The sequence below is a fragment of the Notamacropus eugenii genome, chromosome 2 (assembly GCF_028372415.1).
Source record: "Notamacropus eugenii isolate mMacEug1 chromosome 2, mMacEug1.pri_v2, whole genome shotgun sequence".
NCBI lineage: Eukaryota > Metazoa > Chordata > Mammalia > Diprotodontia > Macropodidae > Notamacropus > Notamacropus eugenii.
The window spans coordinates 447,196,809-447,268,897 of NC_092873.1; the positions used below are offsets into that span (position 1 = coordinate 447,196,809).

A 72,089-nucleotide genomic window follows, 5' to 3' on the forward strand; every position below is an offset into this window, starting at 1 on the left:
CTGAAATTGAAGATTATTAACCCCTTTAAAGCTGTCTTTTCTTCAGAAAAGCAGATCAATGAACCTGTGCTAACAGCCCACCCTGTAGGGTAGTGCCCTTGCTAATACATAACCCCAACAATGTTAATCTTACCCTGTCCATTATTCAATACATACATCCTAGAGAAATGTGTGAAAGACCCTCTCATGCTGCAAATAGCAATTCATCAATCAGTCCTGTTCATCATTTGAGACACTTGCCTATATCTTTCCACGAAGAGGCCATTGATTATGTCATCCAATATAATGAGTGCCTTTTTAACTTGATTCAGACATAAAGGAATCGAAGATAAAGAAATTATTAAATAAATACTAAACATAATGTAAGACTGTGCTAAGATCTGAAGATATAAATATTATAAGAAAGGAGGACTGCCCCTGCTTTGGGGGAAGAAAACAACTAGGAGAGTGCAAAGCAGGAGTAGATGTGTGAAGCAGACAAGATAGCATGGTTTGGATATGGCCTCAAATGATATTGAAAATTATTTTAGGTTAAACTAAAACAAAAGCTCACTTATTTTATGGTGATGGGATGGGGTGGAACAGGATGTCAATCCATCAGCTATTTCTCCCTGCTCTGTCTCTCACTGACTTGGATCATTGTCTCATATCTAAAGCTAGAAAGAATCTCAGAAGCCACCTAGGTTAACCTCCTCATTTTACAGATATGGAAACAGAACGCTAGGAATATATTCACAGTCACACACAGAATAAGCATCAGAGCCAGGATTTAAACTCAGATTCTGGAAGTCATTATTATTTCTACAACTTTAGAAAATGTAAGAATGAAGAATATTTTAATACTTAGAACATTAATAATAATGATAATAACAATAACATTTATATAGCAGTTTAAGGTTTGCCCAGTGCTATACAAATGTCATTTCATTTGATCTTCACAATAACCCCAAGAGACAGGTGTTATTACCTCCATTTTTCAGATGGGGAAACTGAGGTAGACCAAGGTTAAATGATTTGCCCAGAGTCACACATATAGCAAATTTCTGAGGCCAGATTTATATTTAAGTCTTCCTAATTCCAGGTCCAGAGCTCTATTTACTGTGTGGCCTAGCTGACTATTTTGTTAAGATATGAGATGGTAAGATGTTGTCCTAACAGTCTTGTTAAGAAAGGCTTTATAGTCTGCCTAAAGTTAATTTTTATTAAATTTTATTTCCTCTTCTATATGGTGGAGGTCATACTGGAAGGGAGGCAACATTTTTCTATATATTGAATCACTATGGGATCAATACCTATAAATTCTTTATTTTCAGACACATTCATTTTGAGTTGCCTCACCATGTATATCCATAAGCAGTTGCCTTAAGGCAAAACTGAAATCAGTGTCAAATGAAAGATAATGTTTGAAGTTGGACCATTATATTGAGAATGATTATTAAAAGGGGGTTCTAAATTTCTTGGACTATGTACTATTGAGGTAAATATCATAAATTCAGGCCTTCAACAGTCTTACTCTATTTCATAATACTGACTAGCTATTTAATTACAATAGAGAGATACAGGTGAAGAAATATATTCTACCAATGAGTTTCATATATCTTTATCAATTTGTGGTCTTAAAGAGTATACATGAGTACTGGCGTAGACAAATGATACAGTGAATAGAGTACTGAGCCGGAAGGAGGAAGACATTTTCCTTAGTTTAAATCTGGCCTCACGCTGACCCTGAAAAGTCACTTAACCCAATTTGCCTCAGTTTCCTCATCTGGAAAATGAGATAGTGATAAATATGGCAAACTACTCCAATATCATTGCAAATAAAACTCCAGATGAGGTCACAAAGAGTCAACCTGACAAAATAATATCAAAGAACACTGAGAATTTAATTCTCTTGCCTAGGGTCACATAGACATGATCAAGGCCTGAGTTTAACCCAGGTATTCCCAGCTTTAAAGTCAAATTTTATTGTAAGGAATACAGTAGTTTCCTTGACATTACCAGTTAAATGAAGAAGTTCTAGAGAAGCACAGAAAGCCCTGACATGGAAAATGAATCACCCTATCAGAATAAGACCAGCAGTAATGGTCCAATGCCCTGTTTTACATCAGAGGGGAGTTTGAGCAATAACTAGCCTCTAATTCCACAGGAATCTTTGATCACCCTACCTGACTCCCTACTAGCATAATTAAGCACCAGTCTCTAGGTCCAGACTCCTTACTACTGGCCTAATCCCTCCACACTTGATCATGTACAAGGGCAGAGAGATATTAAAAACCAATAGAAAAAGTCAGAAATAGCTAATCTATTCTTTATAGACTATAACATAATAAAAATAGTCCTTGGTTCAGGAACCACAAACAAAAAATACAAACCAAAATGAAGATTTGAAAATGAGATCCTAAATAATTAGTGCATTAAAGAACAAATCCGAAAAACAATCAATACCAATGTAAAACAAAATGATCATGATGAAAAAACATATCAAAATTTCTGAAATGCAGCTAAAACAGTCCATGGGAGAAAAATACCTTTGCAAATATACGTTAAACAAAATAGAAAAAAACAAATAAACTAATTGGATATGTATGTTCAAAAAAATAGAAACAACAAATAAACAAATATAATTAATCACAAAGGAAGATATATTTAAGTTCAGAGGTAAAATAGACAAATTAGAAATGAAAATTCCATAGAAATGATAAGTAAAACTAAAATCTAGGTTTTTGAAAATACTAACAAAATTAATAAACCCTTACCTAATCTAAATTATTAAAAAGAGATCAGAAAAATGAATCAATGAAATAGAAAATGAACAAGGAAAAACCACAGAAAGATTTATTTCCAGAAGAAATAAAAAATAATAATCAGGAAGTTATATACAGTTATATGCTGACAAAACTAAAACCACAAAAAAATAGAGGAATACCTTCAAAAAAATATAATACCCAAACTATCAGAAGACTAATTGAAGATCTTAAATAACCCAATATCAAACTAGGAAATAAATTTAGCTGTAAAGGAACCATCAAAGAAAAAGGAATCCCTGGTGCTGCTAGATTCACAAGACCATTCTATCAAGCTTAAAAACAAACAAACAAACAAAAGAACAATATCTATACTATTATTTTCAAAAATTGAGAAGTTTTCCAAATGAATCCTTTTATGATATATATCCTTAGTCCTTTTCATGCTTCTCTTGATTCTTATCTTAGAAAGTCAAATTTTCTATACAGATCTGGTCTTTTCCTCATTATGAATGATTCAAAGTCCTCTATGTCATTGAATGACCATTTATTCCCATGAAATATTATACTCAGATTTGCTGGGTAGGTGATTTTTGATTTCAGTCCCAGTTCCTTTGACTTCTGGAATATCCCATTCCAAACCCTTTGATCCCTTAATGTTGAAGCTGTCAGATCCTGTATTATCCTGATTGTATTTCCACAATACTCAAATTGTTTCTTTCTAGCTGCTTGCAGCTATTTTCTCCTTGATCTGGGAACTCTGAAATTTGGCCACAATATTCCTAGGATTTTCTTTGTTCAGGTCTCTTTCAGGAGGTGATCAGCGAATTCTTTCAATATTTATTTTGCCTTCTGGTTCTAAAATATCAAGGAAATTTTCCTTGATAATTTATTTTTTTTTTTATTTTTTTTATTTTTTTATTATTTTTTTAATGTTTAACAATCACTGCCATACAATTGTGATTTTATCCCTCCCCACCCACCCCCCTTTACCTCCCTCCCTCCCCACGACTGCATACAATTCTGTATAGATTCTACATATACTTTCCTATTGAGTATATTTTCACTATAGTCATGCTATGTAGTCAGACTAAGATAAATGAAAGAATCCGTATAACAAATCAGAACATGATACACAAACAGGTACACATACACAAACATGATCTGCTACATTATGTGAGTGACTTCCATATTTCTCTCTCTGAGTGTGGAAGGCATTTTGCCTTGAGGTCCACCATTGGGATTTTTTTTTTTTTCAGAAGTTCTTGTGTTATTACAAAAATCTAAGTCTACCAGAAAAAACTCTCACACACTGTGGTTGTTGCTGTGCATAAAGTTCTCCTGGTTCTGCTCCTTTCACTCAGCATCAGGTCATATAAGTCCTTCCAGGCCTCTCTGAAGTCTTCTTGTTCATCATTTCTTATGGCACAATAGTACTCCATTACATTCATATACCATAATTTATTCAGCCATTCCCCAATTGATGGACATCCCCCTGACTTCCAGTTTTTGGCAACTACATAGAGTGCTGCTATAAATATTTTTGTACATGTGGGACCCTTTCCCATTTTTATGATCTCTTGGGGATATAGTCCTAGTAGAGATATTGCTGGGTCAAAGGGTATGCACATTTTTGTAGCTCTTTGGGCATAGTTCCAAATTGCTCTCCAGAATGGTTGGATGCGCTCACAGCTCCACCAACAATGAATTAGTGTTCCAACTCTCCCACATCCTCTCCAGCATTTATCATTTTCTTGTTCTGTCATGTTTGCCAATCTTATAGGTGTGATGTGGTACCTCAGAGTTGTTTTGATTTGCATCTCTCTAACCAATAGTGATTTAGAGCATTTTTTCATATGATTATAGATAGCTTTAATTTCTTCCTCTGAAAATTGCCTGTTCATATCCTTTGACCATTTATCAATTGGGGAATGACTTGTATGATTATACATTTGGGTCAGTTCTCTATATATTCTAGAAATGAGGCCTTTATCCCCGAGCTTAGCTGTAAAAATTTTTTCCCAATTTACTACGTCCCTCCGAATTTTGGTTGCATTGGGTTTGGTTGTGCAAAAACTTCTCAGTTTAATGTAATCAAAGTTATCCATTTTGCATTTCATAATGCATTCTATCTCTCCTTTAGTAAAGAATTCTTCCCTTCTCCATAGATCTGATAAATACACTATTCCTTGCTTCTCCAGTTTATTCATGGTATCAATCTTTATACCTAAATCACGTACCCATTTGGACTTTATTCTTGTGTACGGTGTCAGGTATGGGTCTATGCCTAATTTCCGCCACACTGTTATCCAGTTTTCCCAGCAATTTTTATCAAACAATGAGTTCTTATCCCAGAAGCTGGGGTCCTTGGGTTTATCAAACAGAAGGTTGCTATATTCCTTGCCTACTGCATCTTGAGTGCCAAGTCTATTCCACTTGTCTACCTCTCTGTTTCTTAGCCAATACCAAGTGGTTTTGATAATTGCTGCTTTATAGTACAGTTTAAGGTCTGGTAGCGCTAGGACACCTTCCCAGGCATTTCTTTTCATTAGTCCCTTTGATATTCTGGACCTTTTGTTTTTCCAAATGAATTTTGATATTATTTTATCCAGCTCTAGAAAGTAATTGTCTGATAGTTTAATAGGTATGGCACTAAATAAGTATATTAATTTGGGTAGAATTGTCATTTTTATTATATTAGCACGGCCTACCCATGAGCAACTAATGTTTTTCCACTTACTTAAATCTGACTTTATTTGTGCAAAAAGTGTCTTGTAATTGTGTTCATATAGTCCCTGGGTTTGTTTTGGCAGGTAGACTCCTAAGTATTTTATACTGTCTACCCTAACTTTAAATGGGATTTCTCTTTCTATCTCTTGCTGTTGAACTTTGTTGCTAATATATAGGAATGCAGAAGATTTGTGTGGGTTTATTTTGTACCCTGCAACTTTGCCAAAGTTTATTAATTCAAGTAATTTTTTACTTGAATCTCTGGGATTCTCTAGGTAAATCATCATATCATCTGCAAAGAGTGATAACTTAGTTTCTTCTTTGGCTATTCTAATTCCTTGAATATCTTTATCTTGTCTAATTGCTACAGCTAACATTTCAAGTACCATATTGAATAATAGTGGTGATAATGGACAACCTTGTTTCACCCCTGATCTTATTGGGAATGCATCTAGCTTATCCCCATTGCATATAATGCTTGCTGAAGGTTTTAGATAGATACTGCTTATTATTTTATGGAAAGTTCCCTTTATTCCTATGTTCTCCAATGTTTTTAGTAGGAATGGATGTTGTATTTTGTCAAAAGCTTTTTCTGCATTTATTGAGATAATCGTGTGGTTTTTGTTAGCTTTGTTGTTGATGTGATTGATAATGCTAATAGTTTTCCTAATATTGAACCAGCCCTGTAGTCCTGGTATGAATCCTACCTGATCATACTGTATTAATCTCGTGATAAGATGCTGTATTCGTTTTGCTAAAATCTTATTTAAAATTTTTGCATCTATATTCATTAGGGAAATTGGTCTATAATTTTCTTTCTCTGTTTTGTCTCTTCCTGGTTTGGGTATCAAAACCATATTTGTATCATAGAAAGAATTTGGGAGGACTCCTTCTTCCCCAATTTTCAAGAATAGTGTATGTAGTATTGGAATTAACTGTTCTTTAAATGTTTGATAGAATTCACTTGTGAATCCATCTGGCCCTGGAGATTTTTTCCTAGGGAGTTCATTGATGGCTTGTTCAATTTCTTTTTCTGAGATGGGGTAGTTTAAGTATTCAACTTCCTCTTCTGTTAATCTGGGCAATTTGTATTTTTTAAAATATTCATCCATCTCATTTAGATTGTCGAATTTGTGGGCATAAAGTTGGGCAAAGTAGTTTCTAATTATTGTTTTAATTTCCTCCTCATTGGAGGTGAGTTCACCCCTTTCATTTTTAATGTTAGTAATTTGGTTTTCTTCTTTCTTTTTTTTGATCAGATTAACCAAAGGTTTATCAATTTTATTAGTTTTTTCATAAAACCAACTATTGGTTTTATTTATCAATTCAATAGTTTTCTTTATTTCAATTTTATTAATCTCTCCTTTGGTTTTCAGTATTTCTAATTTGGTATTTACTTGGGGATTTTCAATTTGTTCTTTTTCTAGCTTTTTCAACTGCAAGCCTAAGTCATTGATCTCCTCTTTCTCTATTTTATTTATGTAAGCATTCAGAGATATAAAACTTCCCCTAATAACTGCTTTTGCAGTGTCCCATAAGTTTTGGTATGTTGTCTCACTATTGTCATTCTCTTGAATGAAGTTGTTGATTGTTTCTATGATTTCTTCTTTAACCCAATCCTTCTTTAGAATTAGATTATTTAGTTTCCAATTGATTTTTGGTTTCTCTTTCCATGGCCTTTTATTACATGTAATTTTAATGCATTATGATCTGAAAAGGATGCATTGATTATCTCTACCTTTCTGCACTGGATTGTGAGATTTTTATGTCCTAGTACATGGTCAATTTTTGTCAATGTTCCATGTACCGCTGAGAAAAAGGTATATTCCTTTCTATTCCCATTTAATTTTCTCCAAAGATCTATCATATCTACCTTATCCAGAGTTTTATTTACCTCCTTAACCTCTTTCTTGTTTATTTTGAGGTTGGATTTATCTAGTTCAGAGAGGGGAAGGTTGAGGTCCCCCACTAGTATAGTTTTGCTATCAATTTCTTCCTTCAACTCCCCCAACCTCTCCTCTAAGAATCTGGATGCTATACCACTTGGAGCATACATGTTTAGTAATGATATTGCTTCATTGTCTATGGTGCCTTTTAGTAGGATATAGTTTCCATCCTTATCCCTTTTGATTAGATCTATTTCTGCTTTTGCTTTGTCTGAGATTAGGATTGCTACTCCTGCCTATCTTACATGAGCTGAGGCACAATATATTCTGCTCCATCCTTTGACCTTTATCCTATGTGTATCCCCCCGTTTCAAATGTGTTTCTTGTAAGCAGCATATTGTTGGATTATGGCTTTTAATCCATTCTGCTATCCGTCTCCGTTTTATGGGAGAGTTCATCCCATTCACATTCACAGTTATGATTACAATCTGTGTATTTCCCTCCACCCTCTTTCCCACCATTTGTGCTTTTAACTCTCCCGTCTCCCTTCCCCTCCTCAATAGTATTCACTTTTCTCCCCCTCCTCCTGCAGCCTTCCCCTCCTTCTTTTAGCCCCCCTCCCTTTTAGTCCCCTTTACTCTTATTGCTTCTTTCCTCCCTTTTAGCCACCCTCCCCTTTCTTCCCCCTTCCCCTCCTACTACCTATAGAGCTAGTTAGGATTATCTGCTTAAGGTTATTGTTCCCTCCTTTGAACAAATCAGATGAGAGTACCTCTCAAACAATGCTCATCTCCCTCCCCTCCTTCCCTCTACTATAGTTTTGTACTTCTTCCTGTGATATAATTTGCCATTTTCTGCTTCCCCCTTTCCACACCTCCTATTACATTCCCTTCTCATACTTAAATCATATTTTTGACATGACATCATTTACTTTATGCCCATTCCCTCTACATATATCCCTTTTATCATAATAGCTGCACAGTTCTCAAGATTAACAGGTATCATCTTCCCTTATAGGGAGGTAAACAGTTTGCCCTAATTGAGTTGCAAGTTTTTGTTTTTGTTTTTTCCCCTCTGTTTACCTTTTTATGATTCTCTGGAGACCTGCATTTGAAGATCAAATTGTCTATTGAGTTCTGGTGTTTTGGTCAGGAAGCTCTGGAAATCCCTTATTTCGTTGAATGACTTTCTCCTTGCCTGAAATGTTATGCTGAACTTTGCTGGGTAGTTGATCCTTGGTTGGAGTCCCAACTCCTTTGCCTTATGAAATATTGGGTTCCAATTCTTTCGATCTTTTAATGTAGAAGCTGCAAGGTCCTGTGTGATCCTGACTGTGTGACCTTGATATTTAAATTGTTTCTTTCTGGCTGCTTGTAGTATTTTCTCCTTCACTTGATAGCTCTGGAATTTGGCAAATATATTTCTTGGGGTTTTGAGTTTGGGATCCCTTTCTGGTGGGGAACGGTGGATTCTTTCGACGACGATTTTGCCCTCTGAGTCTAGTACTTCTGGGCAGTTTTCCTTGATGATTTCCTGGAAGATATTGTCCAGACTCTTTTCTTCATCATGGGTTTCTGGCAGGCCAATAATTCTTAGATTTTCTCTCCTGGATCTATTTTCCAGGTCAGTTGTTTTTCCAATTAAATATTTTAGATTTTCTTCTATCTTTTCATTCTTTAGATTTTGTTTGACTGATTCTTGTTGCCTCATTGAGTCATTAGTTTCTACTTGCCCAATTCTAATCTTGATCGTATTGTTTTCTTCAGTTAGCTTTCGCATCTCCTTTTCCATCTGGCCAATTTTTCCCTTTAAAGAGCTATTTTCTCCATTTAATTTTTGTACTTCTTTTTCCATTCGACCAATTTTCCCAGTTAGGTTTTGGGTTTCCTTTTCCATCTGATCAATTTTCCCTATTAGGTTTTGAGTTTCCTTTTCCGTTTGATTAACTCTTCCTTTTAGGGAATTATTCTCTCCAGTTAATTTTTGAACTTCCTTTTCCATTTCTTCAATTTTCTTTTTCAGGGTGATGTTCTCATCAGTGAATTCTTTTTTTATAGTTTTAAAATCATTGGCCAGTTTTTCTTTTATATCCTTCTTCAGACGTTCCAGGTAATCTAGTTGTGCTTGCGAGAAATTCATAGTCCCATCTGAGGTTTCAGATGGAAGTACAGTCTCAGCTCTGACCTCTTTGGTGTTTGTATTTTGGTCCTTATCCCCATAGAAAGATTCTATGGTTTTTTCACTTTTCGTCTGCTTTTTCCGATTCATGATGTTGGCTGAGTGTTGTAGCTTTTGGTTCTTTCAGTCAGAAGATACAGATCTTTTAAGTTGAGTTGATGTTTGTCTAGGCTAAAAGCAGGCTTTCTTTTTGTTGTTGTTGTTGTTGTTGTTGTTTCCCAGATCAACCCTGGGGTTAGCTTGATAGGTGTGTGGGAGGTGTGGTCTGGTCTCAGGATATCTCCTCAGCTGGCCTGAGGCAAAGGCAAGGTCCAGGGATGGTGATCCCAGCTTCCCTATTGTCTTCCCTTTCCCCTGGAGGGCTGGGGCACGCCTAGAGGCTAATGCGTGTTCCCGCCCCTCCTGGGGCTCGTCTCCTGGGCTGAGGCTTGCTTGGGTCTCAGTGCGAATTTTCTCTGCCCTGGGTCGTCTGTCCCTCCAGATAGCCTCCACCACGGTGGGAAGAATCCCCCTTTGCCACTTTTCCAGCCTCTGGTGTTATGAGACCACCCGCCCCCTTCTGCTGTTCCCACTGATCCAGGATTGATCTGGGGAAGAATTTTATGGTTCCCTCACGGTCATCGGGGGGGGGGAGGGGAGAGCACTTACTGATCACTCCGGCATCCCAGCTCCTGAATGTTCAAATAGTGACCCACTGAAGTCCCGTCTTTAGGCTTAAGATTTCAAAGGCTGTTGCGCTGATATCGTTGGCTCAGCCTGGCTTATCTCCTGCTCCGCTGGTCTCGCCCGCCACTCTCGGGCCCCTCGGGTCGCCTCCGCCCTGCCGCGCCGACCACGCTGCGCTGTGCGCCGGGGTCTTATCCCCGCGGAACAGATCCCTCCCGTGGACCTTCCAGTCCAGCCTGGGCTCCGAATCTGTCAAAGTCCGTCTCCCACTGGATTCTACACCTCCAAAGTCTGGTCAGACTCTCCCCCCAGAGATATCCAAAAGAGTTTTTCCAGGAGCTTAGGTGAGTCGTTGCTTTCACTCCGCCATCTTGGCTCTGCCTCTTGATAATTTCATGAAAGATGATGTCTAGGCTCTTTTTTTGATCATGGATTTCAGGTAGTCCCATAATTTTCAAATTGTTTCTCCTAGATCTATTTTCCAGGTCAGTTGTTTTTCTAATGAAATGCTTCACATTATCTACTATTTTTTCAAACTTTTGGTTTTGTTTTCTAACTGCTTCATTTATCTTGTAGTCATTCATTTCCCTGAACTCAATTCTCTCTTTCAAAGAACTATTTTGTTCAGTGATCTCTTGAACCTTCTCCTCCATTTGGCTAGTTCTGCTTTTTAAAGCCTCCTTCTCCTCACTGGCTTTTTGGACCTCATTTCCCAATAGAGTTAACCTCTTTTTAAAGCTGTTATTTTCCTCAGCATTTTTTTGGTTCTACTTTAGTAAGCTGCTAACTTGTTTTTCAAGTTCTTCTATTGCCTGAGTTCAGTTTAAGTTCCCTTTGGAGGCCCTGGAGGCAGGGGCCTTGACTTTCTCTGACATTATGCCTTGCTCTTACTGACCAGAAAGGATGAGGGAGACACCTGTTCACCAAGAAATTAACCTTCTATGATCTTATTTTTTTCCCTTTTTTTGGCATTTTCCCAGCCAAATTACTTGACTTCTGAGTTTCCTCTCCACAACCACCTTGCCTCCAGTTCTGCCAAGCCAGCACTGAGGGCTGAGATTCAGATGTGCTGCTCAAAACCCTCAGGGACTTTAGGCAGGGGCAGGGCCACTATTCAGTGTGAGATAAAGATCAGCTGCTCAAGTGGGGTCAGGGCCACCACACAGGGCTCAGATCCCTCAAGGGCTTTACAATGAGACCTTCAACCATGGATGCAGGCTGCTGCCTGCATTGGGAGTCCCCTTCTGCTGTTGCCTCCACTACTGCCACCTGAGGAGACACGATTTCCCAGGACACCTTGCTCCCTTCTTAGCCAGCTGAAAAGACCCTCTTACTGATCTTTGGCACCTGTGAGTTGAGGGATCTGTGCTGCTTCTGGAGATTCTGTCCCTGAAGCCTACTTGGTTCTGCTCCTCCCACTGTGTGCCTGGCCAAGGCTAGGCTGGGCTCTGGTCTGAATCCTGTGCGACACACCTTTCCCGTTGGTCTTTCAGGTCACTCTAGGCTAGAAATCTCTACTCCCTTGTTCTGTGGCTTCTGCTACTCTAGAATTTGTTGAGAGTTCTTCTTTACAGGTATTTTATGGGTTGTGGGGTAAGAGCTAGAGTATGTGCATCTTTCTACTCCACGATCTTGGCTCTGCCCCTAGCTCCATAATTTATAAGCATATTAACAATGTCTTTTTGGATTGTCTTAAATTTATATGATAAAAATCTTGTTTGTCCTTAGTTGTTTTCATTTGTCACTCCTGTTAGACTGTGAGCTTCTCGAAAGCAGGCACTTTTGTCTTTCTTTTTATCTCAACACTTAGCAAAGAGTCTGAAACATAGTAAGCATTTATAAATATTTATCGTCTAATTGACCATTGCTTCTATTAAGTTAATGACAATCTAATGCCCTATAGTTCCACTCGGAATTCCTGTGATTAAATCATCGGCTACTAGAGAAATTGCTCCCTTTCTTAGCCACCACTTTCTGTTTGTTCTTCTAATCTATATCAGTTCTATCCCATAAATGTTTGTATCCCACTCAATCTTGATCTTCCATTGTATACCCAGGACAAAACACTTTGTTCTACCTAAAAAGAGATTATTTATTTATGTTTTCAATTTTATTTTTGTTAATATGTGGACAGGAGCATTTTCATTTTTGTTTTGATACCTCTCTAGAGCCTAACATAGTTCTTGGAACATGGTAGGCACTTAGTAAATACTTGTTTAGAGTTTAATGAAATTTAGTAAGTCTCTGGGATTATGCTCAAAGATATTCCTGTTTGGTAATACCTTCTGGAGCTTGCATTCCATTTTCCAGTTGCACTTATAATCAATAAAGCCATTAAAAGCATGTCCATTGAGACATCCAAGGAGGACCTTATTGGAGAACCTGAATAAAAAAAATAAAGTCAATCATTTTCCTCATGCTTTATTCTTCTATCAATCTAAAAAAAGCAGGTATGGAACTTAGAAGTATTGTCCCCTCTTCTTCATTTCTTCCATAAACTGTAAAACCACTTAATAAATTCAATGCTTTCATTTTCTTATTAAATACATGATTCCCTAACTGGAATTAAGCTTTTAATAATTCACATGGTACTGTTCTTCCTTATATTTCCTGAATCAAATAGACTGTAGAAACTTTATCATCTGACCCATAACATTTTCTGAAATATAACATTTATCTTGCAAAAGTCTGATCTTATATGCACAAATGATGTATTTCTATGGTTTAATATGTTCTAGTTACAGTGTCATTATTTTTTTCCTGCGCTTTCAATGTAAGAAAAGTTATTAATGGTGTGACAAATAGATGTCTTCTGATTGCTTAGTGCTGGTTTTTCAAGTAAGAGTGGATTCTTCAACACAGATACAGAAATTTTATGACTGACCTGTTAAAATGTTTATAGTCACTCCCATCATGGACATTCATGATCAGGCATTGGACAATTCTTTCTCCCACAGTTTTTTATTGTATTGTGTGCTATAACCTTTCAAAGGAGCCTTCATAGAGCAATTAGTATTTGGACAGAAGAATAATATTCAATTTGATCACTTGGCCATTTCTATTAAATAGTGATCTTTAAATCCAACAAGCCTACCTCCTTCCCTCATTGTTTAAGAAATATTATAACAGAGAAGGAGTAGTAGCATGTCACAATGGATAGAATGACTGACTTGGGATTTTGTTGGATTGAATTTGAATTCTGAGATACAGAACTTCTCAACTTGAATTTCCAGAGAAGGAGAAAATCTTACCCATCTCTGGGATCTGATGTTTTTGGGTAAGAGATCTTGAGCAGCCAAAATTAAAAGAAAAGATATATTAACATGCTAGAAAAGAAAAAGGAAGTAGGAGGAGAAAGAAGAGAAGGAGGAAGAAGAGGAGGAGGAAAATTGCTCAGGTTGTAGAAGTGTTAAGGTTTTAGATGTCATATTGTTTTGTTTGGGTTTTTTTTGTAAATTTTAAGGCTGAATTATAGTATACAGCTAATCAACAACATTCTATGGCAATTTACAATAAATAGTTATACCTTTCACAGGAGAAGGAGAAGAGGAAGAGGAAATCAACCAGGGATGAAAAGGAGATTATGTAGAAAACAACTGGTACAATTTATTACTGAAATTTGAAAACATGCCAGTTCAAGGGAAAGAAAAAAGATGATTAAATATCTTTACAAATGATAGAAAAATCTTTTTTGATTAAAAGAGGAGGGCCTCCTCCAAAGAGGAGGTGAGCAATGGATAGAGCAGAAGCCCTAGAGTCAAGAGAGTTTGAGTGTGAATCCTGCGTCAAACACTTATTAGCTGTATGTTCCTGGGGAAATCACTTAACCCCAATTGTCAAGAAAGAAAGGAAAGAAGGAAGGAAGGAAGGAAGGAAGGAAGGAAGGAAGGAAGGAAGGAAGGAAGAAGGGAAGAAAGGAAGAAGGGAAGGAAGGAAGGAAAGAAAGAGAGAAAAAGAAAGAAAGAAGGAAAGAAAGGATGAAAGAAAGGTGGAAAGAAAGAAAAAAAGAAACAGAAAGGAGAGAAAGAGAGAGAAACAGAAAGAAAGAGAAAGACAGAAGGAAAGAAAGGAGGAAAGAAAGAAGGAAAGAAGGAAAGAAAGAAAGAGAGAGAGAAAAAGAAGGAAAGAAAGGAGGAAAGAAGGAAGGAAGGAAGGCAGGAAGGAAAAAAATACTAGAAAACAGTCTTGAGGTAACCATTAAGAGAAAGCTACATATGTCTTTTATCTAAGAACTACAGAGTTTTTATATCCATGGAAGATTTCACTTACTCTACTTTATCCTTGTATAGTTTGCTACATTTTATTTTGATTTCAATACTTACCAACAGTGTAATCCTGACCAATTCAGTTTTTTTTTCCTCTTTTCTCCTTAATTATAAAACAGAGGTGATAATACCCATGGTACCTACATATCAGGGTTGTTGTTAGGCTCAAATTAGACAAGTAAGATTATTCTATCTAGTGGGGTGCTTATAAGGTGGGTTTTGGTTACTTAATGTTATGGAAATGAAAATTGTTATAGGGAGGGCAAAACAAATAAGCATTTTTGTAGTGTCTACTATATACCAGGCTCTACGCTAATCACTTTACAAAGATTACTTTATGTGATCCTTAAAAGAACCCTATAAAGCAGGTGGAGCCATTGCCATCATCTTACTGTTGAAGAAACTAAGACAAACAGTGTTTAAGTCTCTTGCCCAAGGTTATAAAACTAGTAAGTACATGAGTCTGGATTTAGGCCCCAAACTATAGACTGCTCCCTCATAGTCAATACAAAGATGATCTCTGGCAAGAAAACCTAGTTTCAAATGCCACCACAACATGTATTTAAGATTTGTGATCTTAGTCAAGTCTTTGAACTTCTCAGCACCCAAATTAGTGGACAACAGTTACTGATCAATATTTCTGGAAGGAATTTTCCCTTTGGGAGTTTTCTATGTCAATAAAAAAACATACGTTCAACTACCATTCTGACCTTTCCCCCAAAAAAGCCACCGTGAACTGGGGTTCCATTACTATTTAAACTTATTATTGCTGTTTTTCACTCATTTTTCAGTTGTGTCCAATTCTTTGTGACCCCATTTAGGATTTTCTTAGCAACGATACTGGAGTGGTTTGTCATTTCCTTCTCCAGTTCATTTTACAAAGGAAGAAACTGAGGCAAACAGGGATAAGTGACTTGCATATGGTCACATAGCTAATCAAGTGTCTGAGGCAAGATTTGAACTCAGAAAGATGTGACTATCTGACAAAAGACCTGGCACTCTATCCACTATGAAACCTCACTGCACTGAGGTTATTGTATGATAAAGAAAGGAAAAGAAAGAGAAAATCCTTCAGACACATATGAGTATGGGAATATTTACCTAAAAACATATTAGCCACAGGCAATCACCAAATATTGCATTTTCCTAATCCAATAAACTTTATTTTTCATATTAATATTTTGTTTTTTAGTGTTTTTAACCAATTTGCATTTGAATTCTAATAAAGATAATTCCCTATTTTACTCACTTTGTGGATTTAGCACCTAATATGCATTTTATTTCATTTATGGTTTTTATAATTTTTTTTCTTGTTATTGGGTATTTTAAGGATTTATTTAACTAATACAATATTTAAAACATTAACCTTTTTCTTAAAATTCTAACATTAAATTCTTACCTAGATCCCAAATCTGAAGCTTGAGACTATTAGAATGCAAAGTCCTTAGGGCTCAATATTTAGGTAGAATTAAAGTCTTTAGCAATCCTAGGTCATTACTAGAGAGACTTGAATTGATTAAGTGAAGCAGTAACAAAGTCTATAGTGCAAAAGCATAATTAATGTTTCTCTAGTGGGCCATTAGCTTGGAGGTGAGAATTAGTTTCTTCTGACTTGCTATTCAGACTGGCTTAAGCAACCACATGGCACAAAACCTCAAAGAGGAAAACAGCAAGAGAAGCATAGGTGAAAATGCTTAGTCTACCCCTACTCTAAAACTGAACTCCAGCCCCACCCCACCCCATGTTGATACACATACACTTCCAGAAAGAAATGTATATTTGTACTGTGTAGAAAACCTGAAGTAACTATGTTAATAGATGCACATGCTGAAGGATTTCTCAAACAGGAGGGAGATGGTCTTCTGGTAGGATTTCACTCACCAGTGGTCCAAAAGGCCAGAAATCAAATAAGGTTAGTAGCTAAACTTAAAAATTTCAAGCCAATGAACTATTGGTGGCAGTCTCCTATTTCTAGTGAACTGATTCTATTTTTATTTATTTTTAAGTTGACTTAAAGCACATAGCCGATCAACAGCATCCTGTGGCAGGTAAGTGAAACTCACCTAAACAAAATGGTGTTCAGTTCACATATTTACTGAGGTTATTCCAAGATCCTAGAGCATTTTTCATCTGGTGGTCAAAAAGATATTGGGGAAACAGTGGAACCGACCCAGTTGCTAAACTAGGATCATTTGTGGTGTATAAGTGGCCTTGTTAATTCAACAGAGTCCAAATGGAGGCTCCTGGTCACATACAAACTTTGTCCTCTTCACAGACACCAAACTTTACTTGTTGTGAGGATTTTTACCCAACTGACCATTAGGCTAGTTACTTCTTCATTTCCCACATAGCTTCGTGCTTCCAGAAATCTGCACCATGTCCCAAGAACCTCTTCACTCTGCATGATCATATCAGGCCTATCAATCCATTGTGTCCCTGAAGCCCCTCCGATTGGAAGGTGGAGAGGAGAGCTCCTCCCGGAATCTTCATAAAAGAAAGACACCAAGTTTAAACTTTCATATCATGTCCTGCCCAGATAATCCCCTTTGGACTTCTATATCATGTGCCTCAATACATTCCTCACCTCTTTTTTGTATTGTTTTTCCTATTGTAAACTCCTGGAGGACAAAGCTTGTCTATTTTATTTTTTACTTTTATCCCCAGCAATGAGTGTGGTGCAGTATCCTATAACAGAAGCTTATCTTAACGATAGTCAGTTGAATGACTTATTTTTGAAAGCATTTTGTGATCTTGTATTCTCTAATTTCATTGTTTTAAAAAATACAGTATAACAGAGTTCAATTTACTTCCATTCTATGTAGCTTAGCTCTTCACACTTATTGCTTTTTAGTCTTGCCCCCTGTTGTTTTCATTCCCTACCACTGAAACTTCACCTCAGCCTCTTGTACCCTGGGCTCTTATTAATTAACTTTTGCCTTATCTTGCATAAAAAAGGAACACTATGCCAATTCCTATACTTATTGGTCATTTCCAAATGATGCTGCCACTCACTCTTCTTTCCTCCCCTTCTAACTTCTCTTTATGTTCCATTAGTATGTGAGCTCACTAAAAGGTATGTCTTGCTTGATTGTATTTCTATTGTTATGCTTAATGACTTTATAAATGTCATTTTACTCATTCATTCATTACTCAAAATAATGGTAATGGCATTTGTACAATATTTTACATAGATCATTTCATTTAATCCTTAAAACAACACATTAAAGTGTTGAGGTGTGTATAATCGTTATCTTTACACATTACAAAACTAGGACTGAGAAAGAAAGTGATCTAAGTTTCTGAGGCAGTATTCAAACTCAGGTCTTCTTGGCCACAATTCTCACAATCTATCCACTGTGCCACTCATATGATTGAAATATAGGAGGGATCTTCAATGTCATCTATTCTAAACTCTTCACTTTATAGATGAGGAAACTGATGCCAAAGTTAACTGATTTGTCTAAAGTCACAGAGGCCTTACCTGGCATATAAAGATTCCCAATGAGAATCTTTTCCCTCAAAATCCAAAATTTGTCATAAATTGACCTGGGCAGAATTTTTCTTTGTTGTTATTGTCATTGATATTGTACAGTCATTTTTATTCAGTTATGTCCAACTCTTCATGAATCCATTTGGGGTTTTCTCAAGAAAGATTCTAGAGTGGGCTATCATTTTTTTTCTCCAGGTCATTTTACAGTTTAGGAAACTGAGGCAAACAGGGCTAGTCACTTGGCCAAGGTCACATAGCTAATAAGTTTCTCAGTCTAGATTGAAATTAAAAAAGATGAGTCTATCTACTGTTCCATCCAGCTCCTCCACAAATTTTCTTTCCATTTTAATGACTTACTGAGAAAACAAAAAATAATGAAAAATAATTAGAGAGTAAGTGCAAACCCTATATAGAATAAGAATGGAGTGAAACACTGTAGAATTTAGTAAAACAGATAATGCCAGACAAAAAAAAGTAACAAAGAAGGGATCAAGAGCAGGGGAAAAAAACAATATGAGAAAAAAAAAAACATGGTGGCAAAATGCTGACATGCAAAACCTAAAGCTTCCCATGTTTTTGCTAGAAGGACTACCTAGGATATCATTTTAATATAAGAAAATGTATAGGTCCCAAGGATATGGAGGAACAAAGAGTAGGGAAGGACACTGATGAAGGCAAGGTATTCTTTGGATTCTTATGGGTTTCAAATGTAACTCATTCTTATGTCATATACTATGTAAAAACCTCAAAACAAAACAGAAAACCTCCTGTGAATCACAATACAGTAAGAAAATCTAGTGATACCCTTATCTGAGGACTACCTGGGGGAGTCTTTTTGTGGACTTTATAATTTATTCTTTCTTTACTCAGGATAACTGGATCAGATCTATGGAGAATGGGAGAGCTGATGCCCCCCAAAAGAGATAGAGAACATTATGAAATGCAAAATGAATAATTTTGATTACATTAAAACAAAAACTTGCACAAAGTCAATATAACCAAGATTAAGAGGAAAGCAGAAAGGTAGGAAATAATTTTTGCTACCAGTTTTTCTAATACAGGTCTCACTTCTCAAAAATATAAAGAAGTGAGTCAAATTTACAAGAATACAAGTTATTCCCCAATTGATAAATGGTCAAAGGATATGAAGAGTTTTCAGATGGAGAAACTAATACTATCTGTAGTCATATAAAAATACTCTAACTCACTATCATTTAGAGAAAGGTAAGTTTAAAAAAACTCAGAAAATGTAAGTTTCAAAAAAAATGTAAGTCTAAAAAAATGGCTAATATGACAAAAAAGGAAAATTATGGGTAATTGGAGATGTGGGAAAACTGGAACACTAATACATTGTTGGTAGAATTGTGAACTGATCTAACCATTCTGGAGAGCAATTTGGAACTATACCCAAAGGGCCATAAAACTGTGGATACCCTTTGATCTAGCACTACCACTACTAAGTCTGTATCCCAAAGAGAACATAAAAAAGGGAAAAGGACACACATGTACAAAATATTTACAACAACTCCTTTTGTGGTGGCAAAGAACTGGAAATTGAGGGGAAGCCCATAAATTGGGTAAGTGGCTGAACAAGTTGTAGGATATGAATGTAATGGAATACCATTGTTCCATAAAAAGATTTCAGGGCAGAGTCAAGATGGCAGAGTAGAAAGATGCACATACACTAGCTCTTCCCCCACAGACCATAAAATACCTGTAAAGAAAGACTCTCAACAAATTCTAGAGCAACAGAAGCCACAAAACAATGGAGTAGAGGAGATTTCCAGCCCAGGGTGACCTGAAAGGCAGATGGGAAAGGTCTGTCACACTGGATGCAGAGTGGAGCCAGATCCAACCTTGGCCGTATTGCATGGTGCTGGGAGGAGGACCAGAAAAGCCCTTTGGGGCAAAATCCCCAGCAGCATTAGTGGCAGTTTGCAGATCCCTTAACCCACAGGCACCAAAGGTCAGTTAGAGGGTTTTTTCACCTGGCAAAGAAGGGAGCAGGGCCTTCCCATAGTTCCAACCTCAGGAGATAGTGGCAGAAGATGCATCTGGAAGCAACAGCTCCTACAGCAGCCTGCATCTATTATTGGATAGTAAAGCCCCTGGAGTAATTGAGCAGCTGATCTTCATCTCACACTGAATGGCTGTCCTGCACCTGCCAAAAGTTCCTGGGGGAATTGAAGAGCTTATTTGAATCTCAGCCCCCAGTGATGGCTTGGTGGAATTGTAGGCCAGGTGGTTGTGGAAAAGAAATGATACTAATCACAGATTCTGGGCAAGAAAGTTTCCGGTTGCTCCCAGACCAGTGTACACACTTGAATGTGTGACCTTGGTGGAACTGAGATCTTATATATGGCCAGAGTATACCCTATTCCTGACAAAGAATCCAAAAGTCAAGTAAGTGGTTGGGAAAATATCCAAAAAAGGGGAAAAAATAAGACTATAGAAGGTTACTTTCTGGGTGAACAGATAACTTCTTCCATCCTTTTGGATGAGGAAGAACAATGTTTACCATCAGGGAAAGACAAAAAAGTGAAGGCTTCTGTATCCCAAACATCGAAAATAAATATTCAGTGGTCTCAAGCCATGTAAGAGCTCAAAAAGGATTTTGAAAATCAAGTAAGAGAGGTGGAGGATGAATTGGGAAGAGAAATGAGAGAGATGCAAGAAAGACATGAAAAGCAAGTCAACAACTTGCTAAAGGAGACTCAAAAAAATGCTGAAGAAAATAATAGCTTTAAAAATAGTCTAACTCAACTGGCAAAAGAGGTTCAGGAAGCCAACAAGGAGAAGAAAGCTTTAAAAAGAAGAATTAGCCAAATGGAAAATGAGGTTCAAAACCTCACTGAAAAAAATAGTTCTTTAAAAATTAGAATGTAACAGGTGGAGGCTAATGACTCTATGAGAAAGCAAGAAATCACAAAACAAAACCAAAAGAATGAAAAAATGGAAGATGATGTGAAATATCCCATTGAAAAAACAACTGACCTGGAAAATAGATCCAGGAGACACAATTTAAAAATTATGGGACTATCTGAATGTTACCAAAAAAAGAGCCAAGACATCTTGAAATTATCAAGGAAAATTCCCCTGATATTCTAGAACCAGAGGACGAAATAAATATTGAAGGAACCCAGAGACCACCTCCTGAAAGAGATCCAAAAATAGAAACTCCTAGGAACATTGTAGCCAAATTCCAGAGTTACCTGGTCAAGGAGAAAATATTGCAAGCAGCTAGAAAGAAACAATTTGAGTATTGTGGAAATACAATCAGGACAACACAAGATCTAGCAGCTTCTACATTAAGGGATTGAAGGGAATGGAATAGGATATTCCAGAAGTCAAAGGAACTAGGACTAAAACCAAGAATCACCTACCCAGAAAAACTGAGTATAATACTTCAGGGGAAAAATTGGTCTTTCAATGAAATAGAGGATTTTCAAGCATTTTTGATGAAAAGACCAGAGCTGAAAAGAAAATTTGACTTTTAAACACAAGAATGAAGAGAAGCATGAAAAGGTAAACAGGAAAGATAAATCATAAGGGACTCATAAGGGACTCACTAAAGTTGAATTGTTTACATTCCTACATGGAAAGACAATACACACACCTATACATACACACATACATACATACATACATACATACATATATATATATATATATATAGAGAGAGAGAGAGAGAGAGAGAGAGAGAGACAGAGAGACAGAGAGACAGAGAGACAGAGAGACAGAGAGCACAGGGTGAATTGAATAGGAAGGGATAATACCTAAAAAAATAAAATTAGGGGGTGAGAGAGGAATATATTGGGAGGAGAAAGGGAGAAAAGGAATGGGGCAAATTATTTCTCATAGAAGCGGCAAGAAAAAGACTTTTCAATGGAGGGAAAAGGGTGGAAGTGAGAGGGAAAACGTGAGGCTTACTTTCATCACATTTGACTCAAGGAAGGAATAAAATACACACTCATTTTGGTTTGAAAACCTATCTTACAATACAGGAAAGTGGGGAAGAAGGGGGTAAGCAAGGTGGAGGGGGTGATGGAAGTGAGGGCAATGGGAAGAGGGAGCAATTAGAAATCAACACTCTTGGGGAAGGACAAGGTCAAAAGAGAGAATTCAAGAAATGGAGGGCAGGATAGGATGGAGGGAAATACAGTTAGTGTTACACAACATGACTATTATGGAAGTTATGTGCAAAACTACACATATATAGCCTATATTGAATTGCTGCCTTCCTAATGGGGATGGTTGGGGAGGAAGGAAGGAAGGAAGGAAGAGAAGTTGGAACTCAATGTTTTAGGAACAACTGCTGAGTATTATTCTTGCATACAACTGGGAAATAAGAAATACAGGTAATGGGGTATAGAAATTTATCTTGCCCTACAGGACAAAAGAGAAGATGGGGATAAGGGAAGGAAGGGATATTGGAAGGCAGGGCAGATTGGTGGTAGAGGTAATTAGAATGCTCAGAGTTTTAGAATGCTCAGCGGGCAGGGGAGAGATGGGCAGAAAATTTGGAAATGAAAATTTTGTGGAAATGATTGTTAAAAACTTAAAATCAATAAATAATAAATAAAAAGTAAATGAATAAGTAAACAAATATATATATATATAGGATTTCAGAAAAACTTGGAAAGGCTTGAATGAACTGATGCTTAGTGAATTGAGCAGAACCAGGAAAACACTGCACACAATAATAGCAACATTATGTGATGACCAACTTTGTTAGACTTAGCTCTTCTGAGAAATGCAATCCTCTAAGAAAATTCCAAAAGACTCACAATAGAAAATGGTGTCCACATGCAAAAAATGAACTGTGAAGTCTGAATACAAATTGAATCATACCAATTTCTCTTTTTTTCTTGTTCGTGCTTTTTCTTTTTGCTCTGATTCTTCTTTACTAACATGACTAATGTGGACATCTGTTTAATATTGTTGTATGTGTATAGCCATGATCAGATTGTACGTCATCTTGACGATGGGGGAGTAGAAGGAGGGAAGAAAAATTTAGAACTCAAAATTTTATAAAAGTGAATGTTGAAAACTAAAACTAAATATAAATAAATAATGTTTTAAACACAAAAAATAAGTAATAGACTTGGCCAAAAGACTTGGCTCTTCTCAGCAACACGATGATATAAAACAATTCCAAAATACTCATGATAGAAAATACCATCCACATCCAGGGAAACAACAGTGCAGTCTGAATGCAGATCAAAGTATACTATTTTACTTTTTATCTCTCATGATTTTTCCCTTTTGTTCTTATTCTTGTTTCATAACATGATTTATGTGTAAATATGATTATTATGATTATACATGTACAACCTATAACAGATTGCTTGCAGTCTTGTGGGGAAGGAAGAAACAATTTGGAACTCAAAATTTTATAAAAGTGAATGCCAAAAGCTATCCTTACTTGTAATTGGGAAAAAATAAAATACTTTTAAGTTGAAAAAGAAAAATAAAGGTCAAGGTTAAAAAAAAGAACAAATTGTTCTCATCTGCTCATTTCTGTAGGGGAAGTTTTTATGTGTTTGGGGTAAACATCCCCCTAATTCACCTAAGAGTTTGAGGCCTATTGATTACCCTCAAACCAGTTTAACTTATCTGCAGACTCAAATTAACTGGATTGTGGCTACTGTGCATGCTATATTTTCTTGGAGCCACATGTGAGAATTGGGTGACACATGGGCACCAAAGGTGGAGGACCAGCTATGAAAATAGCTCAGCATGTACTCTCATCAGAGGTGCTAAGCCTCCCTGAACACTTCATACACCCCAAATATAATTATAAACAATTCGGAAAAGAGTACATGATAAGGAAAAGAATCACAATGTGATTCTTAGTTAAAGGAATAATATTAAGCCTAAAGCACAGGAGATTAAAGAGTGATTTCAATTTTGCTTTGAATTTATGAATATTTAATGTGAAGTGAGTGATTTTTAAAAGGAATTTTTGATTGAATAGGTAGACACAATCCTGGAGCAGGTTACTCAGAAGAGTTGGAGAGCTTTGCTCAAGATCTCTGAGAGGATGCTATCTTTCTTGTATGATTTTTTTCCCAATTGTGTGCAAGAGGATTTTAAAACTTGACACTTTGTGGAATATACTTCAAGCTCTGCAATACATTCGCTGTAGCGAGTATCAGCCAGAGGTAGAATTTTGAGAATCAAGAAAATATCAAATTATACTATATAAGTATATGAAAGAATGAAGAGGTCACTATAACTTCATAGGGGATATGATGGTAGTTTGGTGGCACAGTGGCTAGAGGTCTAGGCCTAAAGTCAGGAAGACCTCACTTCAAATCAACTGGCAAACCCTTACTATGTACGAACCTAGTGCAAGTCACTTAACCTGTTTACCTCAGTTTCCTCAACCATACAATGCAGAAAATAATAGCACCTATTAGAGTTATTGGGAGGATTAAGTGAGATAATATATGTAATCACTTGGCATGTAATAGGCACCATGTGACTGCTGGGTTTTATTATTACTAATATTAGTATTAAAAGGTACCTAAGAAGAAATAATAAATAGAAGGAAAATCTTTAGGTGTGAATGATGAGAACCCATTTCATACATAGGTCATACGTTGAGCAAAGGCATAAAAACTAGAGAACAAAACAAGAATGAATGGTCAAGAAAAATCTGGTTCAGCTAAAACATAAATCAATAATAATATGCTAAAGTGTTATAGGCTTGGACATGACCCAGGCTCGATCCTATGTATTTTAGATCTTCAAACTGAATGAAATGTAACAGTTGTAATCTATGTAACACTTAACTAAAAGAAGCTAATTTCATCATAATAGGGGAAGAGCATTTAAAGTAGAGAAGTGATCTTCATCCAGGATAAAGCATTGATTCAGTTGAGTCTAGAATCCATGCACTGTTCATACTACTATCATGTAGTGACATGTTGAGTGAGAAGTTCCAGCATTTCTTGTTCTGCATATTCTATATTCCATATTAATGTCACAAACCATAGTGCTTTGAGACACTTAAATATTTAGGAGAGTTTTAATATATTTAAAGGAAAAAATAGCCTTACTTGCATGTGGAGAATGGGTTAGAATTTTGCTTTTATCACAGAAGGAGAGTACAAGATAAGGCTAGAAATGTAGATGGAAGTCGGTATGGCATGGACATTAATTACCAGGATTAGATTTGTTGTTATCCTTCATTTAGTTGATGGGTTGTTTTTTGTTTTTTGTTTGTTTGTTTGTTTTGTTTTTTTAAGCAATGGGAGCCACTGACAATTTGGGGTAGAGTAGTGGTAGGATTCACATTATTACTTGGGCAGTAGTGTGATGATTGTAGATAGAATTGTATAGAATGGAATAGGACAGAACAGAACAGAACAGAATAGAACAGAGGAAGGAATACCATCTAGAGAACTCAAGAACAAAATAGATGAGAGGTCAGGTATGCAATAATGTGGTCCAAGGAGAAACTAAAATGAGGAATGATGTGAAAGATACTGCTAAGATAGAAATAAGAGGATATTGTAGAAGAAGATTAAGTTTGGAGGAAGGGGAAAAGTCTTAAATTGCCAAAAAGGCAAGATAACTCAAGATTGAAGCCAGTATAGCTGGAAGGAGATTGTGCCATCAAAAGGAAGGCTTTTAAGGAGGTGGGAAGGTGGGAAGAATGAAGTTTGGACATGCTGAGATTTATATGTCTTTGGGATGTATTTGTGAAGAAATCCAACTGGTATTTTAGAAATTCAGGAGTGGTTATTTTACAAGAAGTGTGGGAATACGTGTGTGGGAGTGTGTGTTTGTGTGTTTGTTTTGGGCAAATGGTTGTTGTTGCAGAAGAAATATAGATTTAGAAGTTATCTGCATACAAGTTTCTGCATGCTCTTTTAGAGTAAGGTTTATTTCATTTTTGGTCTCTATATCTCTAGTACCTAAGACAGTGATTGGTACATAAAGGCACTTAAATGCTTGTTAATCGACTGAATGAGTGAATTGATTAGGTCATCACCAAGAGAAAGAGGATAAACCAAGGGAAGAGGGTCAAAGATTTACTTGGAAAACTCACATTCATGGGCAGTGGAGAAAGAGAAAGATTCACACACAGAATCAATCAATCAACAAGTATTTATAAAGCAAATATTTCATACAAGACACTGCACTTAGTATTAGAGATAGAAGTGCCTAAATAATAAACCAAACAGACAGGGTGACAGATAGATGATAAGCAAACAGGCAAATAAATAAATATATTGACACAAGTAAATAAAGCAATCTTTGTTCTTAGGGAGTTTAAATTCTGTAAGGGAGACAACATGTAAAAGTATGAGTATAGACAGAATAAACACAAAAAAATTACTATATAGTTAAATGCAGTCATGAGAAGCATAATGTTGTAAATAGAGCCCTGGTCTTGGAGTTAGAAAGGTCTAGATTCAAATCCTAACCCTATTACATATTGTCTGTGTAAGCTAAGCAAATCACTTAATCCCTCACAATGCCAGGCAGCTCTCTTAAGACTGTACACTGATGATCAGGCATGAATTGGTAGAGGAAGCTAGCAACCTAACACTTCTTACATTGATTAAATCACAATCATGTCCCTCTCTCCCCCGAAAAAGAGTTAATTCCAAGGTAGTTAGGGAGAGAGGGTACTATAAGTTGGGGGAAACCAGTATGAGGCTTCATGTAAAAGAAGGGTCTTAATCTTTTCTTATGTCATGGGCCCCCTGGCAGTCTGGGCTGTGCTTGAGACATGTCTATAGAAAGTGAGGGCTTCTGTCATGCAGATATAAGGAGCAAGTACATTCCAAGACACAGTGCAAAAACCATCTCGGAATCTGAGAGCTGTCTGAGAGTTAAGCAACTATGTAGACCAAAGCCTTCCTAAAATTAACCCTTAATATGGCATTCCTGAGAAGCAGTCATAAAGCCTCTGCCAGATAGAGGCAACCTTTATCAAGCCTCAATTCAGCTTCTCTTGAGGCAGCCCATTTCACTTTTGGACAGCCTTAACTGTCAGGTAGCTTTTTCTACCAACATCAAGTCTAAATTTCCTTCTGCGTAATTTCCATTCATTGCTCCTGGTTCTTCCCTTTGGAGGCAAATGTTATAAATACATACATATATACATACTTATGCACATATAAAGCATACACATAACATATAACTTATACATATGAAATATATAATAAACATACATCTATGAAATATATGAAATATATAACAGACTTCATGTATGTATGTATGTATGTCTACCCTGAAAATAGTCTGCCAGAGAATGAAGAACCAGAAAAAGGCAGATAAATAAGACAAGGACCTGTGTTCAAACCCTGTTTAAGACATTTACTTTTGGGAACTCTTTAACCTTTTTGAACCTCAGTTTACTCATGTGTAAAAAGAGGGATTTGAAACATATAATCTAAGGATTCTTACAGCTATGATTCTCTGAACTTTGAGAATGCTGTCAATGCTACTCTGAAAAAATCTTATTTAAGGGGTCAACTGTGTCAAATGATATGGAGAGGTAAAATCAATAAGAACAGAGGAAACCAAACAAACATAAAATAACTGCACTTATCAACTGAGAGATTACTAATGCCTTTGGAAAGAGTTGTTTGAGTCTAGTGGGAAAGCTAGCATTCAGATTGCAAGGGAGTGAATGCTATCCTCAGAAACCATTATTATTTTATACCTACTTCTATTAAAACATTTTCCCCCATTTCTTTTAGATTTGGCTGATATGGAAACTAGTGTGGAGATTAGTAATTCATTCAAAGATATCCTGGTAATAAAGTAGTCAAAAAGTGAACTAAACTTGAATTGTAACCTTGAAGCTATTGCCATAACCAACAACTAAACTGAATATGCTGATTTAAATTTCTTTGTGACAATCTAAAAACAATTCTGATTAAGAAGATAATTTATTGCATAATGGATATGAAGACTATTAAGCATTATGCACAGTATAATCAGTGCTCTGAAATACAGGGTTTAATTACCAATATTTTCCAGGTATATGTGTGTGTATGTGTATGTCTCTATATCCACACACCTGTACATATCATGCACTATAGTGATTTCTGAACATGTAATATCTCCCTAATAGACCATGATCTCCATGGAGATAGGGATCTTGTCTTGTCTAAACTTTGCACCTCACTTGGTACAAGCATTATACTTGGTACACAATAGGTATTTAATAAACTAAAATTAATTAAAGAACCAGTATTAACTCCTTTCTTTGCAGTCTTGAAAATTTACCTTTTCTTTTTAATAACCAAAACTTTTTATAACTTGAAAAATTTCAACATAATTTACATCACATTGAAACAAATATAAGTGGTATAACAATAAACAATATGTTTTGGTAGATCTTCTAAGGAGGTAGAAAGGTAAAATCATTTCCGAATGAAATCCAGGGACTGGAAGAATAAGACAATACTGAAGTCTGCTACATCAGACACTGTCTAGGTGTAGCCAAATACCGTGCAGTTTTAAAATCACTGCACAATTGGAATTATTTAGAGCGTAGCCACCTTTAAGCTGGCAAGAAAAAGAAGTGGAAGTTTCCTAAGGGACTCAAAGTCTGTAATTTTCTGCTGCTAGTCATCAAATGTCCTGCTTAATATCACTGCAGAGAAGTTATAAAACCCATTTCTTTTCTCAAGTCATCCACCAACACACCCTAAATGTTTTAGAATACGTCAAGCATCACTTCCTCATATCCCTTCACTGTTCGAACTTCTCTTGTGACAATGGGATAGAAGGGAGAAAAGGGGATTTATAAAGCCTGAAGAAATTAAGAATATACATTAGCTTAGAAGAAGGGGACCAAGACTTGGCTTTACAAATGCTATGTGTTACTATTAAAATTCAACGGTATTTGATTTTATCAGAAACCCTAGGTGTGTTTCCAGGTTTTGGCAACTTCTCTCTCTCTTTATCTGCTGTCTGTTTTTCTCTGTCTTATAGTTTTGCGGTCCCTGTGCTTGTCTTTGTCTTTCTATGTCCCTCATCTCTCATTTTCTCTTTTTGGTACTGTCATGAGTGTTAAAGAATTTATTTTATAATAAATGCATGCCAACATTTTTAAGTTTGGTCTATATTAAAAGTAATAAAACAACTGATAAAGCAGTAAATGTATATGTTCAAGGCAGTACCTGTAAGTGAGTGCTACATGATGCTACCATTATTTTTATGTTTCCTAAATTCCAAACCAGGATGTAACAGAGAAAATGATTACCATATGGTCTTTTGTAATGGTCTACTAATTTCCAGTTCAATGTCACCAATCTAGGCTAGGCCTTTAATACTTCATATTTTATTTCCATCATCCCTGTCTCCAGGCTATCTTCATTCAAATCCATAAGGCATACTATCATCAGATTATTCATCCTAAAGCATCACTTGAAATATAGAACTCCATTGTTTAAAAACAACAAAAAAACCACAATTCAATAATTAAATTCAATAAACTAAATAAATATTAATCATCAAGTATATTAGGCATATGGGAAGGGAAGGGAAGGAAGGAAGGAAGGAAGGAAGGAAGGAAGGAAGGAAGGAAGGAAGGAAGGAAGGAAGGAAGGAAGGAAGGAAGGAAACCTTGAGGGGTTGAGTCAAGATGGCAGAGAGAAGCCCAACAGCTGCCACACCTCTCTCTAGTTGCCCTCTGAAACAACATTAAATCAAGCCTCTAAACAGATTGTGGAGTGATAGAACCTACAAAAACATGGAATGAAACAATTTTCTAGCTTAAGATAACATAGAAAGATTTCTGGAAAGGTCTGCCTCACTTAGGTAAAAGAGGAATGCAATCTAGCACAGATGGTGTCCAGGAAGGCAGAGGGATCCTCTGAGCCACCGTGCAGATCAGCAACTGGAGCCCCTCAGCCCTGGCTCAGGAGGCCAGTGGCATTCCACACCAGCTATAAGACCTCAAGGCCAAATGTAGAAGGCAAAATGTCAACACCAGAAACCGGACAACAACAAGCACAACAAGGGCAGCCCATCCCAGAACAGTGATGAAGCTGCCAGAACCTGAGGACTCAGCTCACAAAACCAATAACAGGGCCCTGGCCCCCAGCACAAGAAACTTGGGACAGTGCCCCAGGATCAGAGCTCAACTTTAAAAGCCACTAAATAGACAAAAATATGAGCAAGAAGCAAAAAAGAACCTTGACCATAGGTGACAGGGAAGATCAAAACACAAACTCAGAAGGGGACAATATCATAATGTCTACATGCAAAACCTTGAAGTGGAATATGAGTTGGTCCAAAAAGTCTTTTTGGAAGAGCTCAAAAGGATGTTAAAAGTCAAATAAGAGAGGAAGAAGAAAAATGGGAAAAGAAATGAGAAGTACACAACATAAAGTCAACAGCTTTGAAAAAGAAGGATAAAAATTGCCTGAAGAAAATGATACCTTAAAAAGTAGAATTAGTCAAGTGGAAAAGGAGGTACAAAAGCTAACAAAAAAATGATTTCTTAAAAATTAGTAATGGACAAATGGATGCCAATGACTCTGTGAGACATCAAAAATCAACAAAATTAAAAGAAGGGGGAAAATAAGTAGCAAGTAGTTCACATGAGTGGGAAGGGAGGAAGGAGGGGCAGATTCTGGGCCTTTCTTACCCTTCTGGTCATCCCCCTTTTTCTCCCCTTTCCAGTTTTGGTTTATCCCTCTTCTTCCCATTCCCCCTTTTCCTCTACCCCTCCCCAGCTCAGCCTGGTCTGCCTCCTCTGCCAAGGGGAAACAGACTAAAAAGAACCCACCACCAGAAGCACACTCTAGGTTGGGATCAGGGTGTCTACAGACACTGCTATATTCAACTGAAGATGTCAAACAGGTATACTACTCAAGAAATCCTGGAAATAATGAAAGAATAAGAAGAAAAAAACAACTGGTGGAAGAGTCTGTAAGCGAGAGTAATTTTGTATGCAAATCACCAAGTAAAGAAGACATTGAGGAGGGTGAGGATACTAGTGTTCAGCAGGAGACACAGAGATGGGCTTTCAACCATTGGCATTCCAGAAAAATGGCCCAGTCTAACTTTATACTGAAGTTGGTGCAGAGGCTGGCAGTGTGTGAAGAGTGCTCTGCCCCTTTGATTGATGGACCACTGGACACCCAGGATATAATCCAATTGCATATCAGTTGTCCCTCTGACAAATAGGAACAGAATTCTGTGAGAGATGGCCCTGAAAAGAAAGACAAAGACAAAAGTAAAGTAAAAATCACAAGGAAAATACCCTTTAGGAACTCCAGTCAAGAATATACAGACTCCACTGGAATAGATCTACATGAATTTCTAGTAAATACACTGAAAAAAAATAACAACCAAGGGATGGAATGATACAGATAAAGTCAGAAGAAGACATTCTGGAACTCATTAATGGCAACAACCAGTTCAAGATATTTCCTCAGATGATGTCATATCCCCAGATGCCATCATATCAAGTTATTGCTAATTTTGGTATAGAACACAAAGCTGACCAAAACGGAAAAGCTGTCATTATCAGCAAACCAGTTACACAAGGATCCCCCAACACAGATGCTCAGAGAATATCAAAGATAAGAAGAATGTAAAATTTCAACAGATTCATCTTGAAGAAAGATGATAGCAGTATGGAGCAGGATGATAAGTAGATCAGAATTCCATTATAGGATGGAAGGAAGTGCAAGTCACTAGAAGAGAGAGAGAGGGAATATCAAAGGGTTTGAGAAAGAATGTTTGCCTGAGAGACTGGTCAAACAATGTTCTAAACATCACTGAGGAAAACATGAGGGGATGAGCTGTACTTCAAGTTAACTGCCAAAGCAGGTCAGACAGCAAGATCAAATCCTTGGAGTCCCGGCCCTCAAGTAGATGGCTCTGTCCATAGTATGTGGCCACCCATTACCAAAGCCAGCAGCCTCACTGGGATCTTCATTCTCACCTGAAGTGACAGCATTGTCCCTTTCACCTTAGACATTCCTAATGGTCAGTTCTTTTTTGCTTTCAGCTTATGTTTTTTCCTCATTAAGGAAGCAGTGCAGGAAGGATTTCCAAGTCAGGTTTAGAACTAGGTATCCCAGAAGTGTGCAACCAGGTCACCTGTCTGGGGCCTTCTGCCCTGCCCCATCCAAGAGCAGCAGTAGCAACATGTAGCTCTCCCACCCCTATTCCAGCAACAACCACCTTTGAGAGATCTCACAGACACATGATCTGAGCAACCTCTTTGAGTAAATGTTCTTTAGCTGACAAGGTTCTGCCTAAGCAGCTGATCCATCTTTAGCCCAGTTCCAGCACCCACTTCTCTCACAACACCCACAACAGTCTGGCTTCATTACAACCTCCAGAGGCCAGCCTTTCTTCACCTCCAACTACTCCACCCTAGCCACACTCCCCCAGCCCAGTAAGTCCTGCAGCCTTATGGATACATACAGTCCCCACAACAGATATGGGTTTCTTACTACCCTCCTGGGCAATATCCAGACTCCAACCAGCAAAACTGACCTCTTTCTTAGGCGGTTATGTACAGCTCCAACATGGTCAACAGCTGCCTCAGTCATCTCAGCAACCTGAGTTAAAGCACTTAATGTCCAACCAACAGCAGGCAGCTTATCAGGGGTGAATGGGTACTCAGCAGCCACAGAACCATGGCCTTCTCAGCAACCAGAGGAGCAATGTGGGGAGCCAGATGCAAGATCTAGTGGTCCATGTTCCACTATCAAGTTTCAGTCGGGAATTAGTCCCAGAATGTGTTCCATTTGCACTGTCAGCAATCTGTACTGGTCCTTCCTGGCCAGTCACCACAAGGGGCTTACCAGCAGGAAGCAAGTCTGTGTATTACAGAGTGATCCCACCAGCACAAGGCCTTCAGTAGAGTTTCTGTAGAGTTTTGGCAGCCCACTGGCTCTGAGCAATACCACATGCTTCATTCTCCTTCTCTGCAAGCCCAGCACAGATACCACAACAGTAGTCAGGAGTGTCACCATCTGGACCAGGTGTGGTAAATCAATCAGTGGGTGAATGTCCTCAGTGTTCCCAATGGTTCTCAGGCCCCATAGACCCCATATATGGTTCAATGGAATCACTATAAATACTACAGCATGGACCAGGAAGGTGCCAGAAGCTCTTGAGAAGCCTTAGAACCCTGAGAGAAGCCCCCAGGCAAACACACAAATGAATAGTCCTATCATATCTTCCATTCAGTTCCCAAACCATCTCCAGTCTCCAGCCTCAGTGTCTGTTCAGGACTCAGTCCTCTTCCTTCCTTACACAATTCCCTGGCCTGTTGGCCCTGCCAATCACTTGGATGAGATTGCCTGCTGGGCCAGCCATCACAGTACAATAAGTCCCTCTGTCCTCCTCCGCTCCATGACCAGGCAACTCACACAGCACACCGGGGTCAGACCTGAAGGAAGCATGGAAACCGGAGGAAGAGGCAGGCCCTCACATCTGCCTCCAGGACCTGGGGACTACAGATACTGTCCTGAGGAGGGTGTTGGAGATGTTAGATCTTTCTGAAGCCATCACCCCCACAGAAGCCCACAAACCCTTCAAACAGTTCTACACGTCTGGGGCCAAGATCCAGTGACTCAACATCGCTCAGTGGCTGCCCAAAGGCAAGGGGCTGGAGAGGGGCAGCAGGGAGCTGGTGAAAGGGATAATGACGGAGCACAGATGCTGCCTCAGATATGCCTTCATGACTACATTCCCCTGCGCCCTTATGGCCCAAAATGCCTCCCTCTCCCTCTACAACTCAGTGAGTCACTTCCAACTTCGACTCTCCAAAAAGAACTAAGAGCTGAGGATCCTGGAGCTGAAGCGGGCCAGCTGCCAGTGGGCAGAAGATGACAAGAGGCCAGCGCCATGGCTTGGGGCAAGGTGCCACGGGCAAGAGATGCAGAAAAGGCACTGACCGAGATGTTGATCCAGACAGGCATGAGAATTTACAGAGCTAGGGAGACAGAAATGTAGAAATGGGGACTGAGGCGGTAGAGACAGGCAGACACATGCAGACATGCTCCTGCAGTCACTGGACTCTAGGACTTTCTTTGTCACCTTTAACCTCTCTTTCTGGGGTTGACTCCTCTCCTCTTTGCCTCCCTCTCTCTCCAATGCTCTCCTTCTTTTTTTTTTGGATATTCCTTCCCCCCCTCCCCTCCATCTTGGTCTCCCGTGCATGTCTGCATGTCTTTCATTGTTTTGTTTTGTTTTGGGGGGAGAGGCATGGAGAAGTCCTACACTCCCTCAGTCCTCACCTTCTTCTACCACCCCATTTTTTCTTCCTCTTTTTGGACTTTATGAATATATTTATATGGACAGAATTAAGAAGAAAATATAAATTGATTTTCCTCATCTTTTGCCTCTCCTCCCATCTTCTTTCCCCTATCCCATGAGTTAAAACCTATACCGTGTCTTATCCATCACAGCACCTGAGAATATTTGCATATTGTTTGCTTGTGGTTCCTGCAGCAGTAATAGACACAGCATTTAATTTGCATATAGGATGCTTGCTGCATATGTTCACTTTGTCTTTGTTTTGGGTGGTTGTTTGCGGTTTCATTTTATTTAATTTTTTTTGTTTTCAACTATAAAAATTCATGTGTAACGACATCAAAAAAGAATTAAAAAATAGAAGAAAATGTAAAATACTTCATTGGAAAAACAACTCACCTGGAAAACAGATCCAGGAGAGATATTTTTAGAGTTGTTGGACTGTTTGAAAGCCATGATCAAAGAAAAGGGCTTGGACTACATCTTTCAAGAAATTATCAAGGAAAATAGCCTTGATACCCTAGAACCAGAGAGTACAATAGCCATTGAAAGAATTCACTGATACTTCCCAAAAAAGATCCTAAAATGAAAACTCCAAGGAATATGCAGCCAAATTCCAGAATTATAAGATCAAGTTGAAAATGCTACAAACAGCCATAAAGAAATAATCCAAATGTCGTGGATCCATAGTTAAGATCACTCCGAATTTAGCAGTTTCTACATTAAAGGATTGGAGGGTTTGGAATATGATTTTCCAGAAGGTAAACTAACTTGGAGTAGCCAAAAATTTACTACCTTCACTACTTTTCAGGGAAAAATATGAATATTCAATGAAACACAGAACTTTCAATCATCCCTGATGAAAATACCAGAGCTGAAAAGAATATTTGGTCTTCAGATAACAAGACTGAAGAATAGCATAAAAAGGCAAATAGGAAAGAGAAAAACAAAACATAATTTTCAACAAGGTTGAACTGTTTACATCCCCATATGGGAAGATGATACTTGTAATTCTTGTGAAACATATCTTTATTAGGGCAGTTAGAAGAGGTGTACATAGGCAGAGGGTGTGAGAATAAGTTGATTTTGATGTGATGATATCAGAAAAAATTAAGGAGTGAAAAAAAATTGTCTTGGGCAAAGAGAAAGTGGAAGGCAAAATAGGGTGAATTATAGCACATAAAGAGGCAGAAAAGACCTATTACAGTAGAGGGAAAGAAGGAAGGGGAGTGAACATGCTTTGAACATTATTCTCATTGGTTCAGCTCAAAGAAGGAATAACATACACACTGTTGGAAATAGAAATTTATATTACACTATAGGGAAGTAGGAAGAGAAGGGGGAAAGAAAAGGGAGGAGGGCTGATACAAAGGAGGGAAGATGGATGGAGGCAGTGGTCAAAAGTAAACCACTGGTGAAGAGGGTCAGGATGAAAGGAGGGAGAGAAATACAAATAAGGAGGGCTGTTAGAGTTGTGGGGGGAGAAAATAGGATAGAAGGAAAGAAAATAGGATAGAAGGAAATACACAGTAATCATAACTGTGAATTTCTGTGGGATAAAACAGCAACAGCAGAGTGGATTACAAATCATAATCCTGTAATATGTTGTTTACAAGAAAAATATTTGAAGCAGAGAAATATATACAGAGCAAAGTAAAAAAAAAAAAAAAAAACAGAATATAGAACAGAATATATTATGCTTCAGCTGAAGTAAATATATGGCCAAGACACCTACGGTGACTATGAATATGTCAGTGTAGTTTTGAATTGCAAAGTATAACAGACTCTCCATATAGAAGGCAGGAGAAAAACATTTATTCAGACACCAGAAAGCCAAATCCCAACACCATAAAACCAAATCCATCACAGTAACCAAGAAATCTATGCACAATAACAATGCAGAGGGTAAGACCATCCCCAAGCCTTCCCCCTGCTAGGGCCTTCCCACAAACCAGCTCCCTTAAACAAATCACAAACAGGTTCTCCCATGCACAGTATTTTCTGCTTTTCCCAGCTCTGACTGCTCTCTGACCAACTTCCTCTTAGCTCTCTTCCATCCACCCTGCTCCATCCCTTCCTGTACCACAGTTTAGCAAGTTTGCCCTCACCACAGATTCATGTGACTCAGGCTTCCATGTGACCTAGGCAGGTCACATGGGCCTGTTAATGAATGGGAAAGATCTTCCCATTTAAATTATCATTACATTCTTTAAATTACCATTACAGTAAAAAATGAAAAAATAAAAAAAAAAAGCAGGGGTAGCAACCGTGATCTCAAAGGAATAAGAAAAATAAACCTAATTAAAAGGCACAAGGAAGGAAATTGCATCTTGCTATGAGATACCATAAACAATAAAAGTAAGATCAGTATGAAGCATATACACCAAGTGATACAGCCTCCAAATTCTTAGAGGAGAAATGAGTTAAAGGTAGAAATAGATAGCAAAAATATACTAGTGGGGGACCTCAACTTCTACCTCTCAGAACTAAATAAATCTTAACCACAAAATAAACAAGAAAGAAGTTAAAAAGGTGAAGCAAATTTTAGAAAAGTTAGATATGGAAAGTTAGAGATGGTAGATTTCTGGGGAAAACTGAAAAAAGATAAAAGTAATATATTTTTTCTCGGTGGTACATAGCAATATACAAAAATTAACTGTGTTCGGGCATAAAAACATCACAATCAAATGCAGAAAACATTAAATGCATCTTTTTCAGATCACCATGCAATAAAAATCACGTGTAATAAAGGGCCATGGAAAGATAGACTAAAAATTAATTGTACATGAAATAATTTAATTATTTATATTAATTATAACCTTATGACAATTTAAAGATCCTCTAGAAATTCTGAAAATCAAAGAACAGATCAAAAGAAATAAAAAAGAAGTAAGAAAACTATTTAACTAATAAATAAAACTAAGCTGCTTTGGAGAACCAATAAAATAGATAAATCTTTGTTTAATTTGATTTAAATAAAGAAGAAAACCAGATTACCAGAATCAAAAATGAAAAGTGTGGATTTACCACCAACGAAGAGAAAATTTAAACAATAATTAGGACATATTTTGTCCAACTGTATAACAATAAATCTGATAATCTAAGTGAAATGGATCAATATTTACAAAATGTATATATATATTATATGTATAATATAAATGTATACATATTATATATATGTATATAATATATATATATAAGTTCCCTAGATTAACAGAAGAGGAAATAAAATACTTAAATAGCTCCATTTTAGAAAAAGAAATTGAACACATCATCAACAAACTCCCTCCAGGGCCATTTGGATTTACAAGTGAATTCTACCAAATAGTTAAAGAACAATTAATTCCAATACTATATAAACAGTTTGGGAAAATAGACAAAGAGGAGTCCTACCAAGTTCTTTTAATGACACAAATATGTTGTTGATACATAAGTAAGAAAGAGACGAAACAGAGAAAGAAAATTATAGACCAATTACCCAAATGAATATTGATGCAAAAAGTTAAATTATTATGAAGGAAATTACAGCAATTTATAATAAGGATAAAACACTATGAAAAAGTGGGATTCATACCAAGAATGCAGGGCTGATTTAATATTAGGAAAACTACCAATATATTTGGCGAAATCAATAAGAAAACCAACAGAAATTATATAATTATCTCAACAGGTACAGAAAAAAAGATTTTTACAAAATACAGCACCTATTCCTATCAAAAACACTAGGAATAAATGAAGTCTTCCTTAAAATGATAAGTAGTATTTATCTAAAACCATCAGCAAGCATTACATGGAATGGAAATAAGCTAGAAGTTTTCCCAATAAGATCAGAGGTAAAGCAAGGATGCCCATTATCATCACTGTTATTGAATATGGTACTAATAATGTTAGCTTTAGCAATAAGAGAAGAAAAAAATTGAAGGGATTAGAATAGGCAATGAGAAAACAAATCTATCACTCTTGGAGATGCTATGATGGCATACTTAGAGAAGCCAAGAGAATCAACCGAAAAACCTATTTGAAATAATTAACAACTTTAGCAAGGTTCTAGGACATAAAATAAACTCATGTATATCATCCACATTTCTATACACTACCAGCAAAGCTCAACATCAAGAGAAAGAGAAATTCCATTTTAAATAGCTGTAGACAATATAAAATATTGGGGAGTCTACCTTCCAAGACAAACCCAGGAACCATAGAAACACAATTACAAAACACTATTTTTTTTTTTTTGCACATAGTATATAGCTTCTTTAAAATTTATGGTTTTTTAAAATTAATTAATTTATTTTTAGTTTTCAATATTCACTTCCAATCAAACAACCAAAAATTATTTTATAGAACTAGATAAATAATAATAAATTTCATCTGGAAAACGTCAAAAATGTCAAGGAATTCGATGAAAATTATGCAAAGGTGTTGGGACTGGAAGCTCAAATCCGTGTGGACAGTCTCGGGCGGGTAAAAGTGGGACTTCTAAATCTTAGAGTCTTACGAGGCCCTCCATGAACAGCGGGGGTTCGAGAAGGTCAGACCGAGCTAGCTCGGCTAGCTCGGGTATTTCCGCCTCTCCCCCGGAGATACCTGATGGGTGGAGTCTCCCTGCCCTCGAGGTCGTCCCGGATTGGAGCACACCTAGTTACCTAACAGCATGGTATTGAGATGCAAACGGTGTGGCTGAAGATTAAGTAGGATTGAGGAAGCCTAAAAGCTCTCTTAGCACGTGTGGAGCCAAAGAGAAAAGTAGGGCTCCGTTTCTTTTCTTTCCTCTCTCCCCTCCCCCTCTCTCCTCGCTTGTACTTCTACTTCCAATCCCTTAAGCTTAGCCTCCTTAGGAAATCTCCCCCTCTTCGTCCTAAGAAAGAAGAGCCCCCTGCACTTGTAACCGAAACCCTGTAATAAAGCTCAACCCCTGTTTGACTCTGGAACGTCCTTTCTCTCATACGTGCATCCGGCGTGGCCAGCCGAAGACCTCGGGAGGTGAGGTAAGGAAGACTCGGGTAGCCCAATACAGGCCTCTAGGCTTGGCAGTTGGCGCCCCAACAGGGATTGGGAGCGTAGATAATCCTGGATGCTTTTGGGGTACACCCGGAAGGGGCTGTGAAAGAAGCGAGTCCCGAACCCTAGATTCGGAAGGAGAGAAAGGGGAGAGAAGCTTCCCAAACCCCTGGGAAAAGGGCGGAGATGGGGAATCTATTGCCAGTAATAAAGCCAGAGGAACAGGAGGTCTGGGCTGAGACACTTCACAGGGAATGCAGGAAGGCAGGGGTCACAATAGAGTTAGATGACCTCCGAGAATTTTGTGAAAGGATTTGGAAAGTTTCTCCTTGGCTCAAGCAGGCAGGAATATCAAGAGAAAAATGGGGAGCGGTCGGAGAGCAAATGACTGCTTACGAGCAACAATACCCTGGGGAGCTGGAGGATTTAGATTTCCTGATATTCGGTGTAATTAAAAGCCTGCTGGAAGGGCCGGAGAGGCCAGGGCGGGATTGGAATGAGAGTGGAAGCGGAGAGAGGGGAGGGGAGAACACGGGAGGGACGGAGGGTCCAGGCAAGCAGAAAGTTAAGCGGAAAGTTAAGGAGCGTAAAGAAAAAATAGACCCGGAGCTCCATCTAGCGGATGGAAAAGGCGAGGCAGGGGAGAATACGCCGTGCCTTCCCTCTGCGCCTCCTTATAACCTGCTCCATTGGTCAGACAGTTCAGGGCCACAGTCCAGTTTGGAAAAAGGAATAAGAAAGGCTATAGAGAATGGAGAAGATGTAGGGACATTTCCTGTGTTAGAAATAGCGGACCCCAGTGTCCCCGGTGGGGTTCAGAGGAGCCACATACCTATAGAGTGGAAGAGAGTGGCGACTCTTAAAGAGGCTTGTACCAAGCATGGCCCTAATTCACCCTTTGTTATAGCCATGCTTGAAACTCTCAGCGGTCAGTTCGTTCTGACTCCTAATGACTGGAAGAGCTTAGCTAGAGCCTGCCTTACCCCTGGGCAGAATGTGATTTGGGTATCAGAATTTTCTCAGAGGGTAAAGAGCACTACCGGTGGGCTAGGGGCTCAGGCCCCCCAGGCTTATCAGCAATTTACAGGAACAGGGCAGTTTGAGGCTACAGGAAATCAATTACAGTACTCAGCCTCCGATTATGTTTTGATTGCCGGAATGGCTATTGCCGCCTGGAAGGTTATAGCCTCTAAGAAAGAGAGAGAGTTTCCCATGACTAGGATTACACAAGGAAACAATGAGCCATTTACTAATTTTGTGGCCAGGCTGCAGGAGGCAGTAGGTCGAGATATGGGAGAGGAAAACCAAGGGACAGAGATAGTGTTGAGGACATTGCTGCGGCAGAATTGTAATCATGACTGCAAAAAGGCAATGCTGGGACTGCCAAAGAATGCATCTGTTGAAGAGATGATACAGAGATGTGAAAGGGTAGGAAGTCAGGTCTACTTGGCACAGGTGCAAGGGAAGTACCTGGCCGCCGCCTAAAGTAATATCTCTTTGGAGAAAAAATGTTTTAACTGCGGAAAACCGGGACACCTTAAGAAAGAGTGTAGGAAAGAAATAAGTACAGGGAGGGGCCAGGACCCTTGTTTTTCATGTGGAAAGCCAGGTCACTTAGCTAAACAATGTAGGAAGTCGGGAAACGGGGTGAGGGGCCCCTCGAGGGCCCCGAAAGTGTACCCTTTGGCAGAGAATCGGGACGGCCCCTTGGAGGGAGAATACAGGAGATTATGGGGCCAGAGGAAGGAATGCAACACCTTTACAGCTTAGAGAAGTGCCAGCTTGCAGCTCACCAGTTTGCCATGATTCCCCTGAGAGACCCCATACAGGAGGAATCCCTAATATTACAGAACCCCTCTCATGCACCCGTAGTTATATATACGGGAGTTTATCCCACCGGCACCACAGCACTTCCATGCTCCAATGTGGTAGCCGAGCCAGCTCATATAGACAATCAGCTTCCCATAGCTATTGCCCTTCCTTTAAAGCACTCAGTTCAAATCTAGTTACTAAAGGAAACAGGACAGAATAGACCTGAGTGTACAATCTGGCTTAATGGAATTCCCATGACTGGCCTCCTTGATACTGGAGCGGATAGGACCTGCCTTAGCGGTCGCTCAGTACCCCGGCACTGGAAGCTTAAAGAAAGCCAGAGACCAGTGTGGGGAATAGGAGGGTGCCAAAATACCTTAGAGACAATGCACCCAGTAAAGTGGGAGGCAGAGGATCGCCAAGGGACTGTATGGCCGTTGGTGATTCCAGGACTTAGTTTTAACATCTGGGGCAGGGACATTATGAGCCGCCTCGGGATGAAGCTATCAAATTTTTAGTAAGGGCCATTGCAGTTGCACTGGAGTCCCCACCCTTGAATTGGAAGTCAGACACCCCGATTTGGGTGGAGCAATGGCCCCTGACTCCAGAAAAACTCCAGGCACTACAACTATTGGTTAAGGAGCAATTAGAAAAAGGAAATATAGAACCATCAAAGTCACCCTGGAATGCTCCTGTGTTTGTTATAAAGAAAAAATCCGGGAAATTCAGGTTCCTTACAGATCTAAGGAAGGTAAATCAGTCTCTCATGCCTATGGGAGCCCTGCAACCAGGTCTCCCTTCTCCTAATGCCATCCCGGAGGGTTGGTCACTTATAATCATTGATATTCAGGATTGTTTTTTTTCCATTCCTTTAAACAAAGTAGATTGTCCTCGGTTTGCTTTTACAATACCTCACCCCAATAACGAAGGACCTGCAAAGAGGTATCAGTGGAAGGTATTGCCCCAAGGTGTGAGTTGCAGCCCCACCATCTGCCAGTGGTATGTTAATCAAGCCTTAGAAAGCCCCAGACAGCAATACCAATGCAAAATCATCCATTATATGGATGACATCCTTATAGCTGCACCTCAGCTCAAGGAACTGGAGAAGTGTTTCCAAGCAGTAGAAAGGAACCTTTTAGGACTAGGATTAGTTATTGCTCCTGAAAAGATACAGAGAGGACCCAATTACAAATATTTGGGATATCAGATACAGGGCACCATCATTCGGCCGGAACCCCCAAAATGGGATATAAAGATCCAAACACTCAATGATGCTCAGAAACTAGTAGGAGCTATCCAATGGATAAGATCAAAGGTGCCTATACCTTTACCTCTCATGCAACCTTTATATTCACTATTGACAGGAGACTCTGCTTTAAATTCCCCACGAACATTGACTCCTGAAGCAGCCAAGGCCATAGAGGCAATAAAAAAACAATTTTTAGAGTCCACCACATTTCGGTGGGATCCAGGAGAAGATCTGGAGGTATCTATTATCTCCACCACACCTCCCTATGCCGTCATACACCAAAAAGAGAAGCCCCTAGAGTGGGTATATTTAAGTAAAACAGGAAGCAGTTTACTAAACAAGTGGGAATTTCTAGGACGGTTAGCACTAGAGGCAGTAAGAAGAGCCACCCACATATACCAAAAACAGCCAATTCTTTATGCTACACTCACCACTAAGGATGTAGAAGAGTTAGCTCAGAATCATGTTTCTTGGGCCACTATACTCCACTGGGCCCAGATGAAACCAAATTCGACTTTCCTATTCAAAGAATTATTACAGTGGGCCCCAGCACCAGTGAAAAGGTACTCACCAAACCCAGTAGAAGGGCCTAACATTTTTACAGATGCCACAAAACATCACAAGGCATCTATTTATAATTCGGCCTCCCAAGAGATATATATAGTTAACACACCCTACACCTCTACTCAACAGAACGAATTGGAAGCTATAATCCAAGCTCTCCAAATATATAGTGACATACCCATTAATATTATCACTGATAGTCAGTATGCATCTTTATTAATTTCACGGATTGAGGACTCTATTGTAGATTATCGGTCCAATATTTTTTCACAGTGTGAGCGGCTATTGACCACCATTAATAACAGAACACACCCTTTTTATGTTTTACATGTGCGCTCACATACAAATGGCACAGGACCAATTTTTGAAGGAAATCAAATAGCAGACAATTCACTATACCTGGAAGGGCACACTGTGGAACCACAAGAAAGGGCCCAAAAGGCTCATGATAGGTTCCACCTAGCCACAGAAGCCCTCTGCAAATTATATGGGATAACTGAGGAACAGGCCAGAAAAATTGTTAAGAGCTGTCTCCAATGTATCCCATTCCACCCATCTCTAGACCAGGGTGTCAATCCTCGTGGCTTGGCACCCAATGAAATTTGGCAAATGGATGTCACCCATCTTAAGGGCCAGTGCATACATGTGACAGTTGACACATGGTCCGGATTCCTTATGGTGACTTTACAGCCAGGTGAATCAAGTGCTAAAGTAATTCAACATCTTTGGCACTGTTTTTCTGTTTCAGGCTTACCCTTAGAAATAAAGACAGATAACGGCCCTGCCTATACTTCTCAAACCCTTACACACTTCCTCCGCGATCTAGGGATTCGACATGTTACAGGAATCCCCTACAATCCACAAGGCCAGGCCATAGTGGAAAGGGCCAATCTCACCTTGAAGGCGATCCTCGCTAAACAAAGAAGGGGAAAAGGTCGCCTAACACAATCAGAGCTTGATACAGCTGTGTATACACACAATTTTTTGCATATCTCAAGAAACTCACATACTACTCCAGCTATGAGACATTTTGTGACTTTTCCAAAACAACCCCGCAAGGAAAGTAATACCCAGGCTGGATATAAAGACACATGGGCCATGGTAAAGGATATGGCCTCAGGGAAATGGAAAGGTCCGTATAAGATACTAATATGGGGTCCAGGGTATGTTTGTGTCTCCACAGGAAAAGGTGATGCGTGGATTCCCATTAGAAGGATCCGTAGGTGGGAACCGAGGTCGGAGACGACGGAGACGCAGGAGGCGGAGACCCCGGAGAGCCCAGAGACCCCGGAGAAGGATCATACACCACCTGAGCCTGCTGCTGACAGCTTTAACCTTGCTGCCCAGAGAGGAAGCAGCCCTCATCACAACCGCAGACACTGCTGCTGACAGTTTCCCATCTAGGCATCCTTTTTTCGCCAGCTGAATGAGGACTTTGATATCACAAACCCAGGACACTTGGGTGGGGAGGAGGTGACCAATTTTCCACCTGTATAGATCCATTTGCAAGATTAAGGGAGTGGTGATGTAAGGCGCCTACACCACCTGCTTCTCTTAAAATATGCTTTGGGATTAGTTGATTGCACTTCCCCTGTTGTAACTCAGCCATTTAGTTTCATCTTTGTTTTATTTGATGCCTCCCTTTGTCAGTTGTGCTAGCTGCAGATTTCTGTGTGAATGAAGTCTTGTTGTAAGGTACTCATATGCTAAAGGCCTTCCTAATCCACTCAGCCTCCAGCCACTGTTTGCTCTAGAGCCAGGTGCGCTCCGCGCATAACAAAGAAGGGGATATGTTGGGACTGGAAGCTCAAATCCGTGTGGACAGTCTCGGGCGGGTAAAAGTGGGACTTCTAAATCTTAGAGTCTTACGAGGCCCTCCATGAACAGTGGGGGTTCGAGAAGGTCAGACCGAGCTAGCTCGGCTAGCTCGGGTATTTCCGCCTCTCCCCTGGAGATACCTGATGGGTGGAGTCTCCCTGCCCTCGAGGTCGTCCCGGATTGGAGCACACCTAGTTACCTAACAGCACGGTATTGAGATGCAAACTGTGTGGCTGAAGATTAAGTAGGATTGAGGAAGCCTAAAAGCTCTCTTAGCACGTGTGGAGCCAAAGAGAAAAGTAGGGCTCCGTTTCTTTTCTTTCCTCTCTCCCCTCCCCCTCTCTCCCCGCTTGTACTTCTACTTCCAATCCCTTAAGCTTAGCCTCCTTAGGAAATCTCCCCCTCTTCGTCCTAAGAAAGAAGACTCCCTGCACTTGTAACCGAAACCCTGTAATAAAGCTCAACCCCTGTTTGACTCTGGAACGTCCTTTCTCTCATACGTGCATCCGGCGTGGCCAGCCGAAGACCTCGGGAGGTGAGGCAAGGAAGACTTGGGTAGCCCAATACAGGCCTCTAGGCTTGGCACAACGGAAGGTGGCCTAGTTGTCCCATATCTAAAACTATAATATAAAGAGGCAATCACCAAAACTATTTGGTACTGACCAAGGAACAGTAAAAATTGACTGTAGTGATCTACTCTTCGATAAACCCAAAGACTCTGCCTTCTGGGATAAGAACTCACTATTTGACAAAAATTGATGAGAAAACTGGAAATTATTAGTAGTGCAGAAACTAGGCTTGTATCAATATCTTATACCACATACAAATATAAGATCAAAATGGGTAAATGATTTAGACATCATGGATGATAACCATAAGCGAATTAAGAGCAAGGAATAGTTTGCCTGTCAGATTTATGGAGAAGGGAAAAACATTATGATCAAGAAAAAGATTGAGAACAGTATGAAATACAAAATGGATGATTTTGATTACAATTTTTTTTTTTCACAAAACCAATGTAACCAAGATTAGAAGGAAAACAGAAAGCTGGGAAACACTTTTTACTGCCAGTGTTTCTTAGAAAGACCTCATTTCTAAAATATATATGAAATGAGCCAAATTTATAAGAATGCCAGTCATTCCCCAAGTGATAAATTGTCAAAAGATATAAACAGGAAGTTTTCAGATAAATTAAAGCTATCTACAATCATATAAAATGCTCTAAATCACTTTTGATTAGAGAAATGCAAATTACAACAACTCTGAGGTACCACATCACACATATCAAACTGGCTAATGTGACAGAAAAAGAAAATGATGAATGTTGGAGGTGTGGGTAAATTTGCACACTATTGTATCATTAATGGAGTTGTGAATTGATCCAACCATTCCAGGGAACATTTTGGAACTATGTTCAAAGAGCCATCAAGATGTACCTACCCTTTGATACAGAAATAGTATAAGAGACCACAAAAAGGGGAAAAGGACCTTCATGTACAAAAATATTTAGAGCAACTCTTTTTGTGGTGGCAAAGAATTAGAAATTGAGGGCATGCCTATCAATTGGAGAATGACTGAGCAAGTTGTGATGCATGAATATAATGGAATACTATTGTTCTATAAGAAATGATGAACAAGCTGATTTCAGAGAAACCTGGAAAGACTCACATGAACTGAAGTTAAGTGAAGTGAGTGAAACAAGAATAATATTGTACCCAGTATCAGCAACATTGTGTGATGATCAGTTATGACTCACAATACAATGATCCAAGATAATTCCAAAAGATCCATGATAGAACATACTATCCATATCCAGAGATATATGGAGTATGAATGCAGATAAAAGTATACTATTTTCACCTATTTTTATTGTCTTTTTCTTTCTCTTGGTTGGTCCCTTTTGTTCTGAGTCTTTTTTCATAGCATGACTAATGCAGAAATTTGTTTAATATGACTATACACATATAAACTATATCAGATTTTTTGCTGTCTTAGGGAATGGGGAGTCGAGTTAGGGAGAGAGGAAAAGGTTCGGAGTTCAAAATCTTATAAAAGTGACTGTTGAAAATTTTTCTTTAAAAAATTGAAATACCATTAAAAAGAAAGGAAAAAGAAGAAGGAAAGGAAAGAAGGAAGCAAAGAAAGAAGTTCAAGTTTCCCTCAAGAAGCTTACATTCTACATCAATATTTCCCCCCACTTCTCAGAACAAAGTTGAACATCCACAATCTAGTTTTCAAGGTGATCCCTAACCTGTTCACTTCACTTCACTACATTTATTTTTATTTCTTATCATTTCTTCCCATGACATTTATGTTCAAACATGGTTTCCCCCTTGATGATGCCTCTTTTGCATTTCTAAATAGATCCTCTCCTTTAAGTTTTAGTTTAACATGTCTATCACCATGTCTACAGAAACAACTTCAACATATATCAATTTATCTAATATCAAAATTTGTATACTTTGTATTATTCATTCCACCTATTTTGATAATTGTTCCTGTTTTTATGTTTTACGTACATATGTATTTAAATACACAAATACATAGGTATATATGTGTCTATGTATGTATACACACACATATATACACATACATATCTTGACTCCTTAATGACGTTAACTCTGGGACAAAAGTCATGAATTTTTCATTACCTACACAGTTTAGAACAATACTTTGTGGAGAGTAAGCACTCTGCCATCCAACTGAATTATATTTCATTTGATAGAGGTAGTAGGGAAGAAAAGGGGAAAAATAAAACCTCAACATCTATTAATGATAAAATTCTATCCTTTCAATTGCTGTAGTTTTTAATCAACAAAATTCCCATGAATATTTCCCTCCATTTGTCCACTCCTCATGTGTCATAAGGTCATATTCTAGTTGAAAGAGGCCTTAGAAATTATGCTTATTTTGTAGATGAAGGAAATTAAATCCAAAGAGATGAAAGTCCAAGGTCACACAAGAAGTAAAGGCCTGAATAAGACTTTGAATCTAGGTCAATTGACAGCTTACAATATCTAGTGGAAGTTTCTTGACCAAAGTCTATAAATTAGTGATAGATTGGAACTAAGAAATAAGGTTTCCAGGAGTTAGAAGTGACCTCATCAGATACTAAATTAGCTAAATAAATCTATTTTATCCAAAATGGAATTAGGAGGCAAAAGGGATAAGAAAGAGACAAAGGGATGATAAAAGATTGGGTGGATTAAAGGATGGCCAGAAGTAAAATGGACTTTATACAGTTAATAATAATCATAAAATTTGAATGGAATGAACTCACCCAAAGAAGATAATCAGATAGTAGAATATATTAGAAGTGAGAATTCAACAATATGTTTTTTATAAAAAAACACACTCAAAACAGAAACACATGCACAGAGTTAAAATTTGGAGCTACAGCAGAGTCTATTATGCTTCAACTTTTGTAAAAACAAGAAAAGCAGGGTCAGCAATCATCTTAGAAAAAAACAAAACAAAATACACCTAATTAAGAGAGGTAAGTAGGGAAAGTTTGGGGAAAGAGGAAAGAATATGATACTCAAATTAAGTATTAATAAAAATTAATCAAAAAATCAAAAATTAAAAAATATGTAAGGTTAAAAATAATATTTTTTTAAATGTAAGCTTCTTGAGGGAGGGCTAAGGCTGTTTATCTTGCTTATATTTTTCTCTTCAGTGCTTATTCTCATTCTAGCTCTCATTCTTTTCTTTCTGTTCACCAGGTCTCACAAGTCTCCAAATCCAACACTTTACACTGAAACTTACTTTAGGAGAGAACACTTTCCACTTCTTTTCGTGACTTCAATCTGCCCCCTACACAGAAATAAACCACTCAGAACTGCCTCATCCACTCTGTGGTGAATAGTAATTTTTTTCTTCTTAACTAACCCCTACCTTTTTGTTGTTCTGCCTTTCTCCTCTTCTATATATCCAGATCATGGAGAATAAGAAAAATGGAATGACAAGGGCTGGTTGGAACTTAAAAGACATCTTTTCATGTCTTTTAGCGACCCACCCTAGATTTGAATTTAACCTTCAACAAAATATTTTCCTCTTTATTTCCACAGTTTTGAAAGTTAAAAAATAATTGGCTATATCGTCTTGCATGACATTTATATACTAAATTCTCCAAATCTCAAATTATATAATTTCAAAATATTTCTATCCCTTCAGGATTAGTTTCTTTTCCAGAGATGTTTAAATTAATTCATCCTGCATTTTTTCATTATTCTTATAATATTACTATAGTGCATTGAATAAATTGATTAGCATTATATGTCATATGAGAGCCAAAAAAAAATAGAGAGACCCCAAATACTTTGTATAGATGGGGGAAAAAAATCCTAGGTGAAAGACAAAATGCAGGCTCAGTTAAAACTTGTTTCACTGCATGGCTCAGGGCTATGTTTGACAAGCTAGGGGAAAGGTTATGGCAATCAGCTCATTAAAGTTCCCAGTTATTCCCTCTCCTCACTCTTTCATATCTCTTAGACATGGAACTGAAGAAAGATTTGGGACTTAAGTGTTGCTGCTGAAAATTCCACAATTGGTAATGCTAACCTCTTCTCTTCTTGTCAGGAAATAAATGCAAGGTCATAAGGTTCATCCTGCAACTTTTTAAGAGGAAAAAAAAAGACTGAACATGACATAGCATTAAAAATCTAATAGCCCTTGACCTTGAGTTTTCCATATGGAACTGTCTGGGTCTTTATTTACTTACTACAAATATTGAGGTAGAAATTTACTTATCCACTTTACTGTCAATGAATGCTTTGGGGGAATTTAGGAGGAGCATATTGAGAACTTGAATTTGTGACATTCACTTGATGAACTTTTTCTACCACCCTTTCCCCACTAAAGACTAATATTCAGGGGTCTCTGCCTCTAGTATTGACTAGTAACATGCTCATTATGGTGTTGAAGTTTGACTCTCTCGACATGATGATAAACCATGAATTAAATTTCAAATGCTGGCAGCTTTTCGATGGACATAATTATCACAACCGATAAAATTATACAACCTGTCATCTCTTTGGAAGAAATATAGTATCTAAATAAAATATTAATAAACAACTGTGGAGCAGCTGTGGTCCAAGAACTATCCTAAAAATTAGGAAGACCATCCTCAAGAAATGACTTTCTAACAAATTTCAAGCTAGAGGAAGGAAGGACTTTTTCTGCAGGGATCAGAAGCAGTTGCTCCTAGGAATAGCCCTCCTAGAAGTGTAAGAAAGAACTGACCTACATGATTAACTTGTTTGAGACAGTAATTGCAGTCCTTTCTGAAGGCAGGAGTAGGGATTAAATGGTCTCAGAATATCCTTTCACACCCTTATATAAGGAAGGACTCTTCCTTATTCTTCTCAATTCTTCTTATTGCCAGAAGTCTGTGGCTGAAAGAAGCATAAATATATATTGAAAAGGCTTCCTACCTTTATTGCTCTACTTTTCACATTAGAATTCACTCTATGATTTATGGATGATTTAATTTCCCATCAGTGTGATCTCTTTCATTTGGTAAGCAAGCAACTTTCATATTCATACAAACTGTTGTCTGCAAAGGTTCTATAGCTATGTTTTCCCAAACATTAAATGGAGTGCTCTGTTTTATGTAATCAACACTCCATCCTCCTTTTTTCCCTGGAGAACAACAAAGATCTACACGTTTACCTGATGCTGACGATACCGTATACACACAGCAGATGCTGACATAGCAGTAAACAGTCACATGATAATTAGAATGCACCACCACATGTCACACACTTTGCCTTAGCTGTTCTTCCAAAATAAAACCTAATATTTTAAAATACCATATGCTGCATTCTCATAAGAATGAGTTCATGTTTAAATAAAACACATTTTTATTTTATCATTGCTCCTTAACCAGTGATGTTTTCCAAAAAAGAGATCCTTTGTTTTCAGAATACTGCCTTAGTGGTTGTCAGATGAACAGGAGATGTTGAAGAATGAAGAAAGGATGCAGAGGAGTGTGACCATTTAGTCTTCACCTCCTCCTACTTTGACCACTGTAATTCCATATGTCTCTGTATTTACCATTCATAATACTCTTTATATCTTCCGTAATGTGGAATGTTAGATTGGGATGGAAAAAAAATTGGTAAGAGCAATCCACATAACACCAGTCACAGAATGATGGAGACCTGAGGATACTCCAGCAATTGCTTCTGTAATCTTCCATCATTCTTCTTTTACACAGACAGTGAAAAATTGAACCAACAATAGTTTTTCAAGAGATAAAAGGATTCTGCCTCACAGATTTTGGAATTTTTTCTACCTATGAATCATTCATTATAACATGCATGAAAAAGAGATGAAATTGAGGCTGTACGTCTTTTGAAAATATGAAGGAACGTACGGTAAATAGTCCAAACATAAATGAACATATTAAGCCTAAGTATCAGGATTATATTTTCAATACTGGACTATAAAATGTAGAATGCTATGGTAAATATTGAGTTATATTTAAATTCAGGAAAAGCTGTGTTTCATCCTGCCTCTGACTACATTGACTGAGTAACCCCCCAAAACCTCAGTACCCAGTATAACTCTTAAAAACAGGAATTCTTAACCTAGGATCTATGAGATTTATTTTAAAATATATTTTGCTCATTATATTTTGTTAAAGACAACCCCTGTGAATTGTTAAATGAAAGAATCCTCAGATTCTTAAGTGGCACTTGGAATTAACCAGAGTCAGATCACAGTTTACACAGATGATAAATGCATTATAAATTGTTTGAGAAGAATATTGCAAGCTTAAACAGTGTCAGTGCTCTGACATGTTCAAGGCACAATTGGAAAGGACAGTTTTTCAAATAAAGAGAGGCAGGGAATTTGGGGAGAAAGGCCAGAAATCCTCCAGTGTGATGGAGAGATCCAGAAGGAAAAGGAGGATTTCCAGGTGTCAGAGCTGTGGCTTTTTGACACACAAATCAGCCTGACAGTTTAAGATTTGAGCACAAACAATAAGATAAGAGGGTACAAAGCAGGATGTGTCTGAAAGCCCTATAACCAAATGTTAGAGGAGTCTCTGAAGATAAGGATGTCCCTGGAAAGTCCATAAATCACCAAATGGCTCAGAGCCTGCTTCCAAGCTGGAATAAGCTTGTTTGCCTTCAGAGTTGCTGATTTTCTACACGTCCAGCTAGGTTTATTCTTAGTCACTGCAAAAGGACGGTTGATATGTCAACCCATTTTGTGTCTTAGCTAATAGAGCCAGTTCTCATACAGTTTTTCGGGTTACTCAGATAATTGCGGGGGGCTGTCTGAGTAAATAAGGACATGAATTTTCACAGTATCAATATAATTGGTGTCTTGTGTAATACAATATATTTTATTTAATGAATTTTCAAACATTGTCCATTGGCTTCACTGGACTGACAAAGGGGTCCATGATATGCAAAAAAAGATTCAGAACCCCTGATTATAAGCACAATGATAGCACCTTGCCCAAATCCCTATACAATGAAATCATGGGTCTAATCCCTATCACAGTTTCCATTCATGCATAGATATAGACATAAATGTGATATAAACATATACATAAATATGTGTGGAGACAGATAAACATCATATAGGTATATATATATATATATATGTATATATATATATACACATATATATGTATATATATGTATATATATCCTTATATCACCTATATTTATATCTAGCTGTATTTATTTTTATTTATTTATTTAGATATATATATATGTGTCTATGTATATGTGCATTATATATGTATATATAATGTTTATAGGCATGCATGCATGTATGTATTTGTCTGTTTATTTCTACCTATATCTGTAACTGTATTATGCATTATATATGTCTATGTCTGTCTATGTTTGTGTGTGTTTATCTATATCTAAATCTATGACTTATCTATCAGTCAATCTCTGTTTATTGTAGATGCTGGAAATATAAGAATGAATTGAACTCAAATCACTTTTCTCAAACTTATGGGTTGGACATAATCACTTAAACCATTTTGACACAGTCAGATAATTTTTAAAAAACATCTACTACTTAATCAATTAAAATTACATATATTTAGAAGTATAAAAAAGATATGCTGGGGGAGGTGGAGCCAAGATGGTGGAGTAGAAGCAGGGACCTACTAGAGCTCTTCCCCCAAACTCCTTAAAAACAACCAAAAAACTGTAAGAAATGACTCAACAAATTGTATATCAGAAGAAGCCATAAAATGACAGAGTGAAGCAAATTTCCAGCCCAAGATAATCTTGAAGGTTGACAGGAAGGGTGTATTGCACCAGGCTGGGAGTAGAGTGCAACTTGGCATGGGCTGCGCCAGAGGTGGACTGAGGTAGATCAGGTCTTAGAGGACTGAATCTGGAAGCTGCTGTAGTTTCCAGACTTTTCAACCAACAAATGCCAAAGACAGCTTCAAAAGTCAGTAGGAAGGGTCTTTCACCTGGCCGAGAGGGGAGTGTGGTCTGGTCCCAGCCCCAGGGTGTCTTCTGGAGTCCCTACTTAACAAAGAGCTAAAAGTCAAGTAATTGACTGAGAAAATGAACAGAAGGGGAAAAGGAAACAGTATATAGATTCTTACTTTTTTGATGAAGAGGCATTTTCTTACATCATTGTTGATGAGGAAGATCAAAATATACAACCAGAAGAAGGCAACAAAGCCAAAGCTCCTGCACCCAAACCCTCCAAGAAAAATATGAATTGATGTTAGGCCATGGAAGAGCTCTAAATGTATTTTGAGAATCAAGTGAGAGAAGAAGAGGAAAAATTGGAAAGAGAAATGAGAGCAATGCAAGAAAATCATGAAAAATGAATCAATACCTTGTTAAAGGAAACCCCCCAAAATACTGAAGAAAATAACAACTTTTAAAATTAGACTAAACAATATGGAAAAAGAGGTCCAAACAGCCAATGAGAAAAAGACTGCCTTAAAAAGCAGAATGGGCCAAATGGAAAGAGGTCCAAAAGTTCACTGAAGAAACTAATTCCTTAAAAATTAAGATGGAGCAAATGGAAGCTAATGATTTTATGAGAAAATAAGAAATTATAAAACAAAACCAAGAGAATGAAAAAGTAAAACACAACATGAAATATCTTATTGGAAAAACAACTGCCCTAGAAAATTGATCCAGGAGAGATAATTTAATAATTATTGATCTACCTGAAAGTCATGATAAAAAAAATAGCCTACACATCAACTTTCGAGATACTATCAATGAAAACTGCCCCAATATTCTAGAACCAGAGGGTAAAATAGAAAAGGAAAGAATCCATGACCATTTCCTCAAAGAGATTCCAAAAGGAAAACTTCTAGGAATACTATAGTCAAATTCCAAATTTCTAGGTCAAAGAAAAAATATTACAAGCAGCCAGAAAGAAACAACTCAAGTGTTATGGAAACACAATCAGGATAATACAAGATTTAGCAACTTTTATACTAAGGGATCAGAGTTCTTGGAATATGATATTCCAGAGGTCAAAGGAACTAGGACTAAAACCAAGAATCACCTACCCAGCAAAATTGAGTATAATATTTCAGGGGACAAAATGGAAATCCAATGAAATAGAGGACTTTCAAGTATTCTTATTGAAAAGATCAGAGCTGAATAGAAAATTAGATTTTCAAATACAAGCATGAAGAGAAGCATGAAAAAGTAAGCAGGAAAGAGAAATCATAAGGACTCAATAAGGTTGAACTGTTTACATACCTACATGGAAAGATGATATTGTAACTCACGAGACCATTATCAGGATTAGGATAGTTGGAGGGGATATGTGTGTGTATGTGTGTGCATGTGTGTGTCTGTATGTGTTTGTAAATGTATGTATATATGTATGTATGTATATGTACATATATATGTCTATATATGTAGAGAGAGACAGAGAAAGAGAGATAACACAAGGTGAGCTGAATATGAAGGGTTGATATCTAAAAAGAAAATCAATAGTTGAGAAGAATGTACTAGGAGAAAGAGAAATGTCATGGTAAAATGTAGTAAATCATCTCACATAAAAGAGGCAAGAAAGAACTTTTACAATGGAGGGGAAGAGGTGGAAGATAAGAGGGAAGGAAAAAGTGAGACTTCCTTTCACTGGATTTGGCTTCAAGAGGGAATAAATACACACTCAATTGGGTATGGAAGTTTATCTTACCCTACAGGAAATGAGGGTGGCAAGGGATAAGAGAGGGGGGAAGGGGTAATTAGGAAGCAAACACTTTGGCAGAAAAGACAGGTCAAAGGAGAGAACAGAATAAGTGGAAGGTGGGATAGGATACAGAGAAATATAATTAGTCTTCACAACTTGACGGTTATAAAAGTGTTTTGCATGACTACACATGTCTAACCTATATCAAATTGCTTCATTTCTCAATGAGGGTGGATGGGGAGGAAAAGGGAGACAATGTGGAGCTCATCTTTAAAAATGAATGCTAAAACTTTTTTTACACAGAATTAGGAAATAAGATATATAGGCAATGAGATATTAAAATCTATCTTGCCCTACAGAAAGATAGGAGGGAAGAGGAGAAGGGAGACAGGGTTTGATAGAACAGAGAGCAGATTAGAGAAAAGGGTAATTGAAATACACACTGTTCTGGGGTTCAGGGGAGGGAGGAGATGGGGAAAAATTTGAAATTCAAAACTTTGTGGAAGTAAATGTTGAAAACTGAAAATAAATAGTTTTTTTAAAAGGATGTGCTTGCATTCTTATATCAGATCAAGTCTTGCCTGCCTTCTTAACTGTCTTTCTTAATATCATAATTACTTATTGATGCCCTGTCATGAAATTAAAATGTATTTGCTCCCTGAAAGGGAAGTTATGAGGATTCTGAACAGCATATTAAAAGCAGAGAAAACATCTTGCTGACAAGAATCTATATAGTCATAGCTATGTTTTTTCCAGTAATACATGACTCTGAGAGTTGAACTATAAAGAAAATTGAGCATTGCATCATTGACAGGGTTACAACTAACTCTGATCCCAAATGACTCATAGGAATATGGAGTCTGATGCCTTTACTTTTTCTTGAAAGAGGGAAGTGACAGTGACCACCTATATTACCTTGATTACAGCACAGCTAGAGTATTATATTCAGTTACCAGTGATATTTTAGGAATAACATTGATATTTTGTGCAAAGATGGATAACTATTATGAGACTTCAAAGAAAAAAATCAAGTTAGTCCCTGCAATCAAGGAGTTCACACTTTAATTAGTGAAGAAAATACATAATAGAGGTCATTTTAAGGTATGAGAAAATGCTTAATGGTTATTAGGGTACAACAGCAAAGGAGACTAAGAAATCTTTACCTTGCAAGAATAAGCTATCTAGCAATGCCTGGGGAGCTAGAGACTGTCATAGGAGAGTTTGTGGTAAGGCCTGGTCACCTTAAAAATCATTAGCTGTGCAGATGATAAGAACTAGTGGTCTACTATCTTCTCAAAAAGAGTGGAGTTAGTGATTCCCTGCTCATCTAACCAGCATGCAGTTCCATGTCCTTGACAAAAAGATTTTGGGGAGAGAGATATTAGACTCAAGGATTTGAGTGGATTGGGATTTTGGGGGGTAGTATATGTGTGTTTGTGTGTATATGTGTATGTGCACGTATGTGTAGTGGAGTAGGGGTCAACATCTATCCTGGAGTGGGTTTCCAGATCCTTTAGGGAGCCAAGCAAGGGAGTTTAGTCTTCAGGCTGATTATCAGTATTTGTGAAAGGTGAAGACTTGGGTAGAGAAGGAGGATAACCTCATACTATTTTTGAGTGGTAGAGTAGATTCTTATTCAGGTACATGTTAAACTAAGTGACCCTTGAACTCTCTTCCAATTCTGAGATGAAATCGTTTGGAAATGAAGATGAATGTGTGGGATAGTTTTAAGGCTTAAGGTTTTGCATAGGCTAGAATCGTTGAGCTTATTCTGTTAGTCATGGGTCCAGAAGGATTTGAACCAGGATCTTTCCAGCAACGGGTTAAATTGTAGGTCATCAAAATCACAGGCTCTTGTCAGCTCTACTGCACTCTATCTGGAGGATGGCAGTGATACATGAAAATTGTATTTTATTTTTTGCCAAGACTTGTAATTTCATTTGAGTACAGATATCTAAAGTAGGAATTCCTTTTACTAATGCCAACTAGCAAAGCAACTGCAATTTAAAATATTAGAATATTCCCTAAAACATTCAGAAGTCCTTCAAAGGAAGGAACTAGACCCAGGTATTCCTGAATCCAACAATGGACTTCAATGCTTTTGATACACAAAAATATGAACATCTTACTTAGGCAATTTTGTCATTTATATACACACATATATATATATATATATATATATATATATATATATATATACATATATATATATGTGCATATATATGTATATATAAGTATATATAATGTGTGTATATGTGCATGTGTATGTATATATGTATATATACACTATATATAATATATAATGTTATATCATTTATAGCTCTAAATCATTTTCATGGAGCAATTATAAACAATTATTTGTGTGAGATATTCAATTTTCTAACTTGACAAACTTCTTCATCAGACCCCAAAAACCCATTTTCTTTGGGTATTTAATTCATCCAACTCTGGAATTTCTGTCCAAGGACTGAACCCTTTGGTTTGGCAATTGAGTGAATAAGAAATTTGTTATGTAGAAAGTCAAAAGATCCCATTTCACATTCCATCCAATCACCCAGCTAATCAAACAGGCTATCTAGTCATATGCCTTGCCACTGCACATATTCCACTCTCATTTCCACTTCTTGCTCTAGGCATAGTTATCATGTCCATAGCACCATTCCATCTGGAAAGAGAATAAATTGCCAAATGTATCACCTCACAACTTTGTGACTTCCCTGACCAAAATGACCTCTTGTCACATTTTCTTTATATGTGTCAGTTTCTTGTCTTCTTCATTAGAAAATAAACTTGAGTGCAGGTATTAACACACTTGATATACATTCTGTAACTCAGCACATTTCTTGGGATATAGTACTAAATATTTCTTCCTTCTTTTCTCTTCTCTTTCTCTCTTCTTTCCTTCCTTCCTTCCTTCCTTCCTTCCTTCCTTCCTTCCTTCCTTCCTTCCTTCCTTCCTTCCTTCCTTCCTTCCTTCCTTCCTCCTTCCTTCCTACCTTCCTTTATTCCTTCCTTCCTTCATGTGTCATGGTAAAAAAGGGATAGAAATAAAGTCTATTAAAAGTAAGTCCAGCTTCAAACCTTACCTTATGCATAGTAGTATTTTCACCCTGGGCAATGTATTTAAACTCACTAAATCTCAGTTTTCTCAAGGGTAAAGCAAGGGGATAGTTTTCAATGATTGTTGCTGTTTTACAAATCTAAATCTATTTTCCTAATTACATAAACCATATCCCTATTTTTATAGAAGATAGACAGGTGTGTCTTTGCTCTTCGCATAGAGGAAATTCAAATAGTTTTATATGTGTGTGTGTGTGTATGTATGTATTTCAAAATGCAAGTGAAATCAGACAGCAGTGAATGATAATACATATGCATAATTTATTGGGTATGAGCTAGCATACTTCAGTTTAAGGAGAACAGGGACAAATATATAACTTGAAACAGTATTTATGAGAATCCTCTATCCAGATTTGAAAACACAGGGAATAGGAGTTTGCCCTGATGAGGTCAGCTTTTGAGGGTAACCAGTAAGACAGGAAGTATGTGCATATTGAATATTAAAAGACAAGTCCCATTGTAGATAAACAAAGCCTGTCAGAAATCAGAAGATAGTGAATCATAGATGAAGTTCACCCTTTGTTGGAAGCATACGAATCATTATGAAGAGGAAATAGCCTTGAAAACATAAAAGGAAATATAAATAGCCAGAATATCTTAACCTTTCCATTGGAACCAGAAAAATAAATGTGTCAAGGATTTTACCTTCACCCTTGATCTGCACCTTTGAAAAAGGTGTACATTTAAAATTGAATGATGGTTTACACATTAGTAATCATTGTAAGAGAGAACATGTAGAAAAAAGCAGACCATGAGAATAAAAAATGAAGACTGACAGAATATATTCGAAAGGGGAAAGTCTTGAGATATGTAGACAGTTTTTGTTATTATATATCATTGGTCCTCAATGTGTAGTTTATGAGCAATATAATATTTCTGAAACTATTCCAAGTGGTTTATAAAATCCCCCAGTGCTACCTTCTTATATATGTCTTGACTATTACCTATTAAAAGTAGACCTACTGTGGAGTTTATTAACTTGCAGAATGTCAGTGCTCTTTGCAACCCATTATGGACTTTTAATCTCTTTTTATCATAGGTAGAAAAAATAGGACCTATTATTTTAGGTGATCTATAATTTATTTGTGGATAAGTATGGTAATTGCATTCAGTTTTACAAGATTTTAACTTGCAAAATAAAAGCAATGTTAGGTCACATGGCTATGTTTCAGAGTTCTAACTAGCAATTTATGCACTTTTGGAGAATGAGCAAAGGGAGGAGGCTTATCTGGGAGATGAGAAAATTGAAATGATGGTATTAGCAAGTCCAAATTTATTGTGTTGGGACAAGGCACCAGTGGCTCCAACCTAGTAAAGCTTTGCTTCCCTTATAAAGGACCACAGATTAGTGGATGGAACAATTATGCAGTGCATCACCAAACAGTTAATTCAGTAGAATCATTGTTTTGCTTTGTTTTTCTTTTCCTTTAGTAAAGAGACCATTTGCTTGCCTTAATTTAGAAGGCATTCAGCCTATAATTCTACATTTATCTCCTAATTAAAGTTTTCTCTGATTAACTCTACTCCTTATTGATGATAGGACCCTAAATTTGGATCTGAAAGTATAGAGTCGACCTCTCCTACTTGACAGTGAAGGAACTAAGACCCAGAGCAATTAAGTGATTGACCAAGTTCCTATAAATGACCTCATGACAGAAAGGGGTTTAATAGCAAATCCTCAGAGCCCAGATCACCGCACTTCTTTGTCTTCCATGAAATCATCCTTCTTGACTACTTCTGCACAATAGTGTTTGCATAATTGTCCCACCTATGGCTCCTTGGTCTTTTGGAACTTCAATGCAGTGACTTTCTTCACCTTTTTAATCTCTACCGCTTTCTGTGAGTTCACCTCCAAATCTTCTGAGAAAGTACTCACATGACACATATTTAACCCAAATCTGTTTTGGCCCAATACATGTAGGACTTTTTTTACACCTTCTCCTTGCATAGGTACTTCCCATCTTCAGTCATTGCCCCCTGTATTTTCCACCCCTTTTTATATTTTATTTTCCCATGTTGCAATGTAAGATCCTTAAAGTCAGGAAGTGTTTTGCTTTTGCTTATATTTGTATTCCCTCTGCTTAGTACAGTGCCTGACACACAATTGGTTGCTTATTGTCCTTTGTTCTCAAAGAAGATCTGGATGGTATTGTTATATTTGTGTAAAGGTACAGCGTGTGGTTGATCAGACCAATATGAACTCAGATTGCTCTACCAGAGATCGGGCACAAATAATTCACATGAACATTTGAAGCGAATATGTCTCTAAATTTGTACATATGACATTTCTTTTTGAGATACTGTATTTCTGCTTTGTTCATAGAACACAGTGCCTTCTTTCAAATGGGAATTATGTGTTGGATGGTCCTGTACCTAGTACACGGTTATTGTTCAATGAATACTTAGAAACGTATAGTAAATACATTCCTTCCTCCCCCCCCTCATTGCTAGTGTTTTCTTTACTATCTTGTTATTAAATTCTTTGCATATATTTGCATTTTTTTAATTTTGTAGTTATTTTACATATATTTTACATATGTTCTCCTAGTTTCTCCAGTTAGAAAGCAAGTTCTTCTCACAGGAACTTTTTATGTTTCGTATTTTTATCCCCCGTTCCTAGTATGATACGTGTTGATTAATAAATGCTTATTGATTAAGTGTACGTTTTTGTCTACCTGCTGCATATTGATATTTCTCTTTTCCCTAACTAGATTATGAGTTCCTTGAAAACATGATCTATTTGTTATTTTTATGGCCATTGTCCCTATCTTGAGAAGAGGGATTATACTTATAAGGAAGCTTTGCATATCTTTGTCAGGATATATGTGATCATTTGGTCTCAAGGAAAGAAAATATGATCACCATATGCCCAGTGCCTAGGATGGAACCATATACTCAACAGACCTAGGATCAGAGTTTTAGCCATCAACTAGAAATCATCTGGTAGAATCACTTTATTTTTACATGTAAAAAAATATAATGCCACTCTGCTTGAGCTGTTGGGAGGTATAAAATTAAGTCAGTCTACTAGCATTCATAAATACCTACTATTTGCCTGATACTGTAGAAAAGTCTCAAGTCCCTAGACCCTCAAAGAAGGTAACGTTGGCATGAGTTTCTTTGTTTTGCAAAAGATAGAGGAAACATGGGCATATGTTATCATCCAAGAAGGTTCAGGCCATGTAGCAGCAGACATTTAAGAAGGACCTGGATATTGGTTTCTGGGAGAAAATTAAATTCAAAATTATGATGAAACTCAGTAACAGCCTATTCAAGAAACTGTCCCTTACTGAAGACCTTAGAGAAATGGAAACCCCTCCCCCCCATAAAAAGGATCTGGTTCCTCCAATAAGATTCACACTTAACAAAAAGCAAGAGACAGAAGGGGAGGATCTTCACTCCTATCTACCTCAAATAGAGTCTAGACACATTTTTGTTGACCAGTCCTGGCTTTGAAACCTTTGATGCCCTGCTCTGTAGATATGCGTGTAGCAAGAACTTTCTTAGAAGAGAATAGATAGGCTTCCTCTCTAGCAGAGATAAATCCTGTCATCCATCTACTTTTTCATAATATAGATGACAAGCTCTCAGGTCTCAATTTCAGCAAAGCAGAGAGTCTTCAGATATCTGAACTCTTCAAATCCTTCAAAGAGTAGAAAGTGAAAAGGAAGTGCTAAAAGAATTAGAGATCTTTTAGGGAATCAGAAACTACTTTAATGACTCATAGAAGTCTACAAATATCTTTACTTTACTTTATGCCTGCTTTTAAAAAAATCTTTCCTTCTTTGCCCATTTTCTGAGCCACATATCTTCTTCCTGAAAAATATAAAAAGGAAATATTAAAAAAAAAAGAATGAAGTCATGTGTCTGTAACAAAGGTAGTCAGCATCGTAGCAGATTTCATATCCAGGGCTCTTGCTTCCCAAACACCACTTCACGATGACTTTTTTTAAATAGTTCTTTATTAGGCAGCTACTATTCAGTTCACTTTAAATCAACTCAACAAACATTTATTACTATATGAAAATCCTTTTGGGGTGCTGTAAAGTCAATCAAAGCAGCATACCTGAGCACTGCTGTGAATGATTTTAAGGGTCTAATTACATAGTATTATGAGCTCTATATTCAAGAATAAAATAAATATTGTTCAATAAATTAAGCATAACATGCATAGCAACATCCTTAAGCAAAATATACCATCTAATACGGCTATGTATTTCATAACACTCAGCATGTCATATGGCACATAACATATATCATTGCATCCCCAAAGTCAGGGGATCCCAGGCTATGGTCTTCCCTAGCATGATGCATCCTTAAAGGGTAGGAGAAAATACCACACCATCCATCCCTAGGTCACTGTAAGAGTATTCTTCTTAATAAATACACAATGTCCAAATAAAGTCCTCTCTCATCTTGCCTGGAGGCTAAATTCTAAACCCCATGGTTCCTCCTCCATGGGTTGACCACTCCCAGCTCTTACTTAGGTTCACACCAAGGCAATTCTCTGCTCCTGCTCCTTGGTCTAGCTCATGGGGACTCTTCCACTCCAAACTATCCGTACTTCTATCTGAGAGTAGGCTTCAGGGGCTCCTGCCCCCAGCTTCTGTTTCTAGGGATATTAAGTTTAACAAGACTATAAAAACATATATACACATTACCAGCACCATCATCTCAGTTCATTCATAAAGACCAACAGACAGGGCTTCTGACTGAGAAATTAACACAGACCAACAGACGGAGTGCCAACATCAGCAACATTCTTTCTGTTAGGCCTCCCCAAAAGAAAGTTACCCTAGTGAACTCAGTGCAGCTTCCCTCTCAGCTCTGCTTCTATCTCTTCTCTCTCAGCTCTGCTTCTGACTGCTCTCTCTACTATATATATATAGATATAGATATAGATATAGATATAGATATAGATATAGATATAGATATAGCTATAGATAGATAGATAGATAGATAGATAGATAGATAGATAGATAGATACTGTTTCCTATCAAAGATTATTGATTGAATCAATCAAAGCCAAGAGTCAATCGAAGGCACTTGATTGGCTAAAACTCAAACAGCAAAAGATCCTACTTCATTTGCCTTCACAGATACACTGTGGAAAATACAAAGCATCTGATATATTCCTTTTCCTTATGGGATTTGATAAATGTTTAACAAGTCATTGAATTGAACCATTTGGGAAATATGCAGGCAAGTCCTGTGTATTCTCAAGAATCCCAGTTCCTTTTTTATATCTGAGATTTTGCCAGCTGGCACTAGAATCAACAGCCAAATTTAGAAACATAAGCCAGGCCAAGAACATCCTAGGGCAGGAGTTTAAAAATGATGCTTCCAAGCCAAGAGTATAAAAAATGCATGTTACCCTATTGCATTTACTGCTTAAATCTATGCCTAAGTGTCTCTGACTTGCTTTATTGCTGAATGATTTACAATTTAGAGACAAAGAGGACTTCAACATGACTGAATAGTACTGCAGTAAAAGCAATCTAATATCATTCCAGCATAAAACTGTGGGAATTGAGAAAATGTAAAATAAAAAGGACATCAAAGAGAATAAAAGTATAACATTGCAACAAATACACCGTGACATTGCTTTTCCTTTGGCAACTAACACTCTTTTGGGAGGTGGTCTCTGTGATATGGGAAGAGAACATTTCAAATGACCCCATTTAATGCTTTCTTTTACTTTGTGCCTCTAGTGAATCAATAGAAGGTGAGACCAGAAGAACTAATGTAAGATGAGACCAGAAGATGAGACCAGAAGAAAAAGATGACTACAGAAGGGATGGTTGTAACAGTTGTGCTGCTGTGATGTTGCTGCCAAGACACCCTGAGAGTGAAATTTTCACAGTTGATTAACCTTGTAATCCCACACTGTCCTATTTGAATTTGTATATAACATAATTCTCATGGCCCAAATTAAGCAGAAATTCATCTTAGCAGTTTTGAAACCGTAATAAGGAGTATATCTGAAACAGAAAGAAATGGTACAGTATGTTAGAAAAGCAATATTTATATACAAAAGGCTCTAAACTAAGATTCAGAATAAAAGATTTTGAGTCTCAATGTATCATATTAGAGTTAATACAACTTTATTATTGTGACCTTGAGAAAGGCATTTAGTTTCACGGGAAGTTTTTTTCACATCTCTAAAATCAAAATGTTGGGCTAGATGATCTGTAAGGTCTTTTCATATTCTATGAACCTACAATCCTGACTACATTATAGTTTGTCTTATACTGTAAGTTGTCAGGTAAGTCTAGATAAATACAACTCAGAGGATCATATTATAGAGCTACAAGGGGCCTCAGAGGGCAGTTGGGGTGCATATTAATATTTTTTCTCATTAGTAATTCAATTGCACATCTTTCTGTTACTTAACATGGAGTGACACTTTGAAAGATGAGAGGTCTTAGGAATATATATCTTCAACTTAAAGACATTCATATTACTCCACACTAAGCTTTCATCAGTTTAAAATGCTAATGTTCTGAGTTGATGACAACTTCTTATTTAAAAACTTCTTATTAAAAATAACCTTGAACTTCATAAGGGTAAATTTAGGTTGATGGTAAGAAATTATAACATCTGTGATGGGCTAAGTCTACCAGAAACTGTCCTTTAACAATTATGGTTGTTATTATGTACAGTGTTCTCCTGGTTCTGCTCATTTCACTCAGCATCAGTTAATATAAGTCCTTTCAGACCTCTCTCAAGTCCTCCTGGTCATTATTTCCTTTTTGTTTTTTTTAGACTAAACAAGAACATTCTTTTATTCTGGCACAAGTACCTGTAGGCCATTTGAGAGCAAAGACCTTTTTTTTGTCTTTGTGTTCCCAGTACCTATTATTTCTTGAATTACAAAAATAAACTTTCCATCCCATAGGACAGGACATTTGTTATCATAATCTTGGTAGAACTAAGTTATGAAATAAGTACTCTTGCTACTGGCTCTAAAAATGCTATGAAACTTTGATAAAAACCAGGGCTCTTAGACTGGGCAAATAATCATCTCTACTCTCTCCCTCCATCTGACTGACCCCTAACACTTAGCTTACAAACAACACCAGAGAAAGGTCCAGGAGATCATTGCTCCAGATTTAGCTAACTCTTTGAACTGATACTCAGTTGATATCTTATTGCCTGGAGCTTGCTCCCATAGCAAGAGTGTTTCACTTACTCCCCCACCCTTCATCCTCTCCAATGGACCAACTCTAGGGAGATCTGGGTTTCTCATATTCCAATTCTTCTGAGAGACAGCTTGAAAGGAAGTCAGGATGACACAATCATAAGAATTTTAGGGTTATGTTGAAGAAGCAAAATAATAACCAATGATTTGGATTGGCTTTGTTTTTAAAACCTATAGTGATCTGTAAGTCCAATAACGATAACTCTGAAAACAGACCTGGATGTCATCCCCAGACATTTCCTTCTCATCTGGGCACTCCCACATCCGAAGCTATCAACTCAACTCCATCAATCATATTGTCTTTTATGATACTGACTCCTATTAGTCCTTACAAGCTGTAGCAGCTACTGCTTGATAAAACTTTGCCACAAAGTCTGGCTCACTAGCCTCTAGTTGTCTGACAAACTCGTTGCTCTCTTCCTCGATCCAACTTCAGAACCACTGATCCCAGAGTCGAAGTTGGAAATCAAAGATGCATGGTGGTTGGTCTGCTCCAGACACACTAAACTGTTCCATTCCCTCTAGAAGGGGCTGTGATTTGCCTGGCACGGCCTTAGCTACCAAGTCCTGTAGGAAACACTCACACTGGGGATCTGACCAGCTGGCAAACCAGTGTAGGACACACTTCATCTCCTGTGAAGTGAAGTAAGACATGGAAAGGAATTTTCTTTAAGAAGATACTGTGGATGTCACATCTTAGTTTGTCCTACATAGACATCCTATCAGGGCATATAGTGCATGTGTTGAAACTGTCAAGATTCATTAATTTGCTCTCTGATGGCATATTTTATTCATGGCTACAAATCACCCCTTGATTTATTGTGATAATTCTTGGATTATACCTCCTACTCCAAGTATTATGTGATCAGTTTCAGACTTCTCTCAAACAATATTGATATTGATTGTCCCTTCCCTGCTATGACAATTGTCCCAAGTTCATTGTGTCCTAGACTTGCTCTTTCTTTAAGTATTACTCAGTTCAATTAATAAGTATACTAGTGACACATCTATACAGTAGTTTAAAATTTCTAAATTCATTTAACAAATATTTATTGAATATCTACAGTATGCAAGGCACTGTGCTACGCATTGATGATACAGCTATATTTTTTTCTTCAGTCAAACAATTTCTGTTTTCAAGAATTGTATCCTGCCGATGTCAAATACTTTAGTGTGGTACAATATAGCCATTTTAAACACCATTCTCATTCCAAAGTAGAGGATATATTAAATTTCTTACTGGGAGAGTTATTTCTGCCTGTGCTTTCTTTTGTTAACAACCTTCCTAAAGGATGTCATTTCCAATATTAATACAGAGAAATGGAATAAGCACAGATAAGTAACTCGATATATTTCTACTCAGAGGAGGGAAAACATACCAGTTGGTAGAAGACATACAAATGAAATTCTGACCATGGATATTATTATGAGAAAATAAATTATTTGGCCCTTTTCTCTGGGGTGATTGGGGCTGAGATGATGAATCACACAACAAAGATGATGTAGTGATGAGACTCTAGCACTGGTGTCCCTACAGATGTGCTGTTTAGGTCAACATGAAGCATTTTGATAGTAGCCACCAAGGAAGGAAGCATAGTTCCCTACTAAGAAAGCATGCCTTCCTCCTCACTGAATCTCATTGTCATGGAGCAAAGCCCTATTACTCTCAGGCTACTCATACTTCTGAATGAACATGATTGAATTTTATTTCTGCAAAACTACTGCAGAAATTACAGCAATATAAAACTATGAACCAAACACCCAAAGGCAAAATGATCACTACAGTGCACCAAAAACAAATCCTGAGATACATATGTGAAATGAGATCATGTATATTGAGCACTTCATAAATATTAAGGTGTTATATGAATGCCACCTATCATTATTGTTCTTACACATGGCATAAATATTATTTATAGTGAAACTGATTTTGAATACACCACAGAAAAAAGGATAAGAATGAACATTAGCAGAATTTCATTCTCTTTCAATGATCTTATGACATCTGGTAAGTGAATAGGGTTGTATGCTGATGAGAGGTTTCACTGATGTGGAAAATGATGATATAGATCAGACTATACACATAAATCACTGGAAAACAAATCCCAAATATCTTACGAAATTATCCTTAGGGTTTTAGGACTAAGGATATGGAAGAATTCTATAATTTATGAAGCATATAACAGTGACTATAGAATTGAGTTTCAATAATTAGATAATCTCTAAGGCCATTGTAACAGCAAGAACCCTGGTATACACAGGAGGGACTGCTTCTCTTACATCTGCTTTTCTAAAAGGAAAGCAACTTTTGAGATATAAACAATCTACATCAATCAAGCACATATATCATTCACTTAGTTCAACGGAAAAAGTCAGAACCCTGAACTTCAGAGAAAACACAGAGAAATAAAGACCAACATACAGGACTTCCAACTTTCTGACCATAAGCAATTCATACATCACAGATTAATGGACTGATCCAACTGTCTGACTATACACACACAGTTACCAGAGAAAGAAGCACCAACATCTGGGTTTTCAAAGTAGGAAGCTCCTTAGTGGCTACCCAGTCTCATCTGGCCAAACAAACACTTCCAATGGGTAAGCCCCAAAGTAAAACCTCACCTCAGAGTATTAATACACTTTTTGGAGTTGGAGGAGAGAACCCTCTGACTCAGTGCCTCAATAGAAATTAACCAAAGACATTGAGGCTTATTAATGGGGAAGATCTTTAACTCTTCCCCTCACCCACCATTAACCTTGCATTTACATTACAGCCATTAGAGAAACAACTGGGAGAGGGACAGCTTGGTTGAGTAGAAAAAGAAAAAGTTAGAAGTGGAGTAGTTCCAGTCATCTCCCCATGACCACAATCTTAGAAATTAATTTGTAGCTCATAGATGTAGAGCTAGAAGTTATCTTCAAGATTATCTAGTGTACCCTTATTTTACATATAACATAGGCATAATATGCCACTCTCTTCTCTCTTCTTTCTCCAGGTTAGATTGATCACTCCAACCTACATTCGCTATCTAAGAGTTTGAGGATTTGCAAAGAGGGTGGCTGCAATGTTACACCTAACTCTTGCAGGGTCCTAGGGGTAAGATTGATAGAGCGAGTGGTACCACTATACACTGTAGCTACTGCGTGACCATTTGTGTGCTTCTCGTTTAACAAATCAAGCCATCTTAACTTCATTAACTCAGTAACATTTACTAAATATTAGGCAACACAAGAATAATGATATTATGACATTTCTCATAAACTAGCAATACATTTTTCCCATGGATGTACAGTGTCTTTGTGGAAAAAGTGGGGAAAAATTCTAGGAAAGAAGCATGTAGATAGGAAATACGCAAGCCTAGGACAGCTAATAACTGGATTTCTAGCCTTCATATTATTTATTTCATTCAGAAGCAGTCTACACAATTCACTGAGGGGCAGAGCTACTCTTCATACCTATTGAGGTAGCAAAATACTATTTCAGAAAAAAATAAAAAGTAGAACTCCAACCCTGGGGCTTATAAAGCTCTTCCAGTTTGCCTCCCTTGGCTAGGATCTGATAGGTTTCGTCTATGAGGGCTTTTACCAGGGCCTACTACAATCCCTATTGCAATCTAATTCATGGACACAGATAAGTGCCCTGATGGTAGTGGGTACAGCGCAAATTTAAATCGCTGAGAGAAGAAAAACAAGGTTGCAAAAAAGATAAGGTGGTAAAAAGAAACAGAAAAAAATTAAAGTTGTAAGATGTAAAAAATATATATGCCTCATACCTCAAGTCAGCAAACATATATTAACAATTGTAATCTGAGTAATCCCCAGGACTGGAGTGGGGAACCTGCAGCCTGGAGGCCAAATATGACCCTCTAGGTCTTCAAGTGCAGCCCTTTGACTGAATGCAAACTTTATAAAACAAATTCCCTTAAGAAACGAATTTGTTCTGCCAAATTTGGACTCAGTCAAAAGGATGCACGCAAGCACTACCCATGACTGTGATGCTGCAGACTCCCTACACTTGCCCCAGGCTAAAGCAGCATCCATTATTTGGTGCTAAAAGCAATTACAAGGAGGGAAATTATTGCTATTCTTACCAGGTGAGGTCTTCAGTTGGAGGTGACTGCTGTTAATGCTGTGATCTTGGATGAGCTTTACTATGAGGGAAGAAGAGAGGAAAAAAGGGAGTCCATCCTCTGACTACAGCTGTCACTGTGTTTGATTTTGTACTATGTATCTTTGTCTCATACTGAGTGAATCATTTTCACATCTTTAGCATCTGGATGTCTGAATTTAAGACAGCTGTAACCTCCTACTTGATTGCCTATCAATAGGTGATAGTTCAGGAAAACGTTAAGAGAAAAACCCTTATTTTCTTCTAATTGGCACTTTCGAGCAGAAAATGGTGCTGCAAGCCCTGAGGTCTCTTTTTAGAGTTAGCTGAAAGTTTCTCCTGTGAAGTGATCAATGATCTTTCCTGAGAAGAGTGCTGAACTCTGAACTCTTCTGAGAGATCTAAGCTCAGTTAAGAACTTACAAACTATTCTGTATTCTACTGGCACAAAGAAAGATGTCTTTAGTGAGTTTACTCATTTGTATTTCATGATGAAATAAAATCTGCATTTCTATTATCTACACCACAGCTAGACAATATGTGTGTATATATATGTATGTTTATACCATACTTACCAAACATCTGCAGGAATCAGGATGCACTAAATAGTACCTTCAAAGTAATCATATATAACCTATATATAAATATATATATATATGCATATATTAGATATTATGAAACACACATCACTAACACTATCCTAAGATTAATAAAAAAGGTAAGAGAGAAACTAGTATGTGGGAGAGACCCTTTGGACACTGATGCTATATTGAATTCTCCCCTCCCCTTCTACCTCTTGGACATAATTTAGTCTAAGTTCTATTTATTTAGACAAAGAATAGTGCAGTAGTCAAATACATATTTACATACGTGTGTGTGAATCTATTCCTCTGTGGCACATAGTAGGAGTTTAATATATTTTTAAATAGTTTCATTGATCTACTATTTGCTCAAACTACAGAAATTGCCACAATTCTGTCCATTGGAATCCTAGTTCCTGTTTGAGTCTATGTATTTCTATTTTACAGCCATTTCTATAGTAGTTTCTTTTTTTGGGAAATAGCATTTTCTTGCTTTTTTTTTCCAATTTCATGTAAAGTTAGATTTACACATTCATTTTTATGAGATTTGAGTTTCCTATTACTTCTCCCTCTCTCTCTACTAGTCCCCTTTCCCAAAATGGCAAGCAATTTGATATGCCATATATATGCACTCATGTAAATATATTTCTACATTAGTCATGTGTGAAAAGAAGAAACAGAATGAAATAAAAAGCCAAAAAACAAATTTAAAAAGTGAAAAAAGTATGCTTCAATCTGCATTCAGTCTCCACAGTTTTTTTCTCTGGAAGTGGACAACATTTTGCAATGTGAATCTTGGAATTGTCTTGGATCATTGTACTGCTGAGATAAGCTAAGTCAATCATAGTTGATCATCAGTGTTGTTGTTTTATTAAGTACAATGTTCACCTAGTTCTGTTCACTTCAGTCTGCATCAGTTCACATAAGAGTTTCCAAGTTTTTCTGAAATCTGACTGCTCATCATTTCTTATAGCACAAGAGTATTCCATTACATTTATATACAATGTTCAACCATTCCCCTATTGATGGTTAAGCCCTCAATTTCTAACTCTTTGCCACCAAGGAAAGAGCTATAGTAAATATTTTTGTAAAGATAGATCTTTTCCCCCTTTTTAATGATCTCTTTGGGATATCAATTCAGTAGCAGTATTTCTGGATTAAAGGGTATACAAATCTTGATTGCTTTCCAGAATGGTTGAATCAATTCATAACTCCACCAACAATGCATTAGTGTCCTAATTTTCCCACATCTTCTCCAATATTTATCATTTTTCTTTTTTTATATATATTAACCAATATGATTGGTGTGAAGTGGTACCTCAGAGTTGTTTTAATTTTCATTTCTCTAATCAATGGTGATTTCCAACATTTTAATGTGAATATAGATAGCTATAATTTCTTCATCTCAAAAAACCTGTTCATATTCTTTGACCATTTAGCAATTGGGGAATGACTTGTATTCTTATAAATTTGATTCAGTTCTCTATGTATTTTAGAAATGAGGTCTTTATCAGGAACACTGGCAGTAAAAATGTTTCCCAGCTTTCTGCTTTCTTTCTAATATTGATCACATTGGTTTTGATTTTGCAAAACCTTTTTAATTTAAAGTTAAAATTATCCTTCTTACATTTAATAATGATCTCTGTCTTGTTTGTTCATAAATTCTTCCATTCTCCATAGATGCAACAGGAAACTATTTCTTGCTCTTCTAATTTGTTCATGGTGTCATACTTAATCTAAATCATGTACCTATTTTGAACTCATCTTGATATAAGGTGTAAGATGTTAGTCTGTGCTTAGTTTCTGCCATGCTGTTTTCTAGTTTTCCCAGTAGTTTTTGTCAAATAACCAGTTCTTGTCCCGGAAGCTGGAGTTGTTGGATTTATTAAACAGTAAATTACTGCAATTATTTAATACTGTACCTTGTGTACCTAATCTGTTCCACCACTCTATTTCTTAGCCAGTGTCAAATAGCTTTATTGGTTATTGCTATATAATCTAGTTTCAGATTTGGTACTACAAGGCCACCTTTCTATTAATACACTTGATATTCTTGACCTTTTATTCTTCCAGAGGAATTATTATATTTCTAGTCCTCCAATCATGTTGGAAATGCTTCTAATTTATCCCCATTACCTATATAATGCTTGCTGATGGTTTTAGATAGATGCCACCTATCATTTAAAGGAAGACTCCATTTGTTCCTATAATCTCTAGCATTTTTAAGAGAAATGGGTGTTGTATTTTGTCAAATGCTTTTT

The 72,089-nt window shown here is 37.4% G+C and overlaps 1 pseudogene; it reads left to right on the forward strand.

The window, feature by feature from the left end:
- Positions 1-30,788: 30,788 nt before the first annotated feature.
- LOC140523164 (R3H domain-containing protein 2-like) lies at positions 30,789-33,857 on the forward strand (annotated as a pseudogene).
- The last annotated feature ends 38,232 nt before the right edge of the window (positions 33,858-72,089 follow it).